The sequence below is a fragment of the Podarcis raffonei genome, chromosome 2 (genome assembly GCF_027172205.1).
Source record: "Podarcis raffonei isolate rPodRaf1 chromosome 2, rPodRaf1.pri, whole genome shotgun sequence".
Taxonomy (NCBI): Eukaryota; Metazoa; Chordata; class Lepidosauria; order Squamata; family Lacertidae; genus Podarcis; species Podarcis raffonei.
The window spans coordinates 122,205,571-122,269,538 of record NC_070603.1 but is presented as its reverse complement, the minus strand read 5'-3'; the positions used below and the strand labels follow the sequence as shown (position 1 = coordinate 122,269,538).

Sequence of the window (63,968 nt, the reverse complement as noted above, 5' to 3'; positions counted from 1 at the left end):
AAGAAGGAAAGCCCGTTTGCTGCTATGCTTGTGCCCCATGTGCAGATGGGACCATCTCTGCTCAGGAAGGTGGGTGAATATAAACGGGAGCCCTTTTGAGAATATGAAATTGTGTAAACATTCACTTAGGGACACTTTCTGTGAAGAGTCAAAAGACATTTTTGATTGTGTCTCCTTTTTTGGCTTCTCTATTTTTCTAAATGAAGCAGTTGGTGGACTACAAATCAACGAACATTGTGAGGGCATCCTCAGTAATCAGATATATTATTTATATAAGCTAAAACAATTTCACATGGGACAGGACAGTATAAATTCAGCAAAAGCTGTACAAGAAGCACCTCTGTGGAAGGTCACTGCCTCTCAGCTTTAACTGTATCACAAGGTTGTTTTGGTGATAAAATTGAGAAACTTTTCAAAACCACCTCTATTGTCATGGAGGAAGGCAACAGTATAAACATAAATAAGCAAATGAAATAACCAATTTTGTCCACTCCTTTTTTAGACATTTTTTCCCCCTGACCCTCCCTTATATTGACATCTTTCCCCCTAAAATGTAATAGAACATAGATGGTTATGGATTTAAATGACGCTAAAGCACTCCTTTTCCCTCCTTAGATGCAAAGAATTGTACCAAATGCCCCGAAGATCAGCATCCAAACAAGGGTCAAGTTCAATGCATTCCCAAAAGTATCACCTTCCTGACCTATGCAGAAACTTTGGGGAGCGTTCTAGCTTCCATTGCTATCTTGCTGCTATTAATGACAAGCATTGTTTTAGGAATCTTCCTTAAATACAAAGAAACGTCCATAGTCAAAGCCAATAACCGGGACCTCTCTTACATCCTCCTTGTATCCCTCCTGCTCTCTTTTTCATCCTCCTTCCTATTCATTGGCCGGCCAAGGAAAGAGACTTGCCTTCTCCGACAAATGGTCTTCAGCATCATCTTCTCTGTTGCCGTCTCTTCTTTGTTGGCTAAAACCATCACTGTGGTGCTGGCCTTCATGGCCACTAAGCCAGGGAACAGAGTGAGGAGATGGCTGGGGAAAAGTCTGGCCAAGGCTGTTGTCATTTTCTGTTCCAGTGTCCAAGTTCTCATCTGCACCACCTGGCTGAGTACCTCTCCCCCATTCCCAGAGTCTGACATGCACTCCCAGCCTGCAGAGATTATCCTTCAATGCAATGAAGGGTCTGTGGCCATGTTTTATGGTGCCCTGGGCTACATGGGCTTCCTGGCTGCTATCTGCTTTGTGGTGGCTTTCTTAGCCAGGAAGCTGCCTGGGGCCTTCAATGAGGCCAAGCTGATCACCTTCAGCATGCTGGTCTTCTGCAGTGTTTGGGTGTCCTTTGTGCCCACCTACCTGAGCACCAAGGGGAAATACATGGTAGCTGTGCAGGTCTTCTCTATGTTGGCCTCCAGTGCTGGTCTCCTGGGCTGCATCTTCATCCCAAAGTGCTACATCATTATACTGAGACCTGATCTGAACACAAAGGAGCACCTGACAACAAAAACCTAAAGATGGCATCTGATGCTCCAGGCTATATAAAGGGATGGGTTTTGCTTAAAACAGAATATTAATCAGAAACAGTTGGTGTGAACTTAATTCAGGTTTGATACAGGACCTTGGGACATGTAGTGGGCTTCAGGGTCCTTCTTATTATTCTACAATAGGTACTTACATACAGTTACATAGCCTTTATGCTTTTCTTTTTTGCCAGGACTAGGTTCACTATATATATATATATATATTAAAGCTTGTATACTTGCTAAAAGTTGGTGGTGATCCGTTGCTGTTGTTGAGCTGCCTGAAGATGCTTCCCTGGTGGCTTTTGAGGGCGAAGATTCTTGGATGAATCAAGATGCAATGTGGCCACCCAAGGAGGAGAAACATCTGAGCTTTATTGCAATATAAAAGAGGGACACTATTTTATCCTTTCTGGATTATTAAAAGGGCAGCAAAGTTTGAAGTAGTATAAGTACTTCTAACATGGTGTGATATTTTCCTGTTTCTTTCCCAATAAACATTCATTGGTGGGATGCAAAGTTTGGGTTCCACCAAATGCTCTTTTCAGAGCTGAAGCATTTCTCAGGTTTTTCTTCCATGAGGATTTTCTGATGAAAAGTAACACTTGAGCTAAACCTGAAGTGACTTTCACCTTTGAAACATGAATACATTATTAAAGCAGAATGATTATCATGAATAAATTTTTGCAATTTACATCTCATTGGTTTATGTTGCTTTATTTCCTTTAAATGTACCATATTTTCTCATGTATAAGATGCTCCCATGTAGTAGTAGTAATAGTAGTAGTAGTAGTAGTAGTAGTAATAATAATTTTATTATTTATACCACACCCATCTGGCTAGGTTTCCCCTGCTACTCTGGGTGGCTTAAAGCACTTAATAAATTGTAAAACATCAAACATTAAAAACGTATCTGTCTTCAAAAAGTCAGATAGTTGGATGATTGAAAGATGTGTAGCCTTTTTGTGAGGAGAATCAGAACTTACAGGGTTAAACAGTTCTGTGTGACGTCTCACATTCTGAGGCGTGGTTAGGTTCACATACGGGAATCTTTCTCTGTGTGTGAGTTTCCTTTCGTTTTTGGCTGAGAGACGAAAGGATGTCCGCTCTCTCGCCGGGCTGTTTTATGATGTTTTTCTTCTCATTAAAGGCTGTTGGAGATTAGCAAGAAGCCTGCGTTCAGTCTGATTTATTATCCACACACAAGGCAACACTTTCTGCTGCTGCAAAACTCTGCTAAGGACTCTGCTAAGAGAGCTAAGTGAGCTCTAGTTTTTTCTATCGGCACAGGCGTCCATCGGCACGGGGGAAGTGTGCCAGGCGCCATCTTATCTCACACTTTTCTCATTGTAAAGACATCAGTCATATCAATAGGACTGCTCATGAATTCTTTAGGAACAGTGTGGAAATATGTGGAAAGTCACGCTCCATATTTGCACTCTGGAAAGGGAGTTTGCAAACCTGTGCAAACAACTTTCCCCTTTTGTTCTATTTTGATTATGTATTTTGAGGTTTTATATCTGATTTTATTCTGAGGACCGCCCTGACACCTCAACTTCAAATATAATACCGCAATAATAATAACTTCTTGTTAATAACTTAGAATAAGTTATTAACTTTCATTACCCGTGTGGGAATGAACCTCTGTTCTCCAGCACATGGTTTCTCTGTTTATTATTTTCCAATACTGCCTTTTATCCAAGGCACCCAAGGAACTTTATAATCTTAAAATATTAACACCAATAGTACTGGAACTCAGAGGGTCTCAATTAGCACCCTCCCACCAAATTCAGGATGATAACATGGGATCAAGGAGAGGTTACGGTCTGTGCCTTAACTGAATTTATTTTTGCATTCCTAATCATTTTTCACAATGAAAATGAAACATTATATTTTAAAAAATGGCACCGCCATCAGTATAGGCAATAAAGTAGCCTAACAAATCCAAGCATCAAAAAAGAGAGCAGGAGGGAGATAATGAGAATAGAGGAGATGTTCTTTTTGTTGGCTTTGACTATGGGAATGTCAAGGTGTTTGATGAAGATTCCTAACACAATCTTTGTGGTTAAACACAATAAGAGCGCAAACGACATCAGGAGGATCCCTAAATACTCTCCATAAGTGAGGAAGCTGATTAACTTGGCTATATCTTTATACTGGGCCTTGTTTGGATGCTGATTTTCTAGACACTTGGTGCAATGCCCTTCATCGGCAACAAACAGGAGTAATGTTTAATAGAGTTTTTCAGCTTTTTTAGCCAGAAAGCTGCCTGGGGCCTTCAATGAAGCCAAGCTGATCACCTTCAGCATGCTGGTCTTCTGCAGTGTTTGGGTGTCCTTTGTGCCCACCTACCTGAGCACCAAGGGGAAACACATGGTAGCCGTGCAGATCTTCTCTATTTTAGCGTCCAGTGCTGGGCTTCTGGGCTGCATCTTCATCCCAAAGTGCTACATCATTATACTGAGACCAGATCTGAACACAAAGGAGAACCTAAGAACAAAAATTAAATATGTCACGTGATTCTCTAAGGACTCAGCTACACAGCTCCAAATAAAACGTTTTAAATGTGTTGTAAAGTGCAATATACAAATGTGACACTAGAAAGAAACAGTGATCTATGCTAAATTCAATGTATTTGCAAAAAGGTTTTTTTTAATTTAAAAAAGGCATTTTCACAGCATTTTTTATGCGTGTAGATTTCACCTATGGATTCTTATCAATTTTGATGTTTGATGTCCAGCACAACAGTTATGAAAGCTACATACTTGTCATGTGACTGCAGCTTTTTCAATTTAATTTTATCTTCCACTCAAGTAAATAATAATAATAATAATAATAATAATAATAATAATAATAATAATAAAAATAAAATAAAAATAAAATAAAAAAATAAATTTTTATTTATACCCTGCCCTCCCCGGCCAGAGCCGGGCTCAGGTTGGCTAACACCAGTAAAATTACAGTAAAAACAAAATAGGGGGGGCAATTTAAAATAGAGGTTAAAATGCAATTTAAAATGCAGCCTCATTTTAAAAGTAGCCCACAGATCAAAACCATAAGGGGAGGGAAACGTAAGGGTCAGGCTGAGTCCAAACCAAAGGCCAGGCGTAACAGCTCTGTTTTGCAGGCCCTGCGGAAAGATGTCAAGTCCCGCAAGGCCCTAGTCTCTTGTGACAGAGCGTTCCACCAAGTCGGGGCCAGTACTGAAAAAGCCCTGGCCCTAGTTAAGACCAATCTAACCACCATGCGACTTGGGGTCTCCAAAATGTTGTCAGGATTGATGAAAATGTATTTATAACGTTGGGGTGTTTGCAGTGTGCAGTCAGTCTGCCAGTGTATTGCGTAATTGAAGCCACAACATTGCTTGTAGAAGAAAATATGTCAGACAGTTAACTAAGGTCAGGGGTAGTATATTGTACTGGCACACAGTAGAACAACTATGTACAACACAGTTCTTTTCGCATCCCTAGAGCCCAAGGAAGGCCAGTAGCTTATGCAGTTAATGACATTCAGTATTGTAGCAGAAAGTGATTCTACCTTGGTCTGCCTCTCAATCCAGACAGATCGCTTATTGAATAGAGCAACCAAGTTTTTCCAGCAAAACAGTCTCCCAGTCAAACTTCTGCATTTAGTCAGAATGTTGCCATTCAAACTTTCTTCTAAGCATGTTCTGCTGCCTAACATGGACCTCAGAGAGCACAACCCCTCTACTAATCACCACCACCACTGGCCTAACCCTGTTTTGTCTGTAGTGGCCCATTTCAAGTAAGACCTGCTCACCTCCCACTCAAGAGCTCCCTTGGGCAGGGAGAGTTGGTGTTGCCGAGGCTCCCCCTAACACTTCCTTTAGTGGAGTTCTACTTTCACATCTATCAACCTTCACTGAGCTCCAGTCTTGGTTGAAGGATCTGTGTGTATTGCTGGAGCCTGAATGAAGTGGCTGGATGGCTGATGCCACGGTTTGATTTATATGGAGATTTGTAATGTTTTTGTCCGATTGATACACATGAAACCAATCTATTCCACCTTTTATAAATGCCAGCATTTCTTGTATTTCTTCTTCACTTCATGTTTGCAGTTCATTTCATTTGTTTTTCTAAAGATCAGGTATTGGCTGTGTGCTGGGAATCTGTTTCTATTAACATGCAGAATTTGATGCTGAGCCAAGAAGATATGTCCCAACTCCATAAGAAAGATCTATTTTCCTGCAGTACCCTATGCCTTGTTAGCCAAAATTCCCATTAAGTTCAATGGGACACACAGAACCTGGACTTCTTTACTTGGGACTAAGCCCCATGGGGCATATGCAGTTGAGGCCAAATTTGCACACAAACACATACATGTCAAACTTTGTGACCTGTGATTCATTGTAAACATGTTTTTCCTCCCGCTCTGCACCTGCCACCCAAGCTTCGCAATGACTAAAGTTTGTTGCAATGGTCAAATTTATTCTCCTTATAATTATCAAAATCATAGCTATTTATCATTGCCAAGATCAAGAGATATTTCAAGACAGCAAAATCAAGGGCAGCATGAGGTTATATCTAGCTCTGTGCCTGGGGAGAAAGGTTGATGCAGAGAATAGCTGAGACAGTCTGATTGAACAGCTGAGGGATACCTGAATGTAACCCATACTGGGAAAGTGACTGCAGCTTTGCTCTTGCAAGAGCTGTTGACTTCTGATTATCTGGCTGGGCAGGAGAGAGGAGCAGCCACAAGAGAAGTGTAGGAGGTACAGGCGAAATGATTTCCCTCCTGCTTCTCCTGCTAATGACGCATGGAGACTGCGGAAATCAAGGAAAAAAATGTCCCTTGAATATGATCTGGGAAGAGAGTCGAACACAGAATTACTACCGGCCTGGAGACTTCCTAATTGCTGGGATCATATCTCCAAGTATGTTGATTATAGAAGACCCATACATTTTTTCCCAGATTCCCTCAAAAAGGCTTGGATGGTAAGTAATTAGATGCCACTGGATGTCATGCTTCTCCAACACCACTCCAATAGTTTCTACTTAATTCATAATAATAAAAGCAATATTCCACTTTGAAGGCTGTGAATAGGTTTCTGACATTTTTAATTTGATGTTTCATTGCAGTTTTACAGTTAGGTTCTACTGGCACATCTTGTCCTTCTTGTTCTCCACTCAGGAGATCAACCTGGATTCCAGGTTCTTACCCAACATCTCCTTGGCCTACAACCTCTTTGAGAACTTTTTTGATGGAAGGATGACTTCTGCTGCCATGCTAGACCTGCTTGCAGGGGGGCAAAGCAATACTCCAAACTATAACTGTGGAGAATGGAATAACCTGCTGTCTGTTCTTGAAAGGTGCAATTCTGTCATCTCAAAAGAGATTTCAGCCATGTCTGGCATCTACAAAATCCCACAGGTATGAAGGATAGGGACAAGAAATAAATTCCACTTTCTTTCCAGGAGAGTCAATATGGGAAATGAAAAAGTGAGAAAATCCTTAGTGATAGTAGATCTTTCTTCCAGCATCCACCAATCTGGCACTCTCCAAATATTTCAGACTAAAACTGCAATCAACTGCAGCAAGCACATTTTTTTCAGACAATAACAGATAATAAGTACCTAATAACAGACAATAAATACAGTATTTATTCCTTTTCTTGAAAGTGAAACAAATCACTAATCTATTTCTTTTATCAATAGATCAGTTATGGCTTTATGACTCAGACACTAGATGAGAAAACTGAAGACCCCTTTGTCTACCAAATGGTCCCCAAGAGGGAAATTCAGTATTGGGGGATTGTCAAGTTGCTCCTGAATTTTGGATGGACATGGACTGGCCTCCTGGTTTCAGACAATGATGATGGAGAAAGGTTCTTGAGTGCCTTGACACCTCTGATGATCAACAATGGAATTTGCATTGCCTTATTAAAAAGAATACCAGAACATAACCTAAATCCATATCTCATCCCAAGTGAACCATTTATCATATGGGACAAAGTCAAAATATTTGTTTACTATCACATCTCTCAATTGGCATTTATTGATCTCATGCTAATACAACAATTTCTTGAGAATCAAATTGGGGGGAAAGTCTGGATCTCAACAAATCTTCCAGATGTTAATGTTAATTTGAATGTGAATCCGGATCTCTTCCAGTACATCCATGGATCTTTGTCCTTCATAATGAAGCCCCAACTAAGGAAAAATTACCAACACTATAATACAATTTCCAAATTTCTTGAGCAGTTTTGGGTTAAAGCATTTCATTGTTTATATAGAAAGGACACATTGGCTGAAAAAGGTCGGACAAGATGCACAGAGAATGAGAAACTGGAGATGGTGCCAGAAGAGGAGCTGGAGAGAGCCCTGTCTCAAGACAACTACATGACTTACTTCAGTGTTCAAGCTGTGGCTCAGGCTTTGAATGCTGCATATTCATCCATATCAAAGGTCATGCTGATGGCGAGTGGAGGAGACAGGCTGGAACGTCAAAGGCTACAGCCATGGCAGGTATTTCCTTTTCCTTGTTGCAAATTGCACTCATTTTCCCACCACTGGATTCAGATTTAGGACTGAGATTTTTATTTCTTTTTGCTCATTTTGGTGGAAAATCTTAGTCAGTCTTGTGGTGGAAGTAAATCTTTCTGCCTATTGTGGTTATGTCAGAACAGTCCCCCACCATCTACCGTATTTTTCGCACCATAGGACGCACTTTTCCCCCTCCAAAAATGAAGGGGAAATGTGTGTGCGTCCTATGGTGCGAATGCAGGCTTTCGCTGAAGCCTGGAGAGTGAGAGGGGTCGGTGCGCACCGACCCCTCACGCTCTCCAGGCTTCGCACACCTCTCTGCAAGCAGCGGGAGCCCAGCGCTGGGCTCCCGCTGCTTGCGGAGACTTGCCTGCATGCCGAAGCCTGCGCGCGCTGAGATCAGCGCGCCCAGGCTTCGCGGACCTCTCCGCAAGCAGCGGGAGCGGTCCCGCTGCTTGCGGAGAGTTGCCAGCATGCCGAAGCCTGCGCGCGCTGAGATCAGCGCGCCCAGGCTTCGCGGACCTCTCCGCAAGCAGCGGGAGCGGTCCCGCTGCTTGCGGAGAGTTGCCAGCATGCCGAAGCCTGCGCGGGCTGAGATCAGCGCGCCCAGGCTTCGCGGACCTCTCCGCAAGCAGTGGGAGCGCTCCCACGGCTTGCAGAGAGCTGCCTGTTTGGGGGCTGGGGTCGGGGGAAGCTCGAGCTTCCCCCGCCCCAGCCCCGCGCCTGGGGGGGAAAATAATTTTCCCCCTTTATTTCCCCCCCAAAAAACTGGGTGCGCCCTATGGTCCGGTGCGCCCTATGGTGCGAAAAATACAGTAGTTCTTCCTCTCGGGCGCCCTGAGAGAGATGCAGCCATCATAGCAGAAGTTGGTTCCTCCTCATCTTCCACTGTGTCTCTGCTGGGACTTGAAATTGCCCACCAACTGTTCAACAGCAGGAACAGAGAACACAGTTCTCCTAGACTCAGTCTTCCCCGTTATGGTATGATGTGATTCAATTTTTAATTCTATATTACTATCTAAACTTTTACATGATAAAATTGGCCTTTGTCAAAAGAGTGCAGGGTGGTTTAACAACTTGGATAGTATGAAACACACTGTAAAACTACAGAAAGAACATGAAAAGCAAAGAGCTTCGCAGTTTGCTGGAAAAGCTGTTGAAATAAAAATATTTTTTTAAAAAGGATTTATATTTAAATGATAGTAACTGTTAAGAAATTTACCTCTATGCCAATAAATTAGCACAACCAAATGATAATGGGAGACGATGTCCTCCTTTGTGGCATTGTGCAAGTTCCACTGAAAGCGGCTACACTTTGAAGGAAAAGGAGAGACTTCAATTTGCAGGCTTCCACATTATCTAGAATTCTGAGCAACAAAAGTTTAATCACATGGGAGTATGTATGTGCAAATTCCCCCTACTTTCAGATAATTTTACCAGGCAGGGGGACTATTCTGAACAGCCACATATCCCACTCCTATGCTCTTGGCTGTGAGCAGACCTAGGTGGCCCCTATTGACAAATAACCTTTCCTGGTGATACAGTGAGCAGCTGAGGAAATGGTGTTCTATTCATAAGGTAAGGGTCTAACTGTGCACTAGGAGTGCCAATATGGCCCCTATGCCTGGGCCTGTAGGTTTCATGCAGCGTGCATGGCTCTGGCACCAACATTTGTGGATGCCCGACCCCTTCATGGGGAATTTTGTCGGTGCTTGGGCACCTAGAGCCCCATGGAGTTGGCATCTATGCTGTGCACTGATTGTAGGATTTGTAGGACCATCTATGTTTTAAAAGTTTTTTATTTGTGCTATTTTTATTTTTGGTAATTGCTTTAGTTTTTTTCTTGTTCAGAATAAATCCTGCCAACTGAAAATGGAATGGCTTCAAAAGGCTCATAAGTCCAGATGAAATGTGCACAGACCCCAATTCCTAAGAGATTAAAGCTCAAAGTGTAGAGGGCTTATATTCAACTTTTCTGTTTCATAAAGGCTGGTGTTTTTTCCTGCCCTTCCAGCTTCACCCTTTCTTAAGAGGACTCCAGTTTTTGAATACTTCCATGGGCAGCCTCAGATTGGATGAGAATGGGCAGATACCAGCCTACTATGACATTGAGAACTGGGTGATGTTTCCCAATAAGTCTCGTATAAGAGTGCCGGTTGGGAGTATAGGGAGAGACGGATCCACTGACATGAAGTTCACAATCAACTCACAAGCCATTGTGTGGCCCAAGTGGTTTGAGAAGGTATGGCATTCTACTCTATCCCACATGACATCTGTAAAGCTCTAATCACTAACTGAATCATTCCAAGGGCACTTTGACTAGAGCCCTTTGCACACCTGCTGGGGAGTAAGGGCTCATTGACACTTCCATTTGTGCCACAATGTGACTTACAGGTCCTGATCTGTTTTATGATGTTTTTTTCCATTCTTTGCCAAGACTCAAAACACTTTGGAAAAAGAATAATAATGTAACCATAATTCAGGAGGCACTTTTTGAAATTGGAGTCTTTAGGTGGTCTTTAGCTGCTCCCGTTGCTCTGTCTCAGCTGCTGCCAACCTAGCAATTCAAAAGCATACCAGTGCAAGTAGATAAATAAGTACCGCTGCAGCAGGAAGTTAAATAGTGTTTCTGTGCACTTTGGCACTCATCACAGTGTCCTATTGCACCAGAAGCCACATGACCAGGAAAGCTGTCTCAGGATGGACGCCTGCTCCCTTGGCCTGAAAGTGGGGATGAGCGCCGCATGCCACAGTCAACTTTCACTGGATTTAACCATCTAGGGGTCCTTTGCCTTTCACTGGATTTAACCATCCAGGGGTCCTTCATAAGTATGTTTTATTGCTGCTCTTTTGTTATCTCTGTCATTCTAGGGTTTCTCATTTGCTTTTTTAATATATACTTTTGCATAGAATAGTCCGATATAATTGTCTGAACAAAAAAGGAAACACACCAAAGAGGTTTCCCTTCCATGTTGTCTTGCATCAAAATGCTTCCCTGGAAAAGTGCCTGGGGTCGGTGGGAATAGGGACCCTTGTTAGGTCTATTCCAAACTCCATAAATAAATGACATAGACACAAATAGTCTGACACTTTCTGTTTGATTCATGTTCTCTATGTTTAGACTGTACCTAGCTCCAGGTGTACCAAAAGCTGTCAACCTGGATATGCCAAAGTGGTTCAAGAAGGAAAGCCCGTTTGCTGCTATGCTTGTGCCCCATGTGCAGATGGGACCATCTCTGCTCAGGAAGGTAGGTGAATATAAACAGGAGCCCTTGGGAGAATAGAAACTGTGGAAACATTCACTTAGGGACACTTTCCGTAAAGAGTCAAAGACATTTTTGAATGTGTCTCCTTTTTTGGCTTCTCTATTTTTATTGACCAAACTGCGCGAGGTAGTGGAGGACAGAGGTGCCTGGCGTGTTCTGGTCCATGGGGTCACGAAGAGTCGGACACGACTAAACGACTAAACAACAACAACAACATTTTTATTCACCTACATTAATTCTAGGAAGTGGGTTGAAACAAAGAATGAAAAGGAAGCAATTTGTGGACTACAAATTAACGATCATGGAGAGGACACTGAGGGCAACCTCAGTGGTCAAATATATTATTTATGTAAAGTAAAACCATTTCACATGGAACAGGACAGTATAAATTCAGCAAAAGCTGTACAAGAAGCACCTTTGTGGGAGGTCACTGCCTCTCAGCTTTAACTGTATCACAAGGTTGTTTTGGTGATAAAACGGAGAAATTTTTGAAAACCACCTCTATCATCATGGAGGAAGGCATAAATATTAAATAAGCAAATAAATAAACCAATTTTGTCTACTCCTTTTTTGGACATTCTTTTTTTCCTGGCCCTTCCTTATATTGACATCTTTCCCCCTAAAATGTCATAGAACATAGATGGTTATGGATTTAAATGACGCTAAAGCACTCCTTTTCCCTCCTTAGATGCAAAGACTTGTACCAAATGCCCCGAAGATCAGCATCCAAACAAGGGTCAAGTTCAATGCGTTCCCAAAAGTATCTCCTTCCTGACCTATGCAGAAACTTTGGGGAGCCTTCTAGCTTCCATTACTATCTTCCAGCTATTAATGACAAGCATTGTTTTAGGAATCTTCCTTAAATACAAAGAAACGTCCATAGTCAAGGCCAATAACCGGGACCTCTCCTACATCGTCCTTTTCTCACTCCTGCTCTCTTTTTCATCCTCCTTCCTATTCATTGGCCGGCCAAGGAAAGAGACTTGCCTTCTCCGACAAATGGTCTTCAGCATCATCTTCTCTGTTGCCGTCTCTTCTTTGTTGGCTAAAACCATCACTGTGGTGCTGGCCTTCATGGCCACTAAGCCAGGGAACAGAGTGAGGAGATGGCTGGGGAAAAGTCTGGCCAAGGCTGTTGTCATTTTCTGTTCCAGTGTCCAAGTTCTCATCTGCACCACCTGGCTGAGTACCTCTCCCCCATTCCCAGAGTCTGACATGCACTCCCAGCCTGCAGAGATTATCCTTCAATGCAATGAAGGGTCTGTGGCCATGTTTTATGGTGCCCTGGGCTACATGGGCTTCCTGGCTGCTATCTGCTTTGTGGTGGCTTTCCTAGCCAGGAAACTGCCTGGGGCCTTCAATGAAGCCAAGCTGATCACCTTCAGCATGCTGGTCTTCTGCAGTGTTTGGATCTCCTTTGTGCCCACCTACCTGAGCACCAAGGGGAAATACATGGTAGCCGTGCAGGTCTTCTCTATGTTGGCCTCCAGTGCTGGTCTCCTGGGCTGCATCTTCATCCCAAAGTGCTACATCATTATACTGAGACCTGATCTGAACACAAAGGTGCACTTGACAACAAAAACCTAAAGATGGCATCTGATGCTCCAGGCTATATAAAGGGATGGGTTCTGCTTCAAACAGACTCTCAATCAGTTGGTGTGAACTTAATTCAGGTTTGATACAGGACCTTGGGACATGTAGTGGGCTTCAGGGTCCCTGTTATTATTCTACAATAGGTACTTACATACTTTTACATAGCCTTTATCCTTTTTTTTTTGCCAGGAGAAGGTTCACTATATATATATTGTTGTAACCAATCCTAGTATCTTATGGTGAAGGGCAGGTAGGGGAAAAAAATGAGGATGTGAGGATATCAGTGCTTCCTTTTATCCATTTTTCCCCAACATGTGGTGATGATTTCTAGTGTTTCTCCAAACAGTTCAAAATATCTAACAAGAATTCAGAATTCTGGTTGCAACAAAGGAGATTCCGAAGACACATATGGAAAAGCTTTCTGCCAGTAAGAGCTGTTTGACAGTGGGGGTGGTGAACTCTCCTTCCTTGGAGGTTTTCAAGGAGAGTTTTTTAAAAAAATAATAATTTTTTATTAGTTTACAACAAAAACAAAAACACATATTAATTTCACATCAAATTTTTCACAAATTATTCCTTTTCTGAACTTCCTTCAGCTTTTCCGTAAATCATCCATAGTCATTATTTAAATTACGCATTCCTTAGATTTATATTGACATTATTTATATCTTTCTTTCTATTCCCTTTAGACAATACTTCTTAATTTTTCACAGTGCTTCTTTAAGTCCCTCTAGCGTTATCTGTCCCTCACTTATATTTTCCAGATATTCCACAAATTTCCCCCAGTCCTCGATGAACTTTTGGTCTCTTAAATATCTAATCTTCCCTGTCAATTTGTCCAACTCCGCATAGTCTAACAGCTTCATTCTCCAGTCTTCCACTGTCGGTATTTCCTGTTGTTTCCATTTTTGGGCCTGTAACACTCTTGCAGCTGTCACTGCATATTGAAAGAATTTACAGTCCTTTCTTTTTATCTCATTTCCTAATACTCCTAACAGAAAGACCTCTGGTTTCTTTATAAATGTATATTTTAAAATCTTCTTCAATTCATTATATATCTTTTCCCAGAAGTCTTTCACTTTCTTACATTCCCACCACATATGGTAAAAAGAACCTTCTTTATCTTTACATTTCCAACACTTATTACATGTCTTATACATTTTCGCTAGTTTTACCGGTGTTATATACCATCTGTAAAACATTTTCATAACATTTACTTTTAACGTCATACATGCTGTAAATTTTAAATTTTCTTTCCATAGTTTTACCCAGTCCTCAAATTGTATGTTATAGCCAAAGTCTCTGGCCCAGTGAATCATTACCGACTTGACTTCTTCATCCTTTAAATTCCATTCTAGCAACAGCTTATACATTTTGGATAAAATTTTAACATCATTATCTATTATTTCAATCTGAAATTTAGAATCCTTGTCAGCATAGCCACATTCTTTACTATCTTTCCTAAACATTTCATTTATTTGAAAATAATGCAACCAGTCATATACATGTTCTTTAACCTGTTCATATGGTTTCATTTTCCATTTTCCTCCTTCTTTAAATAACAATTGACCATATGTGATCCAATTGCCTCTCATATTAATTTTCTTTACACTCATAACTTCTAAAGGAGATAGCCAGTGTGGTACTCTAGGTTCTAATAGGTTTTTATACCTATCCCATACTTCAATTAGAGGACCTAGGAAGATGTGGTTCTCAAAACCTTTATGGACTTTCTTTTTCTCATACCATAGATACGCATGCCATCCAAATCTGTTGTCGAACCCCTCTAAGTCAAGCAATTCCTTATTTTCTAGTTTTATCCAATCTTTCAACCAGCAAAGGCATGATGCCTCATAATACAGTTTCGAGTCAGGCAGGGCAAAGCCTCCTCTTTCTCTTGTATCTGTTAACAACTTAAATTGAATTCTTGGCTTTTTGCCCTGCCAAATATATCTTGAAATCGCTCTTTGCCACTCTTTGAAAATCCTATTCCCCTTAATTATGGGGATAGTCTGAAATAAAAAGAGCATTTTTGGTAGCACATTCATCTTAATTGTGGAAATCCTTCCCCAAAATGACAGTTTCATTCTTCCCCACACCTCCAGGTCCTTTCTTATTCCATTCCATACTGGCCCATAATTATTCTTGTATAGATCTATATTTTTAGGAGTTATCCATATTCCTAGATATTTCACCTTTTTAACCACCTCTATCTGTATTTGCTGTTGCATTATTTCAATTGCACTTTGATCCATATTCTTCGCAATCATTTTCGTTTTCTTCTTATTTAGTCTAAAACCTGCCACTCCTCCAAACTGTTCAATTTCCTCCAATACTTCTTTTACTGTACTTGTTGGCTCTTCAATCGTTATTACCAAATTGTCTGCAAACGCTTTAATCTTATATTCGTTTTGGCCAATTGTCACTCCTTTTATTTTCTTGTTTTGTCTAATCGAGTTCAGAAGGACTTCTAACACCGTTATAAATAATAGTGGCACCTTTTTCTCCTTCAAAAATCTCTCTATTTTCCTCAAATTGTTTCTTTCTCTATTTTTATATAATCTTCTGTAGTCTTGTTCCTTTTAGTATCTTTATTTCTTCTGTGACTACATTATTCATAATCAGTTTGGCTTTTTGTTCTGTATAAATTGCCCTTATTCCATTGAAGAACTCTTTACCAACCTCCATATATTCCAGGTTTCTCAACATAAAATCCCATGCTATATTGTCGAAAGCCTTCTCCGCATCCACAAACATCATTATGGCTTGTTTATCATTCCTGGCAGACAGATATTCCACCATATTGATTATATTTCTTATATTATCTTTCATCTGCCTGCCTGGAAGAAAACCCACCTGATCCTTATGGATGATTTCCAATAATATATTTTTCAACCTTTTCGCAAGGATTCCTGGAAATATTTTATAATCCGTATTTAGCAATGAGATCGGCCTGTAATTTTTAACTTGAGTTAGGTCTGAGTCCTGTTTTGGAATAAATGTAATATATGCCTCTTTCCATGTTTCCGGAATTTCTCTTTCTCTTAAGATGTTGTTCATCACTTCCTTCAATGGCGTCATCAAAATAGATTTCATTTCTTTGTAGTAGCTCGCAGTGAATCCATCTGGCCCTGGAGCCTTTCCCCTTTTTAAATCTTTTATTGCTTCTTTTATCTCTTCTATTTCAATTGGGGTATTCAATTGTTCTTTTTTATCTGTCGGGATCTTCTGCACCTTTTTCTCCTTCAAAAATCTCTCTATTTTCCTCAAATTGTTTCTTTCTCTATTTTTATATAATCTTCTGTAGTAGTCCAAGAATCCCTTTCTAATTTCCTTCGGATTGGTTATCTCTTCTCCTTCCACTGTAATTTTCTTTATTGTGTTCTGTTCCTTTCTTTTTTTGATTTGCCATGCAAGCCATTTTCCTGATTTATTCGCAAATTCAAAATTTCTTTGTCTCAATTTTTTTAATATTCCATTCCACTTCTCTATTTATTATAATTGCAAACTGAGTTTGTAAAGCTTTAATATTTTCTTTTATTTTTGGGCTGTTTGGTTTCTTGATTAATTTTTGTTCATTGTCCATTATCTGCTTCAAAATTTCTTCTTTACCTTTTTCTCTATTTTTATTCTTAATTGTATTCTGCTGGATGAAGAATCCTCTCATCACTGCCTTGCTTGCATCCCAAACCACTTTTATCTTTGTACCTTTGTTGCAGTTGTCAACAAAGTATTCTGCTAACCTCTTCTGCACTTTTTCAACAATTTTCTGGTCATTTTCAAGGAGAGTTTGGATGCCCAAATATCAAGGATGCTTTAGCTGAGATTCCTGCATTGCTGGTGGTTGGACTAGATGACCCTCAGGGTCCCTTCCAGCTCTACAATTCTATGTGAACTTCTAGATTCCCCATCCTCCTGGCCCTAACTCAAAGACCACAAGCGCTTCAGCCTCTCTTCATAGTGAACATGCTCCAGCCACAAACATGTTTCGGACTCTTTACAATTCTTTCTTGACCTCATAAAATCTTTGAGAAGTGACCAGAATGACAAAGAGGATTCTAAGTGTTTCTGCAGCAGTCTCTCTCTCTCTCTCTCTCTCTCTCTCTCTCTCTCTCTGTGTGTGTGTGTAGAGTGCCAGGGCTGTTAGCTATATATTTTAATGCTTGTTTACTTGCTAAAAGTTAGTGTTGATCCATTGCTGTTGCTTGAGCTGCCTGAAGATGCTTCCCTGGTGGCTTTTGAGGGTGAAGATTCTTGGACGAATCAAGATGCAATGAGGCTACCCAAGGAGGAGAAACCTCTGAGCTTTATTGCAATATAAAAGAGGGAGGCTTGAAGTAATATAAGTACTTCTAACATGGCGTGATATTTTCCTGTTTCTTTCCCAATAAACATTCATTGGTGGGATGCAAAGTTTGGGTTCCACCAAATGCTCTTTTCAGAGCTGAAGCATTTATAAGGTTTTTCTTCCATGTGGATTTTCTGATGAAAAATCACACTTGAGCAAAACCTGAAGTGACTTTCACATTCAAAACACGAATACATTATTACAGGATTGCGACTATCATCAATAAGTTTTTGCAAGTTACATCTCATTGGTTTATGTCACTTTATTTTCTTTAAATGTACCATATTTTATCATGTATAAGATGCTCCCATGTAGTAGTAATAGTAGTAGTAGTAGTAGTAATAATAATAATAATAATAATAACAATAACAATAACAACAATAATTTTATTATTTATAACCCACCCATCTGGCTGGGTTTCCCCAGCCACTCTGGGCGCCTTACAACACTTAAAAAATGGTAAAACATCAAACATTAAAAACTTCCATAAACAGGATTACCACCAGATGTCTTCTAAAAGTCAAAGTTGTTTATTTCCTTGACATCTGGTGGGAGGGCGTTCCACAGGGAGGGTGCCACTTCTGAGAAGGCCCTCTGCCTGGTTCCCTGTAACCTCACTTTTTGCAGTGCGGGAAACGCCAGAAGGCCCTTGGAGCGGGACCTCAGTTTCTGGGCTGAACAGTGGGTGGAGGAGACGCTCCTTCACATACAAAATGACCCCTATTTTTTAGAACTCCAAAAGATCACCGAAAGTTGTTGAGGTTCTTGCATGGATACGCAGCACTGCCACCACCACCCAACAAGGGAAGCTCACTGTTGGTGCTCTTACTGCTTCCCACATAGAATCATAGAATCATAGAATCATAGAATCATAGAATCATAGAGTTGGAAGAGACCACAAGGGCCATCGAGTCCAACCCCCTGCCAAGCAGGAAACACCATCAGAGCACTCCTGACATATGGTTGTCAAGCCTCTGCTTAAAGACCTCCAAAGAAGGAGACTCCACCACACTCCTTGGCAGCAAATTCCACTGTCGAACAGCTCTTACTGTCAGGAAGTTCTTCCTAATGTTTAGGTGGAATCTTCTTTCTTGTAGTTTGGATCCATTGCTCCGTGTCCGCTTCTCTGGAGCAGCAGAAAACAACCTTTCTCCCTCCTCTATGTGACATCCTTTTATATATTTGAACATGGCTATCATATCACCCCTTAACCTCCTCTTCTCCAGGCTAAACATGCCCAGCTCCCTTAGCCGTTCCTCATAAGGCATCGTTTCCAGGCCTTTGACCATTTTGGTTGCCCTCCTCTGGACACGTTCCAGTTTGTCAATGTCCTTCTTGAACTGTGGTGCCCAGAACTGGACACAGTACTCCAGGTGAGGTCTGACCAGAGCAGAATACAGTGGCACTATTACTTCCCTTGATCTAGATGCTGTACTCCTATTGATGCAGCCCAGAATTGCATTGGCTTTTTTAGCTGCCGCGTCACACTGTTGGCTCATGTCAAGTTTGTGGTCAACCAAGACTCCTAGATCCTTTTCACATGTAGTGCTCTCAAGCCAGGTGTCACCCATCTTGTATTTGTGCCTCTCATTTTTTTTGCCCAAGTGCAATACTTTACATTTCTCCCTGTTAAAATTCATCTTGTTTGTTTTGGCCCAGTTCTCTAATCTGTCAAGGTCGTTTTGAAGTGTGATCCTGTCCTCTGGGGTGTTAGCCACCCCTCCCAGTTTGGTGTCATCTGCAAATTTGATCAGGATGCCCTTGAGTCCTGCCTTCGTATTAACATCGGCTTCATCCCAGCTCATTGTTTTATGTTGTCGTTGTTTAGTCGTTTAGTCGTGTCCGACTCTTCGTGACCCCATGGACCAGAGCACGCCAGGCACTCCTGTCTTCCACTGCCTCCCGCAGTTTGGTCAGACTCATGTTTGTAGCTTCGAGAACACTGTCCAACCATCTCGTCCTCTGTCGTCCCCTTCTCCTTGTGCCCTCCATCTTTCCCAACATCAGGGTCTTTTCCCGGGAGTCTTCTCTTCTCATGAGGTGGCCAAAGTATTGGAGCCTCAGCTTCAGGATCTGTCCTTCCAGTGAGCGCTCAGGGCTAATTTCCTTCAGAATGGATACGTTTGATCTTCTTGCAGTCCATGGGACTCTCAAGAGTCTCCTCCAGCACCATAATTCAAAAGCATCAATTCTTCGGTAATCAGCCTTCTTTATGGTCCAGCTCTCACTTCCATACATCACTACTGGGAAAACCATGGCTTTAACTATACAGACCTTTGTTGGCAAGGTGATGTCTCTGCTTTTTAAGATGCTGTCTAGGTTTGTCATTGCTTTTCTCCCAAGAAGCAGGCGCCTTTTAATTTTGTCACTGCTGTCACCATCTGCAGCAATCGTGGAGCCCAGGAAAGTAGAATCTCTCACTGCCTCCATTTCTTCCCCTTCTATTTGCCAGGAGCATTGTCTTATACATGGCAAAATTTGGTAATGATTTGTAACATTCTGCAAACTGCTTTATTTCATCCAAATGTTATACAGTGGAACCTTGTGTTATGGCGGGGATAAATTTTGGAGGCCCCGCCACAACCTGAAAACAACGTGACCCAAAGCATCACGTCTGCACATGTGTGAACAGCGGAAACCTGGAAGTAACTCATTCCGGTACTTCCGGATTTGCACCAGTCGCAAACCAAGGGTGATGTAAGCCGCAGGGAATGTTACCCAAGGCTCCACTGTAATATCATTAAACTTTGTACATCAATTGACACATTTCAGTGACAAAGTTGAACCTGTGTCTGACACTGGTTATGCTTTATTTCCTGCGTATCATTGAACATTTACATTTTAAAAAAATGTAGTATAAACACAGACAACTGGGAAGTACTGGCCTGTGACCGCTCTAGTTGGAGAACAGCCTTTACCAAAGGTGTCATGGGCTTTGAAGACACTCAAACTCAGGAAGCAAGGGAGAAACATGCTAAGAGGAAGGCACACTTGGCAAATCCTCACTGTGATCAACTCCCACCCGGAAATTGGCCTCCACAGTCACCTATGGACTCATTGTTAAAACCGAGTTTATGGATGACAATCTTATTTGGCTATGAGTAATTGCCAAAGAAGAAGAAGATCATTGAACAAATTTGAACCTGGAGTGAAGGACCCAGTTAGTGGTGGTGCATTTGCCAGGATTTGGCCTGTTATGTGCTAGCATGAATTGGACCCCCAATGTAACCATGATGACATTATATTTTGTACAGGAAGACTAAACTATTGTAACAGTGATCTAGGCAGAGGAGTGTTGGAGTGAAGAATTGGATGTCTGAAACATGTGTGGCCTTGTCTCATAGTCATCAGTCATATCAATAGGAGTGTTCGTGAATTTTTCAGGAACAGTGTGGAAACATATGGAAAATCACGCTCCATATTTGCACTCTGGAAAAGGGAGTTTGGAAACCAGCACAAACAACCTTTGGTTGTTGTTTTTATTTTGATTATGTATATTGAGGTTTTATATTCTGATTTTATTCTGTGAACTGCCCTGAGACTTGAGAGTATAGGATGGTATATAAATTCAATAAATAATAATAATACTAATAACTTTTTGTGAAACAACTTGTTAACTTTCATAACGCGTGAGTGAATGCACCTCTGTTCTCCTGCACATGGTTTCTCTGTTTATTATTTTTCAATACCGCCTTTTATCCAAGACACCCGAGGAAGTTTAGACAGTGGTACCTCGGCTTACATACGCTTCGGATTACATATGCTTCAGGTTACAGACTCCGCTAACCCAGAAATAGTGCTTCAGGTTAAGAACTTTGCTTCAGGATGAGAACAGAAATCGTGCTCCGGCAGCGCGGCAGCAACAGGAGGCCCCATTAGCTAAAGTGGTGCTTCAGGTTAAGAACAGTTTCAGGTAAGTACGGACCTCCGGAACGAATTAAGTACTTAACCTGAGGTACCACTGTAATCTTAAAATATTAACACCCATAGTACTAAAACTCAGAGGGTCTCAATTAACACCCTCCCACCAAATTTGGGATGATAACATGGGATCATGGAGAGGTTACATGACACCAAAGAGGTCTGTGCCTTTACTGAATTTATTTTAGCACTCCTAATCAATTTTCACAATGAAAATGAAAAATTATACTTTAAAAAATGGCCCAGCCATCAGTATAGACAATAAAGTAGCCTAACAAATCCAAGCATCGGACTGCTATAGAAATGAAATGAATTAGAAAATAAAACTGTGCAAAATGAGTCTGGGTGACCCCAGATGAAAACTGCATAAAGACTAGTGTTGTTGAACAGATACATACTGGGATCAGGCAGTGGTACAACAGCATATGTCAAACATTATGCCCAAATGAACATTATGAATTCTTTTTCATCATTCAGGATTTAGGTGAAAGGAAAAAAACATTTGTGTATGTGGAGTTCCTGACTTTTGTGCTGGACATCAATTGTTACAATGTAAAAGCATGTTAAAAATCATATGCCTTCTTTAGTTTTCGTTGCTCCTTTGTATTCAGATCAGGCCTGTGTAGAATAATGTAGCACTTGGGAAAGAAGATGCAGCCCAGAAGCCCAGCACTGGAGGCCAAGATGGAGAAGACCTGCACAGCTACCATGTACTTCCCCTTGGTGCTCAGGTAAGTGGGCACAAAGGACACCCAAACACTGCAGAAGACCAGCATGCTGAAGGTGATCAACTTGGCTTCATTGAAGGACCCAGGCAGCTTCCTGGCTAGGAAAGCCACTGTGAAGCAGATGGCAGCCAAGAAACCCATGTAGCAGAGGGAACTATAGAACAGGGCAATGGATCCTTCATTGCATTGCAAGACAATCTCTCCAGCGTGGGAGTGCAGGTCAGACTCTGGGAACGGTGGAGAAAGTCCCAACCAAAAGGTGCAGATAGCAACTTGGACAGTGGAACAAGAAATGACAATGGAGTTGGCCAAACGCTTTCCCAGCCATCTCCTCATCCTGTTCCCTGGCTTAGTGGCCAGGAAGGCCAGCACCACAGTGATGGTTTTAGCCAACACAGAAGAGACAGCAGCTGAGAAGATGATGCTGAAGACTGCTTGTCGGAGAAAGCAGGTCATTTTCCTTGGCTGGCCTATGAAGAGGAAGGAGGACAGAAAGGAAAGCAGGAGGGATACAAGGAGGATGTAGGAGATGTTCCTGTTGTTGGCTTTGACTATGGGAGTGTCAAAGTATTTGATGAAGATTCCTAGCACAATCACTGTGGTTAAGGACAATAAGAGGGCAAAGGAAGTTAGGAGGATCCCTAAATATTCTCCATAAGCGAGGAAGACGGTTATCTTGGGTACACATTTATACTGGGCCTTGTTTGGATGGTGATCTTCTAGACACTTGGTGCAATGCTCTGCATCTGCAAAGAAGAAGAATAATGTTTAATAGAGCTTTTCAGTGGGTTCAGCCAAGGCCCTGAGCCATATCCACCCTATTTGACGGGATTATGTTGCCATTCAGGTTGTGTTGAGACAGTCACATATCAATGTGGGTCAGGTTGTGTGGCCCAGAGTAATCTGGCTGTTTCTGTGGAGAAAGCCACTTTGCAAAGTAACGTTGGTCCAATCTATGATTCCTCTCAACAGCTGTGGAATATATGCATCAATTGTATGGTGTATAGGGGTTCATTCCAATTGGCGTCCCTGCAGAAAAGTCGCATATGAAGGGGCACCCTACAAAACAGACCCTGCTGCTTTTGGTTGGGTAGGACAGAAGGAGGCAAACTGTCTACTTCCTTGCCTCCAACCATCCGTATACTGTTTTTAATTAGAATGGGGGGTTTTTATTCTAAAAAGTTCTCCCGGTATGCCCCACGGAGAGCCTCAAGGTCCATAAATAGCAACACCCTAGTGGTCCAGGGCCCTAAGGAAGTTAGATTGGCTTCAACCAGAGCCAGGGCCTTTTCAACTCTGGCTCCGGCCTGGTGGAACGCTCTGTCTCATGAGACCAGGGCCCTGCGGGATCTGATCTCTTTCTGCAGGGCCTGTAAGACAGAGTTGTTCCGCCTGGCCTTTGGCTTGGAGCCAATTTGATTCCCTCCCCCTTTTTCTTTTTTCTTTCTCCTCCTGTGATGAGGCTGCATTTTAATATTTTAATGTTTCAATATTTTAATGTTGTATTTTAATCTTGTTTTTAAGTTGTATTCATTCAACTTGTTTTTATTATTGCTTGTTAGCCACCCTGAGCCCGGCCTTGGCTGGGGAGGGTGGGGTATAAATAAAAATTATTATTATTATTAAATATTAACTAATCTGTGAACTAATGCAAGATTGGATCTAAGGTGGGTGTGAGTGGGTTCATCAGGTTGGCCTCTAGCTTATCAGGCCAATGGGGGGGGCTGTTTTGAGGCCATGGGGTGTATCAGGGAACTATGCTGAGGCCTAATAATCTACCGTAGTTCCATAACAGACTTCTGTAAAACATGCACATCTGGATTCAGAATTTATACCAAAGAGCCTGAAAAGGCAAGTGGCTGTGAGATGACAACATGTAGTAAGGCTGAGGAGCAGGGGTGGCTGGGAGGCATTTATTGATTTAGGTATTTCTATCAGACTTTTCAAAGAAGCTTAATTCACACACACACACACACACACACACACACACACACAAATGTGCGAGAAAAATACAGTGAGACCTTAGTCCTTGAACTTAATCCATTTCAGAAATCCATCCGATTCCTGAAATGTTTGAGAACCGAGGCATGGTTTCTGATTGGCGCAGGCGCCCCAGAAACAATAGCCAACAACTGCATTGGACATTTGGCTTCTGAAAAACATTTAAAAACTGGAACACTTACTTCCGGGTTTTTGGCGTTTGGGAGCCAATTTGTTCATCAACTAAGCCGTTCGAGAACCAAGGTTCCACTGTACAAGTATATAGAGGCACCACCTTCTCCAGAGGATTGAGGGGACCTGATGCAACATCCTAAACATTGGGGGGTGGCCCCCTCAAAAAAAGATTGGGGCCCCACAGTGTTTCAGCTCCCCGGAGCCTTGAAAGTATATATCAAAACAATAGCATGAACACAATTAAAAATACAAAATTCCAATGAAATATATGAAACTTAGGAAACAGGAAGCCCAAGACTTAAGCTCCCAGTCAAAAGTGACCTCATGGGTCATCCATTTCACCTCCTGCCTAAATCAAGAATTCTACTGTACTTGAAGCATACTAGCCCATCCTGCCTTGAAATGCTTTTAGAAGATGCCTGACTGGATTCTTCCCCAAGGGCTTCCCTTTCTACTGGTGTCACCCACCTTCCTGAGTGGAGATCGTCCCTTTTGCACAGGGAATGCAGTCATAGCAGCAGATTGGTTTTCCTTCCTGAATCACTTTGACAAATCCAGGTTCACAACTTCCCACACACCTGGAAGTAGGAAGTGTCTAAGCATAAAGACAAGGCGAGTCAATGAAAATGTGTTCAGGATAATGTAACAATGTAAATAAGACGTAGGATTGGGAAGGGCCTAACTGGACCTTTAGCCCCAGGTTCAACTTGAGCCTTGCATTTTTAAAGTATAGTAAGTTTAATGTGAATTTTGCAATTAAATCGAACCCTGCAAGGCTGAAACAACCACCACGTTGCTTGAGACACAATATGTTGCACGGTAACATAAAACTGGGTCTTCTCTGTTGCACACCCCAGCTGTAAGAATAGATCAGGGATCAGCAATTTTTTTCAGCAGGGGGCCGGTCCACTGTCCCTCAGACCTTGTGGGGGGCCGGACTTTTTTTTTGGGGGGGAGAACAAATTCCTATGCCCCACAAATAACCCAGAGATGCATTTTAAATGAAAGGACACATTCTACTCATGTAAAAACACCAGGCAGGCCCCATAAATAACCCAGAGATGCATTTTAAATGAAAGGACACGTTCTACTCATGTAAAAAACACGCTGATTCCTGGACTGTCTGTGGGCTGGATTTAGAAGGCGATTGGGCCGGATCCAGCCCCTGGGCCTTAGTTTACCTACCCATGGAATAGATGTTTCTGTCAGTTTGCATTTCTTAGTACAGAAAGTATTGATCTGATGTGTAGAGATCTTTCCTATTCTAATTAATTCAAGAGGGTTCTGGGTGAAAGAAACAAGCAGAAGGTTCGTGATGTTTGGATTATTCCTTCAGAGAAGCTGAGTACAGCTGGCTTAATCTGGTTCTGTTATCTCTTTCAGTCAAGGTAATGCTGACTATAAAAGTAGGGCCAGAAGGAGCCCAGGTTTCACCTTCTCTTTCCATCTCTTTTTCTTCTGGTGTGGTGTTCTGTATACAGTGGTACCTCGGGTTAAGAACTTAATTCGTTCCAGAGGTCCGTTCTTAACCTGAAACTGTTCTTAACCTAAGATAGCACTTTAGCTAATGGGGCCTCCCGCTGCCTCCTCGCTGCCGCTGCTGCACAATTTCTGTTCTCATCCTGAAGCAAAGCTCTTAACCTAAGGTACTATTTCTGGGTTAGTGGAGTCTGTAACCAGAAGCGTCTGTAACCTGAAGCATCTGTAACCCGAGGTACCACTGTATCGTACACTTATAAAAGCTTAAGGAACATACAATGAAAAGAAATATATGATTGCCCCCCCACCTGATTGAACCACTTTGGCCACACAATGGCATCCTGGTCGATGGTGCACTTCAGGTCTGGCGAACCCTGTCTGTCAATACTCCCAAACTTCACTCTGAGTACGGACCTATTGGGGAACACCACCCAGTTCACAATGTCCAGGTCAGCTACCAGCTCCCCGTTCTCGTCCAAATACACTAAGTCCATGGAAGCATTGTAGAACTGGGAATTTCCTAGGAAAGGATGGAGCTAGAATGGTAGAGAAAAGAGCAGCATTTAGAACATGGGAAAGGACACTGACTATCCATGTCTGCCCATTTCATGCTTGGAGCAGCTCTGATTTGGGGCTGGTTGCAGACTCAAGTAGCTCAGTCAATTATGGTTCTCTCGGTTTCTCATTTTTTCCAATCTTGAATTCCGTTCTCCATGTACTTCATCCAGCTTCATCAGCATTTTAGTGCCCATTTCTTCTAATGGACACGTCTTTGTATGTGGGTTTGGCTAATATATACACACTACGATATATATTTTCATTTTTTATGCACACCTCCCCCAATATAAGCGTTTTTCTAAGCACTGGTTGGAGAACTGCATCAAACAAAAACTAATAAAAGTGGGAATTTCAAAGCATGGCTGTGCTTCCCTTCTTGAACTGTTTCTGAAAGTATGGATTAGGTAGGTTTACCCCTTTTAAATCAAACTGAAACAAGTTTCTAATATGGACTCACAGCACACACTCTCCCTCAAAGTTGTTTGCTTGGTGGAGGGTGTGAGGTGCCAGAACATAGCCAGGTGGGTATTGCCTGGTATGGAGAAGGAAGGAAGGCTTAGAGAGAGCCCGAGGAATGTTATCTCCCCTACCCAAAAGAACTATTGGTGTTTCGCAACTTTGACCTGTTGCAGGACCTTAGCCAGACCTTAGCAGAGCATATGCAGAGTTCCAGAAAGCAATCAGTTGCAGGCAGGATGGATGAAGCAGGAACAAAATGCTGCTACTAGTAACTTGGTTACTTAGAGGTGTTTATTATTTACAGCAGACTCTGCAAGTTACCATATACAGGAACAGATACGGATCTTAACTAGCTCTCTCTTAACAAACTCCAAAAGACTCTCAGAACTCAGAACACCATACTGACCAACAAACTATCCAATCAGTAAGGTCATAAGTCATCATGCCTGTGTGAGACCTCAACCAATGGTAAAGCTGTATCCAGGGTCCCATATCTCTAGGCAGAATAACTCCTCTCTGCTCAATCATCCTTGGCTTTTGGCCAACTCTTAATTGACTCTGTGTGAAGCTGCACAGAATGGCACATAGTCAAAAATCCCAACAAGCACTCCAGGTAAAGGAGTGATTGGGACTTGTTACCAAAAGGGTTGTGTCCTCTGAGGCCAGTGTAATGGAGCAAAAATTGGAACAGGAAATGGGTTTGCAATTTTTCACTTTACCACTCCACATTCTCTAGTGATGAGGAGCTCTCTATGTCCTAAACCAGGAATTCGCAAACTTTTTCAGACTGTCTATGATGGAAAAGAAAATACCGTACCTGCCATGGCTGTAGCCTTTGAGCTTCCAGTCTCTCCCTCACCCTTTGCTTAGATCTAGATGAATATGCAGCATTTAGGGCATGTGCCATGGTTTGGACAGCATTGTAGATTCTGTGGCAGTCCAGAGAAAGGCTTCTTTGCAGATCATCTTGGAGCAGCAGCACTTCCGGTTTCTCTCTCTCTCTGCATCTTGTCCAGCCTTTCACTGACAACGCATCCTTTAAATAGGAACAATGAAAAGATTTGTCCCAAAACTGCTTGATAGCAAAGAAAAAGGGCTCAAAGTCATCATATTTGGTCCTTTCATTTGTCTCAATAAAGAAGGAAAAAATACCACGGATTTGTTGGGAAGATAAGCCACTGTACATCAACTCCAAGGAGACGTCCCACATAGCTGTTGTGATCCAGATTTTCCCAACAAGGGATTTCATCTCAAGAGCATTTTGTACAATTAGCATTCCATCTAAGAAATAAGTCATCTCTGCATAGTAAACAAATACATGGACTTGTCTCCACTTGAGGAATGGAAGCAAATCCGTCCGTATTGTATTTGTATTCAGTCCTTGGATGGTTAGTGAGATGACAACACAAACATCACTTCGGGTGAGCACAGGTGTCAAGGTCTTCATGAACCTCTCTCCATCGTCAGTGTCTGGAGCAATGAGACCAATCAATGTCCATCTGAAGTGATGGAGCAGCTTGACAATCCCTGGGTACTGGGCTTCTTCTTTGGGGACCATCCGGTAGAAAAAAGGATACTGCTTCTTATCATTTAGAACATTAGAGACAAAAGCATAACTGACCTGGGAAGGAATGGGAGATCTGTGACTCATTTGAGTTCAAATCAAGGCCCAAATATTTCCAACCCCTGTACTGGAATAATATTAGAAACATAGAATTGTAGAATTGGATGGGACCTTGAGGGTCATCTAGTCCAACCCCTGCAATGAAGGAATCTCAACTAATGCATCCTTAACAGATGGCCAGCCAACCTCAGCTAAAAACCCCCCAAAGAAGGAGAGCCCACTGTCTTCCAAGGGAGTCCATTCTACTGTCAAACAGCTCCTACTTTCAGAAAGTTATTCCTAATGTTCAGTTGGAATCTCCCTCATTGGTTCGGGTTCTACCACCTGGAGCAGCAGAAAGCAAGCTTGCTCCATCTTCTATATCCTTTAGATATTGGAGGATGGCTATCATATTGAAATAATCATACATAAACATCATATCGAAATGTCTAAAAGAGCTTGCGTATGTAATCTCAGAGCCTCTGTCTATAATCTTTGAGAATTCTTGGAGAACAGGTGAGGTCCATGCAAACTGGAGGTGGGCAAATGTTGTCCCCATCTTCAAAAAGGAGGTACCGTAAATTTCGCTCCATAACACGCAGATTTTTCCTCCTAGAAAGTAAGGGGAAATGTCTGTGCGTGTTATGGAGCGAATGCCTACAGATGGCGGGGGAATCTGCTGCAGTTGTGAGCAGTCCGTGGCTCGCTTTGAAACAGCAAAGCGGGTGTAAGCGGCTCCTGTCAGCTAGCGGAGCCGGGGAGGAGGGAGAGAAGCAGAGCGGGGTTGGCTGCTTTAAAACAACCCCGTCCTCTATGTCCCTCTCTCCTCCCCACTGAGCTGCTAAGTAGCAGCAAAGCTTTTCAGCCAGCCTAGCCGGGAGGAGGGAGAGAAGCAGAGCGGGGTTGGCTGCTTTAAAACAACCCCGTGCTCTCTGTCCCTGCCTGCAGTTTTTTGCTGTCCGATTTTGGATTAGCCACTGTAGGGGCTGTGTGTGTGTGTGCTTGAGCTATCGTTCTCCTCCTCCTGCTTCCCTTTCACTCTCCCTGCGCCCCTGCGCTCTCCCTCCGACTTTAGGATTGACACTCTGTGTGTCTGTGTGTGTGAGAGGGCTCCTTCTCCTTCTCTTGCTTCCGTTCACTCTCCCTGCGCCCCTGCGACTTTAGGATTGACACTCTGTGTGTCTGTGTGTGTGAGAGGGCTCCTTCTCTTTCTCTTGCTTCCGTTCACTCTCCCTGCGCCCCTGCGACTTTAGGATTGACACTCTGTGTGTCTGTGTGTGTGTGAGAGGGCTCCTTCTCCTTCTCTTGCTTCAGTTCACTCTCCCTGCGCCCCTGCGACTTTAGGATTGACACTCTGTGTGTCTGTGTGTGTGAGAGGGCTCCTTCTCCTTCTCTTGCTTCAGTTCACTCTCCCTGCGCCCCTGCGACTTTAGAATTGACATTCTGTGTGTCTCTCTGTGTGTGAGGGCTCCTTCTCCTTCTCTTGCTTCCCGTTCACTCTCCCTGCGCCCCTGCGACTTTAGAATTGACACTCTGTGTGTCTGTGTCTGTGTCTGTGTGAGGGCTCCTTCTCCTTCTCTTGCTTCCGTTCACTCTCCCTGCGCCCCTGCGACTTTAGAATGACACTCTGTGTGTCTCTCTCTGTGTGTGAGGGCTCCTTCTCCTTCCCTTGCTTCCCGTTCACTCCCCCAGCACCCCTGCGACTTTAGGGCCAGTTCTCTCTCTGCGTGTGTGTGTGTGTGTGTGTGCTTTGACCTCACTGCGCTTGTTGGGGGAGAGTGTTGGTCGCAATTTTTCTTGATTTGTCTCAGAGTGGTTACTATCATGGTTTCCTTGCCGGGGAGGAGGGAGAGATGCAGAGCCTGCTTGTTCTAAAGGAGCAAAGCCAGAGAGGAGCCTCTCCTGCATTATTAGCAGCATCCTTCTCCACACACCCCACGCGTGCTCCTTGTCCCTTGAGTTCTTTTCCTTCCCTCCCCACTTAAAACGTGGTTACAAAGCACGGATCCACATGGATCCTCAGGATTTTTGCACTAGGTCACCCCAAATTCACCATCAGATCACATAGCATATCCATGGCTACAGCCTGCACCAAAAAACACACGCACCCACTGTTTCATGCGGCCGCAATGGCGCAAAAACGTGGTTACAAAGCATGGATCCACATGGATCCTCAGGATTTTTGCATTGGGCTACCCCAAACTCACCGTCAGATCACATGTCTGTGGCCACAGCATGAACCACAAAAATCATACATCCACTGTTTCGTTTAGAATATTTTTTTCTTGTTTTCCTCCTCTAAAAACTATGTGCGTGTTATGGTCAGGTGCGTGTTATAGAGCGAAAAATACGGTAACTACCAACCAGTAGGCATGACATCGATACCAGGGAAGGTCCTGAAACAGATAATTCAACAATCTGTCTGTGAGCATTTAAAAAAGGATGCTGTGATTACTGAGGTAACTGTTAGGGTGAATTTGTAACTGGTTTACTATCCAAACCCAAAGAGTGCTCATTTATAGTTCTTCATCATCCTGGAAAAAAGTAACAAGCAGGGTGCTGCAGGGTTCTGTCCTGGGCCTGTTGTTGTTCAATATCTTTATAAATGACTTGGATGAAGGAATTGATGGAGTGCTCATCCAATCTGTAGATAGGAGAACTAGGCCCAAACTAACAAAATGAATTTCAATAGCAACAAATGTAAGGCTCTGCACTTAAGCAAGAAGAATCAGCTGCACAAATATAAGATGGGGGACACCTGACTTGCTAGTAGTACATGTGGAAAGGATCTGGGGTATCTTGTGATCTTAGTAGACCACAAGCTTAACACGTATCAACAGTAGGGTGCAGCAGCAAAAAAAGCTCATGCTATTCTCGGCTGCATCAACAGAAGTATAGTGTCCAGTTCAAGGAAAGTAATAGTACCACTCTATTCTGCCTTGGTCAAACCACACCTGGAATACTGTGTCCAATTCTGGGCACCACAAATTAAGAAGGATGTTGACAAGCTGGAACATGGGCAGAGGAGGGTGGCCAAGATGACTATGGGTCTGAAAACCAAGCCTTATGAGGAATGGTTGAAGGAGCTGCATATGTTAAGTCTGGAAAAGAAGAGACTGAGAGGAGATATGATAGCCATCTTCAAATATCTCAAGGGCTGTCACATGGATAATGGAATGAGCTTGGCTCTTTACTTAATGTCCCCCCCGCCAAACTCTAAAGCTGGTATAAATTGAAAAATAATGTCTGATGACATTTTGATAAGGATAATGCCATGTGGATGTTGAAAAACATGTATGAGCAACATCAAGTCCACCATAAAATGTTGTATGGAAGCATCCATAGTCTTGTTTTGAAATTGTGCGGAAATACTATGTGAGAAAAGAAAGATATGTTTCTGTCCTCCAAGAGCAGTGAAATCTATTTCAATTCACCAACAATTCTCTGTTTTAAAAAGTGTCTCTTTCCAGCATCGCTTTGGACATACACCCCACCCACTTGTTGCATTCCCTGGATTTAGGCTCAGCCAGCAAATGCCCCACCTGTCTCCATTCCTACCTGTGGGATTTTATACGTGCCCAGCAAGCTTGAAATCCAGATGGAGTTTTGAGAGCCAGCCCCTTCCAAAACAGTGAATACATTAGTCTGTCTACCACAGTTGTAGTTTGGAATATTTGCCTGCCCAGGAGATAGCAGGTCCAGCAAAGCATCATAGGTCACCCTTCCATCAAAAAAGTTCTCATGGATGCTATAGCCCAGGGTGATGTTGGGTAAGAGCTTGGGATTCCGATTGATCTCTTGGATGGAAAACACAAAGGACAAGAGCTGCCAGTATTTTGTGGTTCCTTTCCTACAAAAATGTACATATCAGATCATCCTTGAGCATTCAGTGAACATATCAGATTTAACTCTGGCTGTTTAAGATAAGAAGAGTTTGGATTTGATATCCCACTTTATCACTACCTGAAGAAGTCTCAAAGCGGCCAACATTCTGCTGTCCCTTCCTCCCCCACAACAAGCATTCTGTGAGGTGACTGGGGCTGAGAGACTTCAGAGAAATGTGACTAGCCCAAGGTCACCCGGTTCACCAGATTACAGATTACTCTTGATGATTCACCCTCTTGCCAACACTTTATTTTCTTAACTTTCCATTTTCCTGACCTCCTACATTTATTCTCATTATATATGACACATGCAATGGAGTCTATTGTACTCTATAGTGCAGATCAAGCGAAGTCATAGCAACTGCACACTCATGCACACACAAACGCACATACATTCACATGCAGCTGCAGTTCAGCTGAAAACACACAGAAAAGCTAAACATCACCTCCTGTTTCTAATTGTTGAAAGTATCTGAACATCCTTCCCCCACTTGTCCCACCAAGCCTCACTACCTCCTTTTGAAGACCCCTTTCATGTTCTTCTCCCTGGCTGAACATTACTCTGCTCTGTTGGCTGCTCATTGCCCCATGTTTGCTCTGCAAACACCTCACTTTCCCCAGCTGCGCAGGACTGTGGATAAGCTAATGATGGGAGCTTCCAGACTGTGGCTATCTTGTGGGTGGGATCCAATGGCACACCAGCAAATTCCGGCCGCACCATTAATGTGGTGGATTTAGGCTCAATTACAACAATCCCTCCAAGCCCAGAGACATTTTTTGGGGGGTAAGGAAAATGACAGAAAACATACTGGAAAGTGTGGGATAACAACCCCTCGATGGCATGTTGCATGACCTCCCCACAAGTGAATCAGAATGAACACTAATCAATGGGCCATATGGCAGTGACCTAGCAACGGTTGCCTTCTTTAAAATCTTAAGAACGTCCAAGAAGATGCTGAATGAGGATGTTGTACCTGGGCTACATGCAGTGATGTGCAATGCAGCTATGACAGAACTGGGGGGGGGGTTGTCCCTGCAAAAATCAGGCAAGGACTACTATAGCTACAACCCTGCATCTATTCAGAGGACTTGAGAGGAAAATTTGGTAGGTAGGTGGCATTGTGCTGTGCTACCACCCTTTACCGCCGAAGAATTGATGCTTTTGAATTATGGTGCTGGAGGAGACTCTTGAGAGTCCCATGGACTGCAAGAAGATCAAACCTCTCCATTCTGAAGGAAATCAGCCCTGAGTGCTCACTGGAAGGACAGATCTGAAGCTGAGGCTCCAATACTTTGGCCACCTCATGAGAAGAGAAGACTCCCTGGAGAAGACCCTGGTGTTGGGAAAGATGGAGGGCACAAGGAGAAGGGGACGACAGAGGACGAGATGGTTGGATGGTGTTCTTGAAGCTACCAGCATGAGTTTGATCAAACTGCGGGAGGCAGTGAAGGACAGAAGTGCCTGGCGTGCTCTGGTCCATGGGGTCACGAAGAGTCGGACACGACTTAACGACTAAACAACAACAACAACAACAACACCCTTTACAGAAGTGCTCTCCTGTATCAGGCCCCAGGGGGCCCATCTGGTCCAGCATCCTGTTCTGATAGCGGCCAACCAGACGTTCATGGGAAGCCAAGAAGCAAGAAGCAAGCAGAAGAGCACTCTCCCCACTTGCAATTCTCAGCGACTGGTGTTGAGAGGCATGCAGCCTCTGTGAATGGAGAACATGATGACTAGTATCCCTTGCTAACCTAATATTCCATGAATCTTTCTGCATGCATGCTTCCCACAGGAATCTAAGTGACCACTGTGATGAAAGGATGCATTTTGCCCGATTCAGTGGGCTCTTATGTTCTTAGAGGGAGTACTAGAGAATGAGAGAAATCCTGGTAAGTGGGGACATTTGGAGCTCATGGAAATGTTACACACACACACACACACAGAGAGAGAGAGAGAGAGAGAGAGAGAGAGAGAGAGAGAGAGAGAGAGAGAAAGAGAGAGAGAGAGAGAATTTTATCTGCATGCCACCCTTCCACAATTCAAACTAAGCTCAAGGTACTTACAACCACAGGAGAAAACTCCTAGGGACTGAGGTCCCTTCATCCCCCCCGATAAAATATTTAAGGGGGCTGCCCCCCATTGATGGGCATTGCTATTCAAATGATGTGCGTGTGCCACATCATGTGACAATGCAGGGTGGGGCTTACTTGCCCACCCCCCCAATATTTTATTCAAGTTGGCACCCCTGCTTACAATGTGAAAAATGAATAACTGCAACATAACAAAACGATGAAGAAAAATGGAAAAAATACAACCAAATGGAACCATTTCTGCATAAATCACAATATCTAAAATCAAGATGTGAAAAAACCCAACAGCAACATCCCCAGCTCCCACAACAACCCTGCCAAACAACCCTGCAGCCCAAGAGTCTGTTCAGCATCCTCAGCTTTTGTAGCTGGTATCAGTCAGCACCCAACCACCTGGCCAGGTGCGAAGAAGATAGGAAGGAAGGGAGAAAATGATAGGAAGCAAAGCACCCATAATTCCATCTCCACAAAACGGCTTACCAAAGAAAGCTGGTAGAGGGAGTGCTGTTGAAGCTATGAGCTCGAAATAAAGTATTTGTGGCAGAGATGACCCCGCTGATGAGGTGGTCTCCTGGCCTGTAATAATTAGCTGAGTCTATTCCATCCCTTTTCAGAGTAAGAGGGCACCTTGTCTTTTGAATCACGCAGTCTGCGTAAGGCAGTAGCAGCAGCAGAACCAGGGCCATCGTGGGTCTTCTTGGTAGTGCTGCCTCCTTTATCACCACTCCCCTACGTTGAATTAGAAGAATCATTTGAAGAAGCCAAAGCTTTTGTTGTAGTGATTGTGGTGGTTCAGTAGCTTTCTTGATACTGCTGGAGCCCAGCCAAGGAATCACAAATGGCAGGGTTATTATGGCCTGTCCTCAATCTCAGCTGAGGCTTTCGGTGGCACAGGAGACGTTTGTGTGGCTCAGATGCAAGACATCACCTCATATTGTTCTAATTTCCAGTGTATCTTTTAGCAGACTTGAAGTTGATCTTTGGACAAATCCCCTAGGCTTTAGTGCAAAGTATCAGCACCCCTCTCCCCATGAATCACTATTATTTTGACAATTATAAAGGGAAGAAGTATCACTTCTGTGACACTCTGAACTCCTTATGCAGCTCCACCTGCAGGTGTGGCGCTGGAGAAAAACATGTTTGTGAAAAAAGGATGACACCTGGCTCCAAATCCTGACATGAACATGCCCAACTCTGGTGAAATAAGACATTCATAGGAGTCAAAGTTCAATGTTTCCTTTTAGGATTTACCTGAATTATCATAGGCAACTGGATGACATCTGGCAGAGGCCTGTTGCCTACTTATGTTGGTATAAAAAAATATTTAGACCCGGACAATATGGCCAACTATCGCCAGGCACGCCTGGAGGATGCGGACCATTTGGATCCCTTCCATTCAGGATTCAGGCCTCACCATGGGACTGAAACTGCCTTGGTCGCACTGGTCGATAATATCTGGCAGGCTAGGGGCAAAGGTGAGAGCTATTTCCTAGTTGTGCTGGATCTCTCAGTGGGTTTTGATACCATTGACAATAACATGCTTCTGGACTGTCTTGAGGGGCTGGGAGTTGGGGGCACTGTTATACAGTAGTTCTGCTCCTTTTTCCTGGGCCATGTCCAGAAAGTGGTGGTGGGGGATGAGTGTTCAGACCCCTGGGCTCTTACCTGTGAGGTGCCTCGGGGTTCTGCCCTCTCCCCCATGCTTTTTAACATCTACTTGAAGCAGCTGGAAGAGATCATCAGAGGGTTTGGGCTGGGTGTTCATCAATATGGGGATCATACCCAGTTCTACCTCTCTTTTAAATCAGAACCAGTGAAGGCGGTGACGGTCCTGTGTGAGTGCCTGGAGGCGGTTGGAGAATGGATGGCAGCTAACAGATTGAGATTGAATCCTGACAAGACAGAAGTACTGTTCTTGGGGACAGGGGGTGGGCTGGTGTGGAGGATTCCCTAGTCCTGAATGGGGTAACTGTGCCCCTGAAGGACCAGATGCACAGCCAGGGAGTCATTTTGGACTCACAGCTGTCCATGGAGGAACAGGTTAATTCTGTGTCCAGGGCAGCTGTCTACCAGCTCCATCTGGTACGCAGGCTGAGACCCTACCTGCCCACAGACTGTCTTGCCAGAGTGGTGCATGCTCTAGTTATCTCCCGCTTGGACTACTGCAATGCGGTCTACGTGGGGCTACCTTTGAAGGTGACTTGGAAACTGCAATTAATCCAGAATGCAGCAGCTAGACTGGTGACTGGGAGTGGCTGCCAAGACCATATAACACCTGAGAGATCTGCATTGGCTCCCAGTATGTTTCTGAGCACAATTCAAAGTGTTGGTGCTGAGCTTTAAAGCCCTAAACAGCCTCGGTCCTGTATAACTGAAGGAGCGTCTCCACCCCCATCATCCAGCCTGGTCACTGAGGTCCAGCACTGAGGGCCTTCTGGCGGTTCCCTCACTGCGAGAAGTGAGGTTACAGGGAACCAGGCAGAGGGCCTTCTAGGTGGTGGCGCCTTCCCTGTGGAAGGTGTTTTGTGTTTTTAATATTTGGTTGGAAGCCGTCGAGAGTGGCTGGGGAAACCCAGTCAGATGGGTGGGATATAAATAATAAATTATTATTATATTATTATTATTTTTTAAAAGTGGGGGCAGAGAGAGTGCGAAAGAAAGACAGAGGATTGCCCAGTGCAACTGGCGCTGGGAGGTTTCTGCTGTGTTTCAAATGCTGTGGCATTTCAGGAGTGACTTTGGTTTGGATGCTTGAAAACTAGCCACGAGTGTGTGCGAGAGTGAAATGAGGTGGGAAGAATTGGCAGGGGTTGGGCTGGGGAGTGTTGACAGAGTGACAGGGCCTCCCTGACTATCTCCCCCCACCCCTCCTTTTTCCTTTTGCCCATGGCCAGGCTGAACATCTGATAAGAGGTGAATTAGGAGGAGAGTTGAGAGACAGACCAATAGCTGCTGCCACTGGGAGTATCTTGTGATTCACATGTAAGAGGCTTGAGAATTGCTGGCTGCTTCTTTCTTTCAGTGTGACAGCCCCCACCCCCATGTTAGACCCAACTCGGTGAGCCTGCCCTGTACAGAAACAACCGTAGCCAAGAAGGAAAGACCAGCAGCTGCCAATGGCCAGTTTGATGGATGACAAGGCAATAAACCAGCACTTCTAAAACATGAAGTACAAAAGGTCTGTGACTAGTGGTGAGTTATTATGCATTGATTTTTATTGTTACCAACATTCTTATTTAGACAGGCCTACTCAGGTGTTTATAAAGCTTGTAAGAGTTTTAATTTGTCTTAGTTTATTCTATTGTGGTTTTGGCATTTTATTGCTTTATCCTTTTGGAAACTGCTTTGAAGGTTTTTCCCTACAACGAAGTGGAGTGTAAATTTTATGAAATATTTATTAAATAAATAAATAAATAAATAAATAAATAAAAAAAGGGATTTACCATGTGTGAAGCTACATTTGAATGAGAAGTACTGCAGTTCCATTACTGCTGCACTGCAGTTCAGCTATAAAATAATATTTTCAGTCAGGTGCTGTCTTTAGCTTTTGTTGTGAGATGCCCCTTTGTATTCAGATCAGGCCTCAATATGATTATGTAGCACTTGGGAAGAAAGATGCAGCCCAGAAGCCCAGCACTGGAGGCCAATATAGAGAAGACCTGCACGGCTACCATGAATTTCCCTTTGGTGCTCAGGTAAGTGGGCACAAAGGACACCCAAACACTGCAGAAGACCAGCATGCTGAAGGTGATCAGCTTGGCTTCATTGAAGGACCCTGGAAGCTTTCTAGCTAGGAAAGCCACTGTGAAGCAGATGGCAGCCAGGAAACCCATGTAGCCGAGGGCACCATAAAACATAGCAGCAGACCCTTCGTTGCATTGCATGATGATCTCTCCAGGCTGAGACTGCATGTCAGAATCTGGGAAAGGGGGAGAGATGCCCAGCCAGATGGTGCAGATGACAACTTGAACACCAGAACAGGAAATAACAATGGAGTTGGCCAGACTCTTCCCCAGCCATCTCCTCACTGTGTTCCCGGGTTTTGTGGCCATGAAGGCCAGCACCACAGTGATGGTTTTAGCCAATACAGAAGACACGGCAACTGAGAAGATGATGCTGAAGGATGTTTGTCGGAGAAGGCAGGTCAATTTCCTTGGCCAGCCAATGAAGAGGAAGGAGGACAAAAATGAGAGCAAGAGAGAGACGAGGAGGATGTAGGAGAGGTCCCGATTGTTGGCTTTGACAATGGGAGTTTCCAGGAATTTAATGAAGATTCCTATCACAAAGACTGTGGCTACAGACAATACGAGTGCCATGGAAGTCAAGAGGACCCCCAAAGTATCTTCATAGGCTAGGAAGCTGATAATTTTGGGGACACATTGATCTTGGTCCTTGCTCGGATGCTCATCTTCTGGACATTTGTTGCAATGCTCTGCATCTGCAATGAGCAAGAGAGATCACTGTCATGGTATCTCTGTTCCATCTATAATATTGACCTAGACATTGCTTGGAACATCATTCTGGGTGGCAGCTTAGACCCAAAGCATAGAATTTTCCAAATAATGCAAATGAGACTCCAAGGTGCGCATTGGGATTTCACCCTCCCTGTGTTTAGTTCTACGGAAGATCCACCTTTTGGATCAGACTCTTATGGCTGGTGAGACCAACTATCATGTCACACATTGGTTTTCATGCCCACCTCCTCCCCCAGGATCATCCATCCAGCTCATTAATCGTGAAGTTAGCATTTGTTTTTCTAATCTCCAGAAATAATGTAGGATCACACTTACCCATTTCTGGAAATTAAACAAACATACAGAAACATACCCCAAATTATGTCTGTGCTCTCCTGAAAGGGCTTCCTTTCTCCCTGGCATTCCTTACCTTCCCGAGTGGAGAAGGTCCCTTCTGCACATGGTGCACAAGCATAGCAGCACAATGACTTTCCTTCCTGAATCACCTTGACGTATCCTGGGTGACAGCTTTTGGTGCACTGTGACTGTGGCAAGGTCTAACCATAAAGAGAAGGAAAAGGCTTGGAAGTGTATCAATAAGCTCTAGAAGTGGCTTCTTAGGTTTACCCGTCTTGTTCTCAGAATGGCCTGTAGTCTTTCAGAAGCTGCATTCATCAGTTTTCCACGTTTCCTTAGTGAATAAATTTTCTAAACTGATATCTGCCTCTTGGCATATCTTATTAATTACTTAGTGTTGCCATAGGTCTGGGATTCCAGGACATGTCCTCGTTTTGGGGGCCGATGTGCATTTTACATGAAATGTGCGTGTTTGGGGTTTTATAAGACATTATTATTATTATTATTATTATTATTATTATTATTATTATTATTTGCACATGCTTGGGAGGGTGATGTGCTCTGGAAATTGAAGTGCAGTATCAGAGCAAGGCTGTTGCAGTGAATATTAGGTAAGAGCTGGGGTCATGTTTCTTCTCAGGCTGGCATCAACTTGGGCTTGGGTTCAGCCTTGGGCACTTTGGGCTTGGGTTTGGGCTGCTCTGCATGCCTCAGCCACTGCCACCCCAAGCCAGGACAAGAGGTGTGTGGTCGTGGCAGTGCGCCCACACGTGTGTGCCTCTTTACCAGGCTTGGGCTGGCAGCGGCTGTGACTGTCCTCCCCCCCCCATCACGATATGGTAACCCTAAATGACCTCTCTTTTACTACCCAACAAATTACTAGAGTGCATGGTTTTCCTTTCACCCATTTCAACTTGCCCTCATTTCCTTTTCTTTATGAAGTGTTTATATACCACTATTTATATACCACTATTTAACAACGGACGCGGGTGGCGCTGTGGGTAAAAGCCTCAGCGCCTAGGGCTTGCTGATTGAAAGGTCGGCAGTTCGAATCCCCGCGGTGGGGTGCGCTCCCATTGCGAGGTCCCAGCGCCTGCCAACCTAGCAGTTCGAAAGCACCCCCAGGTGCAAGTAGATAAATAGGGACCGCTTACTGGCGGGAAGGTAAACGGTGTTCCGTGTGCTGCGCTGGCTCGCCAGATGCAGCTTTGTCACGCTGGCCACGTGACCCGGAAGTGTCTCCGGACAGCGCTGGCCCCTGGCCTCTTAAGTGAGATGGGCGCACAACCCCAGAGTCTGTCAAAACTGGCCCGTACGGGCAGGGGTACCTTTACCTTTACCTTTTATTTAACAACAGATCAGGACATTGTCTAGAAACATAAAAACACTTATCCAACTATAAAGATGTGCACATGCTATATTCTCAAGACTAAATGTACACATCTATAAACACATATACATGTCCTTTTATTTATGTCTTATATTCAAATAGCTTCCTATTTTGCTGATATATGTATATTCTTAAAAACATTGCAATGTGTGAGAGGTCTTACATAGGAATCAATACTGATAAATTTTCCATCCATGGCTTTCCTCACCTGGGTAAATCCCTTGAGCCGCACAATGGCATCCCTGTCAATGTGGAACCAAGTTTCTCGGGATGGCTGATGCTGTAGACTCCCAATTTTCACTGAAGCCACTGAAGTGTTGGGCCACACGATCCAGGTCAAAATATCAAGGCTGGCTGCAAGTTCCCCACCTTTGTTCAAATACACGCCATCCATTGAAGTATTGTAACACTCAAAGTTGCTTAGAAAAGGGTGGAACTAAAATGGCACACAGAGAAAATGAAGGTTATTTCAGTGCTGCCCATTTGGGGATAAATTTCCCTTCTTAATCCAGGCAACACAGAGAACAGAGTAACCACAGCACAGGCAGGATTCCTTCACATCAGGAGTTCAATCTGGGGGCAGGAAATGGACCCCCTGAGACTTCGCTTGGCTGGGGAGATACCTATGTCATTGTCCTGGAGCTTGAGGAACAGTAGACTCAAAGATGCCAAAGTGATGGTGATTTTTGCTTTGTGAAGATTTTTTTCTTGGAAAGCAAGTTGACGTCTAATTTTAAATGTGTTATGGAAAGAGGAGTTAATCATCCTTACCTTCCCATCTTTCTCAGCAGAAGGTGAAGGCAATTTATATACAGTTAAAGCTTTATATTCAGCAATGTGAATTCCCTTATTCATTCCTTTAAAAACAAACTTTGCCTCATAACTAAAAAGATATATATATTTTAAAATCTGATAGGCTATGAGAAGGTATTGGGTATAGACATAGAGTTGTGGAAAAATTCTGATGGAACTTAAGTTCTGAGGCTCCCTGTGCAGGTGTCTCATTTTTTCTAATCTTCCTTCTGGAAGGAGACTTGATACATAACCCCATTAGAGAAGGTACTTGTAGCATGAGCATGAGTTTGACCAAACTGCAGGAGGCCGTGGAAGACAGGAGTGCCTGGCGTGCTCTGGTCCATGGAGACACGAAGAGTCAGACACGACTAAACAACTAAACAACAACAACAACTAGTAGCCTCATTCCCAGCACTGCTCAGGAATTCCAAATATCAGTGCAGTTTTGAAAGCCTCAGCCCACTATATTGATTCAGAATGACACCTAATTACATTTGAATATACACACACAGAAGAAGAGGAGGAGGAGGAGGAGTTTGGATTTGATATCCTGCTTTATCACTACCCGAAGGAGTCTCAAAGTGGCTGACATTCTCCTTTCCCTTCCTCACCCACAACAAACACTCTGTGAGGTGAGTGGGGCTGAAAGACTTCAAAGAAGTGTGTCAAGCCCAAGGTCACCCAGCAGCTGCATGTGGAGGAGCGGAGACGTGAACCCGGTTCCCCAGATTACAAGTCTACCGCTCTTCACCACTACACCACACTGGCTCACCACAAAACCTGCTCCCGGAGTTCAAGATCTAGGGGTCTCAATTTGGATCCAGGATTTGTGTTCCCTTGGAAGGAGGCACTGTGGAGACTGGTATCTTCATGCATATAATATGTATATTTCAGTGGAGCTATCAGGGATGGAAAAAGGAATACCTGCCATGGCTGTAGCCTCTGAAGCCTCCGCCTGTCTCCTCCACCCATCATTGCCACCTGCTTGGATCTGGATGTGTAAGCAACATTTAAGGCATGTGCCACAACATACGCACTGCTATAGATGTTGTAGTTGTCTGGAGAAAGACTCCGCACAAGAATATCCAGGGGCAATTCCCCTTTTTGTTCACATCTGAGACGTTCTTTCACAGAAAACAAGTGCTTTGAAAAGAAACAATCAAACACTTCCTTCCAGTAAGGAACTAAGCGACTGAAGTCAAAATTGTCGTGTTTTAGGGCAACCTCTGTCTGAATTAAGAAGGAAAAGAAACAGTGGCGGTGCTGGAAACGTAATCTCCAGTTAGAGAACGTTGGGGTGATGTCCCACAAAGCTGTTGTGATCCAGACTTTCCCCTCAGTGGACTGTAGCCACAATGTGAGTATTTGATTTATAAAGAATATTCCGCTGAAGAAAGAACGAGTCTCTGCATAGTGAACAAATACGTTGACTTGTCTCCATGTGAGAAATGAATGAACGTTAATTTTCACTTCATACTGAGTCATTTCTGGGATTCTGTATGAGACGGCAGCACAAATCCCATTCGAGGTGAGCATAGGGGTCAAGGACCTCATGAACCTTTCTCCGTTGTCATTCTCTGGAGCAAAGAGACCGATCCACGTCCATCTGAAATGCAGGAGCAACTTGACAATCCCTGTGTATTGGTGGTCATCTTTGGGGAGCATCCGGTAGAAAAAAGGGAACTGAGTTTTATCATTGATGTCATGGGAGACAAAACCATAACTAACCTGGAAGGGAATGGAAGAGAAAAGTGTCTTGCTTTGCTTCCTTTGAATCCTCTTGTATGCATCTCATCCCCATATCACAGAATTTCCATATCAAATATATATATATTTATTAATAGAGAAATTGTGCCAGGAACAATCCTAACCAGGTCTGCTAAAAAGCAAGACTTGTAGAATTTCTTGGAAATTAGCCCCAGGTAAGTTGGATTCAGTTGCAGCCTTGGGCTACACTTGGTAACCAAACCTTAGTCAGACTAATATTATGTCAATAGACTCTCTGTTGTATTCATTCTGTGTGGACTGGAGCGAAATTCAACACCCTGTAATCCAGAAGGATTTAGAAAGAAAGTAGGCTGTTGAAAGGTCAAATAAAGCTTGAGACTGACACTAACTTTGTCCATCAGACAGAGAAAAAGGCCATTCAAAGCAAAGTGAAATTAAAGTGCACCCCATTTCACACCTGTGGGATTTTGTAGATGCCCAACATGTTTGAAACATGGACAGCGATTTCAGAATCAGCACCTTCTAGGACAGCCAGCAGGTTATTCTGCCTTCCACATCTGTAGTTTGGAATACTTGCATGACCGGTATAAAGCAGCTCTACCATGGCGTCATATGTGATTCTTGCATTGTGATAGTTCTCAAAGATATTGTAGCCCAGGGTGATGTTGGGTAAGAGCCTGGGGTTCTGGTTGATCTCGTGGATGGAGAGCAGGAAGGCCAGAGTGTGGAGTAAATCTATGTATTTACTTCTGCAAGATATCATATATTCTGTATCATCACCCTCAATTTAACAACACATGTAACTTTCCTCACTCTGCAACATGAAGGGAATTTTAAAGCAATACAAATTTAGTTTTAGGGTGATACTCACGTTCAGTCATAAACAGGTTTTTAATAGCCAACCCACATCGAAATGTTGGGACAATCTTTGCCACAAAGGCAAGGCAAATGTGTCTATCCAGTAATGTAGTGCTATATTCAGAAGTGACAGTGTCTCTCATGACAGTAACAGCCATGCCACCTTCTAGGATTGTACAACCTTACAAGAAAGACTTTTCATACTATGTCATGATACAATAATAAAATTGAAAATGCAACTTAAAACCAATAAACAGCAAGGCAAAAGGAAATAAGGCATTGATCCAGGAGATTTGGAGACATACATCAAGGTCCAAACTTATGGGTCAGGTAAAAGCTTTAATCTGTTATAGAATCATAGAATCATAGAATCATAGAGTTGGAATAGACCACAAGGGCCATCGAGTCCAACCCCCTGCCAAGCAGGAAACACCATCAGAGCACTCCTGACATATGGTTGTCAAGCCTCTGCTTAAAGACCTCCAAAGAAGGAGACTCCACCACACTCCTTGGCAGCAAATTCCACTGTCGAACAGCTCTTACTGTCAGGAAGTTCTTCCTAATGTTTAGGTGGAATCTTCTTTCTTGTAGTTTGGATCCATTGCTCCGTGTCCGCTTCTCTGGAGCAGCAGAAAACAACCTTTCTCCCTCCTCTATGTGACATCCTGTGCTATGTGACAGTGTGCTATTCAAAATAAGATGGTGAAAATAGCTGGAGGGTTCATATTGCTCCCTTCCAGAATCGCATTGCAAAACAGAGACATATGAAGAGACTGGGATTTAGCAGGGACCGATGCAAGGACCCACCATCTCTTTTAATGAGGTTTATAGCATTAGATTTATGGTTTCCTACCATTAAACTCATCCCTGCATAATTTACTTACGGTCTTATGTGGATAAAAGGAACCTGGGAGAAAGAGCCTGGCAGGGATGCTCCACTTAGTGTGGGAATAATCCCACCGATGAGATGGTCTCCTGCTCTATAATAGTCCCAGGGATCATATCTATCTCTCACTAAATTCAAGGGACATTTTCCCTTCAGCTGCCCATAGACGTTGCAGAGCAGAAGTAGTATTATCAGGGACATGTCTGAGGCTGTCACTCACTTCCCTCTTGGCTGCTTGCTTCAAAGAAGCCAAAACTGAACAAAGCTGCCTGCTATCAATGATTTTTCTAATACAGATGAAGTCCCACCAGGGCTTCTCGTTCAAAGAGGGTGATATCACACTGACAGCATCCCTGCTATTTTGAAACCCCCAACCCAAGATCTCAGTGGAGGGCAACATATTTATACCTCGTCCTTTTTCAGGCTTGATTCAAGAAATTGCATCTTGTTGCTCCCAAATCTGGCAGTTTCTGCTAATGGTCTCAGATGTGATATTCAGGGAAGTCCCTTGAGCTTTGGCAGAATTAGAGAACTAAATCACCATGATTTACACAATGATAAAGGGAAGAATTGCCTCTCCAATGGATCACAAACTCTCTATGTGGCTCCTTGCACAGGTGCTTGGGTGGAGCAAAACTTGTTTACAAAAACTCAGCAATGATCCAACAAAACGAGGTTGGGATTAGAAAAAGCGGGCTGCATTATAGTGGAGAAAAATCTACCATCCACAAAGACCTCCTGTGAAAGATTTTGGGAAAACATATACATGTTAAGATTACAAAAAGAAACAAACACGAAATCAGCTCTCTGTATGTTGGTCAATTTGTCCTCATATTCACTGTTTTCAAAGATCTTGCTTCTAATGGGGAAAGTCACCATGGTGTTTTCTGTTCTAACAGATCTTTGTATTTCTCCCAGACTTTAAGAATCGAGTTTCTTTTTATATGATTATAGAATCCTTTGTGAACTTTTGCCTTATGATACCATAGATATCCATGCCAACCAAATCTATTATCATGTCCTTCCAAATCTAACAAATTAGCATTTGTTAAATTTATCCAATCATGGATTCAGCAAATGCATGATGCTTTATAATATAATCTTAAATCCGGTAGAGAGAAACCTCTTCTATCTTTAACATCTATTAATAAGGTAAAGGTAAAGGTACCCCTGCCCGTACGGGCCAGTCTTGACAGACTCTGGGGTTGTGCGCCCATCTCACTCAAGAGGCCGGGGGCCAGCGCTGTCCGGAGACACTTCCGGGTCACGTGGCCAGCGTGACAAAGCTGCATCTGGCGAGCCAGCGCAGCACACGGAAACGCCGTTTACCTTCCCGCCAGTAAGCGGTCCCTATTTATCTCCTTGCACCTGGGGGTGCTTTCGAACTGCTAGGTTGGCAGGCGCTGGGACCGAGCAACGGGAGCGCACCCCGCCACGGGGATTCGAACCGCCGACCTTTAGATCGGCAAGCCCTAGGCGCTGAGGCTTTTACCCAATTTATGTTTAATTCTTGGTTTCCCCCCTCTCCAGATAAATCTTCTAATGTCTTTTCCCCATTCTTTGAAACAACTCACACTGCTTACCACTGGGATTGACTGAAATAAAAACAACATTTTTGGCAATACATTCATCTTAATTACTGAAATTCTACCCAATAATGACAAACTCATCCTTCCCCAAATTTCTAAATTCCTTTTTTTTTATTTCCATAATTTTTCATAATTATCTTTAAATATATTAATATTCTTGACTGTCAACCATATTCCCAAATATTTAACTTTTTTATACAGACTTATCTTTTCTGCTATATCTCCTTTTTATCTTGCTCTGATCATGAGGGATCTGCTGCTAGGGTGAGAATAACCCCAGCCGGCGATCTCACAAACTCTGTGCCCATCAACAGAGGAGTCCGGCAAGGATGTATCCTAGCTCCTTTTCTTTTCAATTTATTCATTAGTGACATGAGGATACCATTGGCTGAATCTCAGGAAATCACCCATGCCCCCCGTCTTGCTAACTATCGTTGCCCATTATTACTCTATGCTGATGATGCTGTGATTTTATCCTTCTCAAGAATTGGCCTCAGGAGAGCATTAAAATTCTTTGTTTCATATTGTAAAACAAATTCCCTCACTATAAATCAATCTAAATCAAAAGTACTAATTTTCTCAAAAAGTCGGAAATCCTATAAGTGGCAATTAGATGGAAAACCTATTGAACAGGTCTATAAATTTCAATACCTGGGAGTTTTTCTCCAATATAATCTGGGTTGGAAGGCGCATATTGCACATATTTTAAACAAGGCCAAGGCCCTATCCTTTGCGCTTTTGCGCTTTTTCTTTTTGGACGGGGCTCTTCATGTTCCATCTGCCTTGAAAGTATTTAAAGCTAAAGTAATTGCAACATTGGCATATGCTGTTCCTTTATGGGGGACCGCGGTAAACTTGATGCCCTTGGAGGTAATTCAAAATCAATTTCTAAGACGACTGCTAAAACTTCCTCAGTGCGTTAGTAACGCAGCTATTCGTTTAGAATTAAAAACTACATCTTTAGAAAATACTCTTTGGAGGCGCAGCCTTTGTTACTGGTTGTCCTTAAGGCATAGGCTCCCGAATCTGTATTTGATCCAATGCCTCTGGAGAGATAATTTTCCCGTCCTAGGGGCAAAAGAGATCCATTCTAAAGTAGTGACCTATGGATTGTCTCCATCAGAATTATTGGAATTGGACCTAGCCACAGCAAAAAAAAAAAACCCTCACTCAGAAACTTGAGGAGATTGACCTACAACAAAACACCATTTTGGGTAGTGGCACTTGCTCACCATTAAATCTTGGCATAGTGCCCTCACAGCAGATACCATCTTATTTGACTTCTTTGTCTGTAGCGGCCCACAGATATGCCTTTATTAAGGCAAGATTTAATGCCTTTCCTTCCAATGTCTTGAATAATAGATTTTCCAATGGTCGGATCTCAGCGGTGTGTGTATGTGATAATAGATCTATAGAATCTTTACAACATATACTACTCTGTTGTTCACTACATTCAGTTTCTCGGATCAGATTTTTGTCCCCTTTACTATTGGAAATCTCAGGTGACTCGTTGGAAACACAGCTAATACATTTACTGCAAGATTCTGATCCGAGTAGGTCCCTTTCTGTTGCCAGATTTCTGATAACAGTATTAGCCTATAAAAGGAAAAATGGATTACTCTATGATTATTGATTTTGCCTAAATAATATTGATTTATACTGATAATTTGATATTTTAAGCGCTATATTGTTCTTATTTTAATGGAATTTAGAAACTTACGGTTTGAGATGTACTTGATTTAAACGTAATTTAATTTATTAATTTTATCTTGTTATACCTGTCTTGCTGTATGATGTATTGAATATGGGCCTATGGCCGTAATAAACTATCTATCTATCTTGCTCTGAAACATTCTTCACTAAAAGCTTAGTCTTATTTTTATTCAATTTAAAACCTGATACTTGTCCAAATTCTGGTATTTTTTCCTAATACTTTTGGTAATGAGTTTATAGGGTCTTCAACTGTTATCACAAGGCCATCCGCGAATGCTTTAAATTTATTTGGTTTATTTCCTACTTTTATTCTTCTGGTGGTTTCTTCTGCTCTTATATTTCTCACCAGAACCTCTAATACTAAGATAAACAATAATGGTGACAAGGGACATTCTTGTCTTGCCTCTTTCAAAATTTTGCATTTCTCAGTAATAACACTATTCTCAATTAATCTTGCTTGTTGCTTTGAATAAATTGCATCTATTCCTCTTCTGAACCTTTCCCTGAAATTTATCTCTTCTAAAAACTTATGCATAAATGACTAAGAAATTTCAGTGTTTCATATTTTCAGTGTCAATAAAAATCAAGGCTGCTTGTTTTTCATTTCCTACCTCCATGTACTCTATGACATCAGTTATGTTCCTTATATTATCTTTCATCTAATGACCTGGAAGAAATACTGCTTGGTCATGAAGTATTATATCTAACAATATTCCTTTCATTCTATTGGCCACCTCATGAGAAGAGAAGACTCTCTGGAAAAGACCCTGATGTTGGGAAAGATTGAGGGCACAAGAAGAAGGGGACGACAGAGGATGAGATGGTTGGATGGTGTTCTTGAAGCTACCAGCATGAGTTTGACCAAACTGCGGGAGGCAGTGGAAGACAGGAGTGCCTGGCGTGCTCTGGTCCATGGGGTCACGAAGAGTCGGACACGACTAAACGACTAAACAACAACAAAATATGTTTGCAAAAAAATTATCATCGTTACTTAATAATGAAATTGGCCTATAGTTTTTGATTAACGACAGATCAGTCTTTTGTTCCGGAATCTCGGCTTTTCTGTTGTATATCCCACCCTCCAATTCTTTTTTATATGTTTTTTCTTTCTTGCTAAGACCTTGCTATGGACTTTTTAGGCCCCTGTCTTCAGGACCAAGCAGGACTTTTTCCACTTGGCAAATTGGCACCGACCACTTGGTTTTCACCTACTTCACAGCAATCATCATAACTTTGTTAGGTTAGGTATTGGGTAAGCCTTAGTCTTAGCTGGAGGGGAGGTTGTAGCCTCTGCCTGCCCCTCCTTAGTTGAGGGAAACCTGTTTAAGGGATCTGCAAGGAGTTGCTTCTGTCGGGATGCCATAGCACTCCTCCAAAGGGAACCCTCAAGGGGTACCCCTATTTGATGTAGGTCGTAGTCCCCCCTTCCCATGGTGTCAGTTACCCTTAGATAAGCACCCTAGAAGATGGGCTGGATTTAGTTAAATATCTTTACTCAATGCCTATGCCAAACCTTTTACATCTGTATCCAATAAAGTTGTGACCTCTTTGAACCCAAAATCTGTATGCTAATGTCTTATCAGGTGACTCAATACATAAGGAGTGACTTGGTCATGGGGCCTTGGCATGCAAATGTCAGGTTCGAAACTTAGGCAGGATGAACCAGCTGCACAACTTTAAGGTGGGGGACATGTGGATTGCCAGTCTTAGTAGACCACAAGCTTAACATGAGTCAACAGTATGATGCAGCAGTGGAAAAGCTAACATTATTCTAGCTTGCATCACCAGACATATAGTGCCCAGAACAAGGGAAGCAATAGCATTATTCTATTCTGCCTTGGAATACTGTGTCTAGTTCTGGGTGCCACAATTTAAGAAGGATATTGACAAGCTGGAACATGTGCAGTGGAGGGCAACAAAGATGATCAAGGGTCTGGAAGCCTTATGATAAATGGTTGAGAGAGTTGGCTATGTTTAGCCTGGAGAAGAGGACAGTGAGAGGAGATATGATAGGCATATTTAAAGGGCTGTCCCATGGAAGATGGAGAGAGCTTGCTTTCACCTGCCCTGGAGACTAGGACCTGAAGGAATGTGGGAATTGCACTAGATGACCCTCAGGTTCCCTTCCAATTCTACAATTCTACGAAGAAGAAGAAGAGAAGAAGAGTTTGGATTTGATATCCCGCTTTATCACTACCCAAAGGAGTCTCAAAGTGGCTAACAATCTCCTTTTCCCTTCCTCCCCCACAACAGCCACTCTGTGAGGTGAGTGAGGCTGAGAGACTTCAGAGAAGTGTGACTAACCCAAGGTCACCCAGCAGCTGCATGTGGAGGAGCGGGGAATCAAACCCAGTTCACCACATTATGAGTCCACCGCTCTTAACCACTACACCACACTGGCTCTCCAGTGAGTCTCCAGTGAGTCTATGTGTCTGTTGAGAGTGTGTGTGGAGTTTGGCCTAAACTTTGCTAAGAGACAACTAAGAGGCATGCTGGATCATACCTCAAACCTTGGAGCCACATCTGTGACTTTTTGCAAATATGTTTCTCTCCAGCTCTGCGTCTGCCCCTCAAGTCACCAAGAGACTCCAGAATATTGCAGAGAAGAAATTTCTTTGCCTTATAATTATCCAAATCATAGTGATTTGTTCTTGCCAAATGTGTTTCTGCAACTTTCCAAAGCATCAGAAAGAATAGAAGCAAGTGGTTATTTGCTGCGCTGTGAGTTTTTTGGAAAGTGTCAGAGACAGACTGAGTCACGATTTCCCATAGGGGAAGAGGGATATATTCCTGTTTGAGGTTTTATGGCTCTGAAGCCATAGCTGAACAGCATGCATACTGGTGAAACCACACCAGCTTTGGTCTTGCAAGAGTTTTTCGCTTCTTCTGCTTAACTGTCTCTGGAGGTAAAAGCAAGCACAGAGGCAGAATGATATTCCTGCTGTTGCTACTGCTGCTGCTAATGCCCCATGAAGTATGCGGGAAACTGAAGGCAACATGTTCCTTGAATATGATCAAGGAAAAAAATGAAGCATTCAATTTCTACCGGCCTGGTGAATTCTTCATTAATGGGATTATATCTCCAAGAAATATTTATAAACAATTGCCATACAACTTTTCCCAGACCCCCTCACCACAGCTTCTAGTGTAAGTAATTATATGCAGACAAATGTTACTATCACTCCAAAGGTTTGCATATATCAGGGAAACGGCTATTATTTCGGGTCTGGGAGCCTGTGATCCCCTAGCAATTGCTGAATTATAGCTGCCAATCATTTGCCCTGCTGGCTGAGGCTGAGGGAGTTGGAGTCCAGTAGCAGGAACCCCCCCCACACACATCTGCCCTATTTTCTTGTTCCCTGGCTCTTCCTGGCTAAAATGCTGCTCTAGCTAAGCTGCTGTGCTGCCTGTTGAAAATGGCAACAGAAAAATGCAAATGACTTGCTGGAGATAAAAATAATGCATTGAATTAATGCACCTGTTTGAGGATTAAAATATCTCACCTGCATGATGAGAGTGAGGGTGGCATGAAACATAGGGAATTTCTGAAAAGCCTGGATTTTATTTCTTTCATTTTTATCTGTAAGCTGTTCTGAGTCCCATTGGGGTAAAGGTGAAGTATAAATATATACTACTATGAATAATAATAGTTGCATACTGTTGACATTTCTATTCTACCTTATTCCACCTTATTCTATTATTCCACCTTATTCTATTCCACCTCCCACAAACATGGGATTGTTACGTGTTACATGTCTGTTTACATCCCAGCACAGCTTCCTGGGAACTTCCATTTGTGTATAGTTTTCACTTTGGCTGCTCTCTCTGAGACGACGAGAGAGAGAGATGACATGTTTCTTTGTCCTGATTTATGATTAATAAATCTGTAGTTGTAGTATGCTTCTACAAGCCTCACGCCTATTTTGTGTGTGCAATTTGATCTGCTGATAGTGTGCCCTGGCTCAGAAGCCCAGGTTGCTGATTTACGTCGGAGCAGAGGTGATGGTCTTCGCAGAGGGATGGCTGGAAGGGAACGACCCAGTCAGGGCTAGCCAGGTGGCCTCCCGGCCCTCTGCATGCCAACACATACTGGATCTACAAACCATGATTTGAAGACAATGTTGGTTTTCATTAAATGGTGAATAGTGGTTTGACACCTTTTGATTTCTTTATTGCAGTTCAAAAAGTTCCTACTACTGGTACATCTTACTCTTCTTGTTCACAGTCCAGGAGATCAATCTGGATCCCAGGATCCTACCCAACATCACCCTGGGCTACAATCTCTATGAGAACTATTTTGATAGAAGGACAACTTCCAGTGCAATGTTGGACCTTGGCACAAGCAATATTCCAAACTACAGCTGTGGAAAAAGGAATAAACTTCTGGCTGTTCTTGAAGGGGCTGATTCCGTCATCTCAAAAGAAATTTCAGACATGTCAGGCATCTACAAAATCCCACAGGTATGAAGTCGTGTGGATATAAAGACAGAGGACAACTTTGGCAGCATAGAATTCCACTTACTCTTCATGTGGGTCTAGAAGGGGCATCGCAAAGTGGGAATTCCTTAGCTATAGCATAATATATGATCCAGGGACCTTTCTTCTAGCCTCTGCCAACTTGGCACCCTCCAGATATTTCAGACCAAAATTCCCATCAGCTCCTGCCAGCACAATATTTTAATCATTTCAGGTAAATAAATATCTCTTCCCTATTTTGATTGGCAATCACACACTTTTTTCTTCATTTCCTCACAAGGTCAGTTGTGGCTTTACACGTCATCTTCATAATAATAAAGCCCAGTTCCCTTTTGTCTACCGGATGATGCCCAAAGAAGAAATTCAGTACCAGGGGATTGTCAAGTTGCTCCTGCATTTCAGATGGACTTGGATCGGCCTCATTTTTCCAGACAATGACAATGGAGAAAGGTTTGTGAGTGACCTGACATCCCTGACTATCAAGAGTGGAATTTGCATTGCCTTAGAAAAAAGAATACCAGAAAACAATCAACTTGAAATGTTCAGACTGAGTAAACCAGTTGCCATATGGAAGCAAGTCAATGTATTTGTTTACTATGAAATCACTCGCTTGGGATGGAATCCAATCATGCAATTTCAAAAAAAATTTGAGAAAGAAATTGGAGCAAAAGTCTGGATCACAACAAGTTTTCAGGAAATTAATGTGAATTTGTCTGCTCCTCCAAATTACTTCCAGTACATCCATGGTTCTTTGTCCTTTATAATGAAGCCCCAAATAAGGAGAAAATACCAATACTATGTACCAGAATCCTATCTTCTTGGACAGTTTATCAATAAAGCATTCCGTTGCTCATATTCAAAGCACATGTTGGCTGTAAAAGGTCGGACAAGATGCAGAGAGAAGGAGAAACTGGAGACGCTGCCCCAAGAGGAGCTGGAGAGAGCCCTGTCTCAAGACAGCTATATCACGTACTTCAGTATCCAAGCTGTGGCTGAGGCCTTAAAAGCCGCATATTCAGTCAGATCAAAATTCATGTTGATGGTGGGTGGAAGAGACAGGTTGGAGCATCAAAAGCTGCAGCCATGGCAGGTATTCCCTTTCCCTTTTTGCAAACTGCAAACCATTGTCCCAGCTCTGGAATGAAACTTACCCATCTCCTCATCTCCATTTTGGAGGAAATTCTAATTAGTAAGGCCCATGGAGAAGGTAAACATTTCTGCCCTTTCTGGCAGGGGCGAAACTAGGCTTTATTTCATCTGGGTCAAAGACCCAGTTTGGCACACCCCATGCGCATTGCATGCACATTTGCATACACACATGCACAGGCTGGGAGCCTAATCGCACCCCTCTGGAAGCTTCACCTGGGGCAAAAAAATACAACACCTGGCTAGCCCCCAACCCCATAGCTATGGCTCTAGAAAATGTTGTTTAGTCGTTTAGTCATGTCCGACTCTTCGTGACCCCATGGACCAGAGCACGCCAGGCACTTCTGTTTTCCACTGTCTCCAGCAGTTTAGTCAAACTCATGCTGGTAGCTTTGACAACACCGTCCAACCATCTCGTCCTTTGTCGTCCCCTTCTCCTTGTGCCCTCCATCTTTTCCAACATCAGGGTCCCTTCCAGGGAGTCTTCTCTTCTCATGAGGTGGCCAAAATATTGGAGCCTCAGCTTCAGGATCTGTCCTTCCAGTGAGCACTCAGGGCTGATTTCCTTAAGAATGGATAGGTTTGATCTTCTTGCAGTCCATGGGACTCTCAAGAGTCTCCTCCAGCACCATAATTCACAAGTATCAATTCTTCGGCGATCAGCCTTCTTTATGGTCCAGCTCTCACTTCCATACATCACTACTGGGAAAACTATAGCTTTAAGTATACGGACCTTTGTTCGTAAAATAGAAAATAGCAAGTTGCTATTCAAAGCTTTATATAACACTCTTTGCTCCCCCCCCCAAAAAAAAATCCTCAAGGTGGTTTAACATTACAAAACAGCTGTGGATAGAATAAAACACAATGCGAGAATGTAAAAATAGCATGAAAAGCAGAGAACTTTTCATCATTCTATAACACCTTCTTTGAACAAAATTGCCTTCAACCATTCCAAAATGCACACATAGTAATTGTTACTAAGTTTACCTCTATGCTCATAAATAAGCACAGTGAAATATTATGCAAAACTGTGCCCTCCCTTGTGGAGTTGTGCAAGTTCTACCAAAAGCTGCTGCTGTCTGAAGGGAGAGACTTCATATCTGCAGGCTTCCACATGATCTAGTGATCAGTGCTCCATTTCACATGGAAGTTTGCAAATGTAAAAGTTTCCCTTTCTTTTACATATTTGCATCAGGAAGTGGGGATGCTTAATACAACCACAGATCCCCCTCATATGCTGCTCTTGACTGTGAGTAGACCTGCGAGGGTCTTCTCTGTAGTGGCCCCCATAACATGGAATAACTTCTATAGAGATACAGAGGGTGTCGGGGCAATGGTGTCTCACCAGCTACTTCTAACAAAGCTATTCAGAAAGGCTTCCAATTACACTGATGTGTAATACCGACTGTAGATCTACTATCCAAAGTCAATGCTAAATTGCATTGGAATACATTTTATAGTGTGTGTGTTTTTTTATATAAAATATTTATTAAAGTTTTACAAAATGAAAAAAGAAAAATACAAATACAAATAAAAAAGAAAAAAAACAGTTCCATCTTTCCATTACATTCTTTCATTTACTTAATTTTCTGGACCTCCTCTAACCTCCCTTTTTGTATTCCAGTTTAATTTATCAGTTCAGCAAATCCTTCCCCTCTTTACTTGTCCTAATCTTTAATCTTAAAATAATGTAACATTAGATTTTTACTTATTAATAGTCCATTTTTTCATACTCCTTATAGTATTATAACTAAAAACCACATAACTTTCAATCCAACATCATTCTAACATTCATTAATTTTGCAATATTTCTGTAAATAATCTTTAAATTTCTTCCAATCTTCTTCCACCGACTCTTCTCCCTGGTCTCGGATTCTGCCGGTCATTTCTGCCAATTCCATATAGTCTATCACCTTCAGCTGCCATTCTTCCAGGGTGGGTAGGTCTTGCGTCTTCCAATACTTTGCGATAAGTATTCTTGCTGCTGTTGTGGCATACATAAAAAAAGTTCTGTCCTTCTTTAGCACCTGTTGGCCGACAATGCCCAGAAGAAAGGCCTCTGGTTTCTCATTTTATAGTGTGTTTTAATAGCATTTTTTATATCTGTGTAGATCCAGCCAAATTTTTTGTATTGATCTTATTCTGTACAGCACCTTGTTATTATATATAAAAGGTGGTCTTTGAATGGTTAAATAAATAAAATGGAATGCCTATAAGGGCTTATCAGAACAGATGAGATGCACACTGGCCCCAATTCATAGGAGCTCAAAATGTGTAGGGCTGAGATACGCAATAGGGTTTCATATACTTTTTTGTACTGGGCATCTCCTTGTCATTCCAGCTGCACTCTTTCCTAAGAGAGGTCCAGTTTCTGAATACTTCCATGGGGAGCCTGCATTTGGATGAGAATGGGGAGCTGCCAGCCAACTATGATATTGAGAACTGGGTGATGTTTCCTAATAAGTCTCGTGTTAGAGTGAAAATTGGGAGTATAGAGAGAGAGACTTCTACTGAGATAAAATTCGCTATTAACTTGGAAGCCATAGTGTGGCCCAAATGGTTTAACAAGGTAGAGGAAACTTTATTGATGTGACATCTGGTAAGCTCAAATCATTTGCTGGATATTCCAAAAGCACAAGACCCTCCAAGTGTCCCTATTTTCCAGGGACAGTCCTGGATTTACAGAAACCATCCCAGTTTCTGATTTGATCTCGGAATGCCCCTCTTTTCCTTAGAACGTCCCTATTTTCATCAGAGAAATGTTGGATAGTATGGAGTTATGTGACTTCCCTGATCCAAGGGGATAAGTAACTATACAACTTGTAGAAGACACCTGAAAGCAGCCCTGTGCAGTGGTACCTCGGGTTACAGAAGCTTCAGGTTACAGATGCTTCAGGTTATAGACTCTGCTAACCCAGAAATAGTACCTTGGGTTAAGAACTTTGCTTCAGGATGAGAACAGAAATCGCGTGGTGGCAACAGGAGGCCCCATTAGCTAAAGTGGTACCTCAGGTTAAGAACAGTTTCAGGTTAAGAACGGACCTCCAGAATGAATTAAGTTCTTAACCCGAGGTACCACTATATAGAGAGGTTTTTTAATGTTTAATGCTTTATTATGTTTTTTATATATGTTTTGAATATAAATGTTGGAACAGATAAGAAGCACACCAAAGGAGTCTCCCAGCCATGCCTTTCTTTTGCAAATTGCTTCCCTGAAAAATAATAATGCCTCGGGTCAGTGAGAACTAAGATCCTGCTAAGTCATTTGCAAACTCAAATTCCAAACTTCATATGAATCCCGTAAACACAAATACTCCTAATATGTTTCCTTTAATGCACAATCTTCTCTTTATGATTAGACTGTGCCTTGCTCCAGGTGTACCAAAAGCTGTCAGCTTGGATTTGCCAAAGTGGTTCCAGAAGGAGAGCCGGTTTGCTGCTATGCATGTGCTCCATGTATCGAAGGGACAATATCCACTCAGGAAGGTGGGTGACTCCAAGGGAGAGGGCATTGCTTGGGAGAATGTCAACAGGGAAAACATTCACTTTCTATAAAGACTCTGAGGAATTATTTTGAATGTTAACCCTTTTTCGGCTTCTATATCTTCCATCAGCTTCATTAATTCAAAGAAGTTGGTTGAAACAAATGATCTCAGGGAAGCAATCTGTGGGCTACAAGCTGGTGATCATAGAGAGTCAATTACAGTGCCTTCAGAGGTCAAATATTTCTATAAAATAAAACCCGTTCACATGGAACAGGACCATATAAATTCAGATGGGCCCAGCAATAAAAAAAATCTTGAATGTCCACAATTAAAGAGTTGTGTCTTCACTATATGGCAAAAGATGTACAGCGAAGACACCATCTCTGTGGAGCCTCTCTGCATGTCCTAGATCACAATACAGGATTATTTTGAAGATAAAAATGGGGGGAAACTTTGTGCAACACCTCCATTTCCTTGGAGACAAGGGATGGTACAATGTTAAACAGTAAATTAGGCATTGAAAAACAAAATTTTGTTCATTTCCTGCTATAAATTCTTGTTGACATCAGCATCTTAAAAAATATGTATAACACAGCACAGAAGGCTATGCAGATATCTAAACGGTACTAAGGCACCCCTTTTCTCCTCCTCAGATGCAGAACATTGCACCAAATGTCCAGAAGATCAATACTCAAACACGTACCAAGATCAATGTGTTCCCAAAGTTATTACATTCCTGGCCTATGAAAACTCTTTGGGGAGCCTACTGGCTTCCATTGCTATATCCTTGTCTTTAATCACAGGCGTCATTTTAGGAATCTTCATTAAATACAAGGAGACACCCATAGTCAAAGCCAACAACAGGGACCTCTCATACATTCTCCTCATCTTCCTCCTGCTTTCCTTTTCCTCCTCCCTCCTATTCATTGGCGAGCCAGGGAAAGAGAACTGCCTTCTCCGGCAAATGGTCTTCAGCACCATCTTCTCAGCTGCTGTCTCTTCTGTTTTGGCAAAAACCATCACTGTGGTACTGGCCTTCCTGGCCACAAAGCCAGGGAACAGGGTGAGGAAATGGCTGGGGAAGAGTCTGGCCAACTCCATTATCATTTCCTGTTCCAGTGTCCAAGTTGTCATCTGCACCATCTGGCTGGGCATCTCTCCCCCATTCCCAGAGTCTGACATGCACTCCCAGCCCCGAGAGATCATCCTGCAGTGCAACGAAGGGTCTGTTGCCATGTTTTATTGTGCCCTTGGCTACATGGGCTTCCTGGCTGCCATCTGCTTCACAGTGGCTTTCCTGGCCAGGAAGCTGCCTGGGGCCTTCAATGAAGCCAAGCTGATCACCTTCAGCATGCTGGTCTTCTGCAGCGTTTGGGTGTCCTTTGTTCCCACCTACCTGAGCACCAAGGGGAAATACATGGTAGCTGTGCAGGTCTTCTCCATCTTGGCCTCCAGTGCTGGGCTTCTGGGCTGCATCTTCATCCCAAAGTGCTACATTATTATACTAAGGCCCGATTTGAATACAAAGGGACAACTGACGGCAAAAGCTAAAAATGGCATCTGATTCTTCACATATTTAGTTTTGACTCCTGTTTCCCACTACAGTTGTAATGAAAACCGCATAGTTGTCGTGGGAATAGGTAAACTTAAATATACATCTCTCTTTGCCTTTTATTAATCACAAACAATGAAAAAGAAGCCCTGGATCACATCCCTACACAGTTTTAGATCAGATTTTAAGGGATATTGCTGTCTGTGATCACACTAGGGCATTCTTCTCCCATGGGTGGGGAACACTGTCAGAGCTACTGCGTCCTTCTCAGATACCCTCCAGGTGGATGGTGACTAAGGGGGATGCAGTGGGCATAGGCCGACCCCACACTGATTTTTTTAGAATTCCTGCTTCATGATTGCGGCCATGGGATTTTTGTCTTTCACATGACGGTATATGTTTTGACTCCACAGAGTGGGAAGTGACGGAAGCAGGATGTTTGTGTAACTGTGTTCTGTGAAGTGGGACTATTGTTCTATTTCTCTTTGCTGTCTGATGCTACAGAGAGAAGGAGCCATGTTGCAGCGCTCCGTGTGTGTTTATATGTAAATAAAGTAGATTAGCCAAAATGCTGAGTTCTGTCATGCAAGGTGTGCAAACTCTGCGGATCCCTAAGTGTGCCGGTGTCGGTTGGCAACGGTCGCTGTGATGTTCGGGCTGAAGAAAGCTTATGAAGCTCCCCAACGATCGACCAGGAGGGAGGAAACATGCCAGTCGGGCATGTGTCTCTGCCAGGGTCCTACTCGAGTGTAGGCTGAACTCCTGGCACTTTTGTGGGCAGTGCTGACTGCAGGGCACCTGAGCTACCGGATTCCTCCCAGGTGCCCTCCAGCTTTACTCTGTTTGTGACCTGACCATATAACAGCTAGATTTCTTGACTCCAGAGTGGCAGATTAAATTGGTAAATGATCTAGCTGTTCGCCACAATGTATCTGCTTATCAGTTACTCCAGGGATGAGTTTTAGTTCCATGCAAACACTTATGCACACATTTGCTTTATTTATGACACCTTGACATTTTGAAGAAAATGCTTGTTTCCCCAAATTTATGTCATGTGGACACAATAGTAATCCTAAGGAATAAATATTAAACTGTACATTTCAAAGGAAGTGTTTAATGTTCCTTTTTCATATGAGAATTCCGCCTGCCCTTTTACACAGGAATCAATGAGGTCCTAAACTTTATTTAAGGCATAGCTGTTTGTATGGGTAATTCAGCATTCTCTTGCTCCAATGTTATACTCCACAATGCTCTCAACTGCAGTCTTCTAAGGGACCCCAGACTAAGGTAGGGTGAGAGATTGCTATTGTTTTGGACAGGTGATTGTTTTCGAGTGAAGAGCTTAGGTTCCACAGGCATAGACTCTTGATCCTGACTGACTCTTCAGTATAATGTATATTTGCTCCCATCCCTATTTTTTTGTGGGCCTTATATGCTCATGCTCTATATTTCTTGCCCTGAATGTGAGCTTCCCAGAGATTATTCACCACTGGGAGATACATGGGGCTGGAATAGATGGGACTTTGGTTTGATCCAGTTGCCAGGATCTTCTTAGGTTCCTGTGACCAAAGTTCAGGACAAATCCCCCCCCCCCAATCGAGTCATGTCAGACTTTGGAGATGCATATTGCAAACATGTTTTTCTCCAGCTCTTCTTCTGCCATTTGAGTCTCAAGAAAATTGTAGACGCAAAACCTGTAATTATCAACATTACAGTGATGTGTTTTTCTAAAAGCTTGAGATATTTTTGGAGGTTGCCTAAGCACCAAGATCAACAACAGCATAAGGCTATTAATTCCACTGTGACTGAATAATAAAGTGGATGCAGAGAACAATTCCTGTCCCTGAGAGAGATTGAATCAAGATTTAGTGCAGGTGAGAGGCAAGCTGTGATTGCTGTGTGACTTTTAATATCTCTGAAGCCCTTGTTGAATTCCACCCAGACTGGGAATACCACTGTAACTGGTGTTGCAAGAGTTTTTGGCTTCTTTGAATTAGCTGGCCCTGGAGGTGAGCAGAACCACTGACAAAGGAGGCGGTGGTGCCATGGACAGAGGGAGGTTCCTTCTGTTTCTGCTGCTGCTTCTGTTGCTAATCATGCCCCATGGAGTCTGTGAGAACCTGAAGGCAAGATGTCACTTAAATCTGATTAGAGATCAAAATGAGGCACTCAATTACTACCGGCCTGGAGACTTCCTCATTAGTGGGATCATATCTCCCAAATATATTATTGAACAGCTTCCATATGTATTTTCCCAGATCCCCTTCACCAGGATTAAGGAGTAAGTAGTAGGAAGAGCGATGCCATATTTCTCTGCCACCATTGCAATGGTTCCTATTTCATAAGGAAAGAGCCCCGATCTCAGGATCAGGGAGCCTGTGGCCTTCCAGACATTGTTGGACTAAAGCTCCCATCATCCCTGGCCACTGGATGATTTAGTTGAGATTCCTGCATTGTAGGGAGTTGAAATTGATGACTCTTGGGTTACCTTCCAATTTTACAGTCCTGTGATTCTATGACTGCCATAGCTGGCTTGGGTTGATTGGAGTTGGAGTACAGGACAAGATTCCCCCATGTCCTATTTCTTTGTTCCCTAGGTCTTCCCTGGTGTAACTCACTCCTAGTTATGCTGCTCTGCTGCCTTTTGAAGATGGCAACAGAATAATGCAAATGAATCTGAGCAGGAATCAAAAGCATGCATCGAATTGTCTCGCCAGCAGGAGGGAGGTGAAGGTGGCACAGAACTCAGGCAATTTCCAAGCTGCCAATATTATATTTTATTTTTATTGGACAATTTATATATTGCCCAATTACTAAGGAATGCAACTGCAGCTCAACAGCAGACCACACAAAAATCTTTCTTACCTGAATTAAAGCTTTCTGCCACCATCCCAAACTCTTTTCCTTTTATGTCACATATTTTTAAACTATATGCCTGTGAACAGAGACCGTCTTAAAAATGAAAATATAAGGTGCTCTGGGTCACTTTTTGGCAGAAGAGCAAGGGGAAAATATGCTTTAAATAAAACGATACAGTCCAGGGGACTCCCTCATCACCGAAGTCAGATCACCACAATATGAACAAGAACTATTCAGCTTTTTCACACACACCTGCAGCATGCTTCTATGCTTCTGTGATAGAGCATGCATCTCCAATTTTTTCTTGCATAATGGACATACCGACCACTATTTGTGCATCAAATAATATCAGCTTTCATTATTTGAAATGGCAGTTAAGAGCTGGGATAGTACAGTTGGTGGAGCATGAGACTCTGAATCTCAGGGTTGGGCTAAAGATCCATGCATTGCAGAGAGTTGGACCAGATGACCCTCATGCTCCCTTGCAACTCTCAAATTCTAAGATTCTGTGACATTTCCTAACTGATCTATTTATTGCAGCACAAAAATGTGGTACAACTGGCACGTCTTGTCCTTCATGTTCACCGTGCAAGAGGTCAACCAGAACCTCAAGCTCTTGCCCAACATCACTCTGGGCTACAACCTCTATGAGAACTATTTCAATGCAAGGATGACTTCTGATGCCATGATAGACTTGCTTGCAGGTGGTGGAAGCAATATTCCAAACTATAGCTGTGGAAGATGGAATAACCTTCTGGCTGTTCTTGAACGGGCCAATTCTGTAATCTTGAAAGAGATTTTGGCCATGTCTGGCATCTACAAAATCCCACAGGTATGAAGAGGTGGCCTAGAGAGACAGTGCACATTGTCAGCTGCATAAAATCCCACTTTCTCTTTAGGGCAGTCCAGAAGAAACTTCACAAAGGGCAGGGGGATCCTTAGCTATAGATCATAGAATTGGAGAGTTGGAAGGGTCATCTTGTTTTTCTTTTCTTCTCCCCCCCCCAAAAAAACCCCCTCAGCCTTCACCAACATGGCACCTACCAGATGTTTCAAACTAGAACTCCTATCAGTCCCAGCCAGCACATTTTTTGTCAGATATTTCTCATTTCTGGTAAGAAAAGGCATTTTTTCTTTATGCTGCAAGCAAAAGAAAGCACTTAATCTCTTCCTTTCCTCACTAGATCAGTTATGGCTTTATTGCTCAGGTTCTGGAGGATAAAACTGAGTTTCCCTTTGTCTACCAGGTGGTCCCCAAAGAAGAAACTCAGTACCTGGGGATTGTCAAGTTGCTGCTACATTTTGGATGGATGTGGATTGGCCTCATTGCTCCAAACAATGATGGTGGAGAACGGTTTGTGAGTGCCATGACATACCTTATGATCAAGAATGGAATTTGTGTTGCCTTATCAAAGAGACTAGCAGGAAATTATCCTCAGCAAATAATCAGCCTGAGTGAAGAATTTTACCTCTGGAGACAAGTTGGTGTATTTGTTTTCTATAAAAACACTCGCATGGGATGGTTTCGAATCATCTCATTTCAAAGCGTATTTGAGAAAGAATTTGGTGCAAAAGTCTGGATATCAACAGCTTTTCAGGACTTCAACTTGAATTGGTCTTTTTCTCCAGATTTCTTCAAGTACATCCATGGTTCTTTCTCCCTTGTGATGAAGAGCAATTTCAGAAGCACCCAACGCGACTACTGTGAACCAGACTCCTCCCTTCTGAAGCATTTTTGGGAGAAAGTATTTCATTGTTCATATTCAAAACATGTATTGGCTGTGAGAGGTTGGGCAAGGTGCAGAGAAGGGGACAAACTGCAGACTCTGACCCAGCTGGAGGGAGCCCTGTCTCAAGACAGCTATGGCACTTACATTAATGTTCACGCTGTGGCTCAGGCCTTACATGCTGCATATTTATCTATATCAAACCAGATGTTGATAAGGGGTGGAGGAGACAGGCTGGAACTTCAAAGGCTACAGCCATGGCAGGTATTTCCTTTCCTTTTTTGCAAACTGCAATCCATTGCCCCTTTTCTCAAATCAAATTTAATTGTGAGAATTGGTTTTTTTTTTCCATTTTAGGAGACAAATCTAGCGTATTTTTCGCTCTATGACGCACTTTTTCCCTCCTAAAAAGTAAGGAGAAACGTGTGTGCGTCTTATGGAGCGAATGCAGGCTGCGCAGCTATCCCAGAAGCCAGAACAGCGAGAGGAATAGCTGCTTTCGCTGCGCAGTGGTCCCTCTTGCTGTTCTCACTTCGCTTCGCTGGAGAGGCGCTGTGCAGAGAGGGAGAGCTGCGCAGCACCCCTTCAGCGAAGCGGGAGGAGAAATGGAGCCCCTTCTGTTTCTCTGTTTCTCTGTTTCTCCTCCCGCTTTGCTGGAGAGGCTCTGCGCAGAGAGGGAGAGAATATTTTTTTTCTTGTTCTCCTCTTCTAAAACTAGGTGTGTATTATGGTCGGGTGCGTCTTATAGGGCGAAAAATACAGTGATTAGTGATTTCCTGATGAAAGCCATCCTTTCTGCCCATGCTGATTATCTCAGAACACT

At 42.9% G+C, this 63,968-nt stretch overlaps 2 protein-coding genes across 2 annotated transcripts; both read right to left on the bottom strand.

Moving 5' to 3' along the window:
* Positions 1-21,716: 21,716 nt before the first annotated feature.
* On the bottom strand, positions 21,717-34,816 carry LOC128408846 (vomeronasal type-2 receptor 26-like). The gene is made up of 6 exons (XM_053378869.1): positions 34,611-34,816; positions 31,714-32,005; positions 27,370-28,173; positions 25,844-26,071; positions 24,525-24,651; positions 21,717-22,627 (listed from the first exon to the last, which is right to left on the bottom strand). The coding sequence occupies exons 1-6, from the start codon at positions 34,814-34,816 to the stop codon at positions 21,717-21,719; spliced, it is 2,568 nt and encodes an 855-aa protein (XP_053234844.1).
* A 3,009-nt stretch (positions 34,817-37,825) lies between these two features.
* LOC128408845 (vomeronasal type-2 receptor 26-like) lies at positions 37,826-45,477 on the bottom strand (the record flags this gene model as incomplete). Its single annotated transcript, XM_053378868.1, has 6 exons — positions 45,392-45,477; positions 43,312-43,603; positions 42,051-42,854; positions 40,540-40,767; positions 39,015-39,141; positions 37,826-38,568 (listed from the first exon to the last, which is right to left on the bottom strand). Coding segments are annotated over exons 1-6 (2,280 nt in total), but the record flags the coding sequence as incomplete, so codon positions are not given.
* Positions 45,478-63,968: the final 18,491 nt, after the last annotated feature.

What these genes read in the sequence shown, in the direction of transcription:
- LOC128408846 (XM_053378869.1), bottom strand. Translation starts at nt 34,816, where the DNA reads ATGGCCCTGGTTCTGCTGCTGCTACTGCCTTACGCAGACTGCGTGATT. An exon ending in AAAGGCTACAGCCATGGCAG is followed by an intron (nt 26,072 to 27,369) that starts GTACGGTATTTT and finishes CTACCATTCTAG; the next exon opens with CTCCATCCTTTCCTAGGAAA. An exon ending in GACGATCTCCACTCAGGAAG is followed by an intron (nt 22,628 to 24,524) that starts GTGGGTGACACC and finishes TCTTCTTTGCAG; the next exon opens with ATGCAGAGCATTGCACCAAG.